Raw genomic sequence first — 72,089 nt, 5'->3', positions numbered from 1 at the left:
CAGGCAGTGATAGACAGAGACATGCACACACACAGGCAATATTAGACAGAGACATGCACAAACAAAGGCAGTAATAAACAGAGGCATGCACACACACCCATGCAGTAATAGACAGAGACATACATACGCAGGCAGTAATAGACAGAGGCATGCACACACAGGCAGGAACAGGCAGAGACATGCAAACACACAGGCAGTAATAGACAGAGACATACACACACAGGCAGTAATAGACAGAGACATGCACACACAGGCAGGAATAGGCAGATACATGCACACACAGGCAGTAATAGGCATACACACATATTCAGGCAGTAATAGCAGACACAAGCATTAACCGGTGAGTTTGTGAAAACTTTTCATTGTCACACAGGCAGTAATAGACAGAGACATGCACACACAGAGGCAGTAATAGACAGAGTCATACACACACACAGTCAGTAATAGACAGAGACATGCACTCACAATCAGTAATAGACAGAGACATGCACACACAGGCAGTAATAGGCATGCACACACATTCAGGCAGTAATAGCAGACACAAGCATTAACAGGTGAGTTTGTGAAAACTTTTCATTGTCACACAGGCAGTAATAGACAGAGACATGCACACACAGAGGCAGTAATAGACAGAGTCATACACACACACAGTCAGTAATAGACAGAGACATACACTCACAATCAGTAATAGACAGAGACATGCACACACAGGCAGTAATAGGCATGCACACACATTCAGGCAGTAATAGCAGACACAAGCATTAACAGGTGAGTTTGTGAAAACTTTTCATTGTCATTATGGAGTAAATGACACATACACACACTCATCACTATTAAGCATTTGTAAACAATAACGCCTAGATTTAGAGTTCTGCGTTAGCCGTCCAAACCAGCGTTAGGGGGTCCTAACGCTGGTTTTTACTGCCCGCTGGTATTTAGAGTCAGTCAGGAAAGGGTCTAACGCTCACTTTCCAGCCCTGACTTTTCCATACCGCAGATCCCCCTACGCCAATTGCGTATCCTATCTTTTCAATGGGATCTTTCTAACGCATGTATTTAGAGTCTTGGCTGAAGTGAGCGTTAGAAATCTAACGACAAGACTCCAGCCGCAGGAAAAAGCCAGGAGTTAAGAGCTTTTTGGGCTAACGCCGTTTCATAAAGCTCTTAACTACTGTGCTCTAAAGTACACTAACACCCATAAACTACCTATGTACCCCTAAACCGAGGTCCCCCCACATCGCCGCCACTCTAATAATTTTTTTAACCCCTAATCTGCCGACCGCACACCGCTGCTACCTACATTATCCCTATGTACCCCTAATCTGCTACCCCTAACATCGCCGACCCCTACATAATATTTATTACCCCCTAATCTGTCCCCCCCAACGTCGCCACCACCTACCTACAATTATTAACCCCTAATCTGCCGACCGGACCTCACCGCTACTCTAATAAATGTATTAACCCCTAAAGCTAAGTCTAACCCTAACACCCCCCTAAGTTAAATATAATTTTATTCTAATGAAATAAAATAATTCTTATTAAATAAATTATTCCTATTTAAAGCTAAATACCTACCTGTAAAATAAACCCTAATATAGCTACAATATAACGAATAATTATATTGTAGCTATTTTAGGATTTATATTTATTTTACAGGCTACTTTGTATTTATTTTAACTAGGTACAATAGCTATTAAATAGTTATTAACTATTTAATAGCTACCTAGTTAAAATAATTACAAAATTACCTGTAAAATAAATCCTAACCTAAGTTACAATTAAACCTAACACTACACTATCAATAAATAAATTAAATCAATTAACTACAAATACCTACAATTAAATCAACTAAACTAAATTGCAAAAAAAACCCCCACTAAATTACAAAAACAAACAAACACTAAATTACAAAAAATAAAAAAAGATTACAAGAATTTTAAACTAATTACACCTACTCTAAGCCCCCTAAAAAAATAACAAAGCCCCCCAAAATAAAAAAATGCCCTACCCTATTCTAAAATAAAAATTGCAAAGCTCTTTTACCTTACCAGCCCTTAAAAGGGCCTTTTGCGGGGCATGCCCCAAAGAAAACAGCTCTTTTTTATTTAAATAAACATACAATATCCCCCCCAACATTACAACCCACCACCCACATACCCCTAATCTAACCCAAACACCCCTTAAAAAACCTAACACTAAGCCCATGAAGATCTTCCTACCTTATCTTCACCACGCCGGGTATCACCGATCCGTCCAGAAGAGGCTCCGAAGTCTTCTTCCTATCCGGCAAGAAGAGGACATCTGGACCGGCAAACATCTTCATCCAAGCGGCATCTTCTATCTTCTTCCATCCGGCGCGGAGCGGTACCATCTTGAAGCAGCCGACGAGGATCCATCCTCTTCTTCCGGCGACTCCAGACGAATGAAGGTTCCTTTAAGGGACGTCATCCAAGATGGCGTCCCTTCAATTCCGATTGGCTGATAGGATTCTATCAGCCAATCGGAATTAAGGTAGGAAAAATCTGATTGGCTGATTGAATAAGCCAATCAGATTCAAGTTCAATCGGATTGGCTGATCCAATCAGCCAATCAGATTGAGCTTGCATTCTATTGGCTGTTCCGATCAGCCAATAGAATGCAAGCTCAATCTGATTGGCTGATAGGAGGAAGACTTCGGAGCCTCTTCTGGATGGATCGGTGATACCCGGTGTGGTGAAGATAAGGTAGGAAGATCTTCAGGGGCTTAGTGTTAGGTTTTTTTTTTGAGTCATATTTTTTTTATTGAGGTAACATAAGAAATATAAAATAAAAACATAATATAAATTTCGTATTTGTTTTTTGGTGGATTCTGCATACAAGGCATTGTTTGGCTAAGTGACAGTAATAAAACAAGACTTAAGAGAACAGAGAAATCTCAATGTATACATTATACATATAGCATTATTCATATTGAAAGTACAGAGCCATGTATGTTAATGTAGAGCAAAAGAAAAAAAACAAAGAACAAAAAGACAAACATTATCTATCATTACCTCCTTTTTCCTTTTGTTTCCTGTATAAACACATAGTACATTTTATATAATGTAAATATCCTGAACAGCTTATACATCTTATAGAGTGATATACTGAGTAAAATGGAAATGTATATATTATCTGAGAGTTTGCAAAATATAGGGGATCATTAAAAGTTGCTCCTACCAGATGCACAGAATTAGAGATCAGGTAATTGAGTGTTGATCTTTGACCACCAATGAGCTATAATCACTTCACTCTGTCTCCTGTAGCTGAAAACTTTAATAAGCCATCCTCAGTTTCTCTTATAAGTAAAAATATAGGAACAACTTATATCAACACTATATCCATAGCGGATTAACACCGCTTGTTTGTCAGCTGTTACATGAATGAGTAATCTATGTTCTTGCATCTTGTAGCAATGTTATCAAATTCAAAGGCATTATCTGAGTTTAATGAAATATAATGATTAATGGGGCAACTTTAAGGGAGAGAGCTATAGTTTACCTGGATACCCAAGAGCAAAGTTACAACTATTGGAAGAACCCCTGGGTAAAGTGGTAGGCTGGGATGCGTTTAAACCCTACACCATGAGCTGTAACAGCACACATAGTTTGACCTAGGAATAACTACTGTAGATGTGTTCAGGTAAACGTCTCAATGATTACCTAAGCAGCCGCAAGTAACAAGCTTTGTAAAAAAAAAAAAAAAAAAAAAAATGAGGGTGGCAAACCTAAATACATAACAAACTATATTGAGGTATAGTAGGGTAATTCTGTACCAAATTAGGACCCAGCTGCCTACGGGAAATGAGAAGCTAACTCTGAGAAGCTTTGTTGTCTCGGCCGCTAACAACTCAGCTTTAGTAGGGCTGCAGATATACTTTTACCATATTAAGAAAAGACTCTGTGCAATAATTATAACAATAGCGATATATAACCTCTCATGACTCGTCTGTCAACGCATCATATCTATGTAACATTATGTGCAACACATCTCAATATTATTTCACACATTGTCTCATGTATAATAGGAATAGTATTAGTTATTAGGTTACTAAGCTGTATAAATCCTACTGTGTTGTTACCCTCTATTATATCTTAGCAGTATAAACCAAGTTTGAGAAAGTGTAACGCCATATTAGATAAATAGTCCTCCCCAAGTTCAGACTTATTAGCCATCATCTATGGGTTTTAAGTAAAGAGTGGTCAAACCATAGATATCGAACAATTAAGTCTGGGTAGGTGTCACAATCAGTAACGTGCTAGATTACCCAGTACCCATGTTTTGTCCCCAAAAGCTTTCAGCCGACTCCAATTTTGATAATTTGGTGAGGTGGTGAAAGTTCCCAATTCGGGGGCCCCTGGCAGGTCAGGGTGATGATCAGATGAGCCCAGATAGACCAGGGCAAATACAGGTAATGCTCAGTCTTTTTAGCTCCAGCCTCTCGTGTCGAGTGGGGTACCATAGTCGTTGATCGTGATCGCTTGGCAAGTTGTGCCTGAACCTCCCGCACCTCACCATGTAAACCAAATGCCGCTCCCACAGGCCTGTAAAGCAAACTTTATCCGGTGAGTAAGGATTCCTTTCGCTTGATTGTGGAACTATCTCCGGGTTAGTGACAGCAGTAATGTTGGGATTATCTTGCCGATGAATGCGTACACCTAAAACCACAATAGATACAGATGCTTGCTCAGGCGGGGCCTCGCCATGTATGGAGGCCTGGAGTATTTTGAATTGGATATCCAGCCTGTTTTCAATGTCGCGTAGCAGAGCCAGCTCCATAGTAGCTCTTGTGATAGGCTCTCCCCCAGCTGCCCTTGATAGAGATGAGATTAAATTAAAGCATTAATAGCTCTTACATACCCCCAGTGACTGGGGGGGGGTGTTGAGGCCTTCGTTAACACGACCACCGCAGATCTCAACGGTCCAGTTCTCCTACTAGAAATAAAGTTCAAGACTCATAATAGTTGAGGGCAGAGTATGTTAATTGGTCTTAATTGATAAATTTCAGCTCTGGATGGCAAGGTAGAAAGCTGATAGTCGATGGCTTATCAGAGTTCCTCTTAGCCAGCTTAGGAAATGCTGCCAGCCATGACAGCTGCCTGGACACGCCCCCCAGTGTTAGGTTTTTTAAGGGGTGTTTGGGTTAGATTAGGGGTATGTGGGTGGTGGGTTGTAATGTTGGGGGGGGGTATTGTATGTTTATTTAAATGCAAAAGAGCTGTTTACTTTGGGGCATGCCCCGCAAAAGGCCCTTTTAAGGGCTGGTAAGGTAAAAGAGCTTAACAATTTTTATTTTAGAATAGGGTAGGGCATTTTTTATTTTGGGGGGCTTTGTTATTTTTTTAGGGGGCTTAGAGTAGGTATAATTAGTTTAAAATTCTTGTAATCTTTTTTTATTTTTTGTAATTTAGTGTTTGTTTTTTTTGTAATTTAGTTTAGTTGATATAATTGTAGATACTTGTAGATAGTTTATTTAATTTATTTATTGATAGTGTATTGTTAGGTTTAATTGTAACTTAGGTTAGGATTTATTTTACAGGTAATTTTGTAATTATTTTAATTAGGTAACTATTAAATAGTTATTAACTATTTAATAGCTATTGTACCTGGTTAAAATAAATACAAAGTTGCCTGTAAAATAAATATACTGTAAATCCTAAAATAGCTACAATATAATTATTATTTATATTGTAGCTATATTAGGGTTTATTTTACAGGTAAGTATTTAGCTTTAAATAGGAATAATTTATTTAATAAGATTTATTTTATTTATTTAGAATAAAATTAAATTTAACTTAGGGGGGAGTTAGGGTTAGGGTTAGACTTAGCTTTAGGGGTTAATACATTTATTAGAGTAGCGGTGAGGTCCGGTCGGCAGATTAGGGGTTAATAATTGTAGGTAGGTGGCAGCGGCGTTAGGGGCGGCAGATTAGGGGTTAATAAATATAATATAGGGGTCGGCGGTGTTCGGGGCAGCAGATTAGGGGTACATAGGGATAACGTAGGTTGCGGCGGTGTACGGAGCGGCAGATTAGGGGTTAAAAATAATATGCAGGGGTCAGCGATAGCGAGGGCGGCAGATTAGGGGTTAATAAGTGTAAGGTTAGGGGTGTTTAGACTCGGGGTACATGTTAGGGTGTTAGGTGCAGACTTAGGAAGTGTGTCCCCATAGGAAACAATGGGGCTGCGTTAGGAGCTGAACGCTGCTTTTTTGCAGGTGTTAGGTTTTTTTTCAGCTCAAACTGCCCCATTGTTTCCTATGGGGGAATCGTGCACAAGCACGTTTTTGAAGCTGGCCGCGTCCGTAAGCACCGCTGGTATTGAGAGTTGCAGTGGCGGTAAATTATGCTCTACGCTCCCTTTTTGGAGCCTAACGCAGCCCTTCAGAGAACTCTCAATACCAGGGTTGTTTAAAAGGTGCGGGGGAAAAAAAGCATGCGTAGCTCACGCACCCCTTTGACCGCAGAACTCGAAATCTAGCCGTACGTAAATAAATAATAAAAAAAAAAAGGCATAATGTCAAAAATATTTTTTTTTTAATTCAACAGTCCTTAACAGAAAACCTGTTCCTTAGTATGTGGAAACCCAATTTTTATAAAGCATCTTTTTTAATTAGCTCAGTAAAACAAAAAAATATGTACATATCATTATGTAAAAACCATGAATAATTTGTCATATGCATAAAACATCACCTCTTTAGTGACACAGATCAGTGAGGTAGGAGACTGCTTTCCTCTTTGGGATTCCTCACCTTTTTACTTTCAGTTTAAGCTCTAAGTAGTTATCCAGTCTTAACACGGTCCCTTTGTGATCTTGTTGCTCCCTTAGTATGATTGACATCCAATGCAGCCAATTAACATAACAGGCATAACAGCTTCCTTTCAAATATATATATATGTATATTTAAATTTAATGTATATGTTTGTGATCTGTGTATTTTAACCTTTGCTATACCAGAAGTTTATCAAGCAAGCACTGCCACTTTAACACAATAAAAAAAAAATAAATTAAAAAAAAAATATATATATATATATATATATATATATATATATATATATATATATATATATATATATAAATTCATTAAAATTATGGGGGAGATCCAAAACTGAGATTAAAATCCTCCATGTCTCAAAATTAAATCAATGTAAATATTTGCATAGGGAGTTAGCACATCTAGGCAAGATTCCCCGCTTGCTTTTCCCCAGAAATACTCCATATACATTGTTACCAATGCACAATAGAATTCTGGGTAAGAAATGCAAATTAGATATGCAAATCCTCAGTTTTTTTGCTTCAAAGCAAAAAGCTTGAAGCAAAAAAACTGAGAATTTGCATATCTTACCCAGAATTCTCTTGTGCATTGGTAACATTGTATATGGAGTATTTCTGGGAAAAAGCAAGCAGGGAATCTTGCCTAGATGTGCTAATTCCCTATGCAAATATTTACATTGATATATATATATATATATATATTTTTTTTTTTTTTTTAAAGTGCTCCCCACTGTTCCCTATTGCGCCCCGGGCCACTGCCCATTCTGCCCACCCCTAGAAATGGCCCTGGGCTCAGGCCTCCTCTGTCATGTCCTTCTTGGAGATAGTGATGGAGCAGTACTGTCAGGGGTAGGGGATGGAGGAGCCAGAGCTTCTGATGCAGGGGTTGCAGATGTGCCCCGATGAACCAGTGGCACTTTCCCGCTCTGCTGCAGTAATAATGTTGATAGCTCCTTCATGGTCTTTATGTTCTTCCTTACATCTGCCCGGAAGAGTCGTAGCTCTTCAATTACAATATTGTGAAAGTGGTTGGCAGCAATGTTTTGCTGCTCTTGTGCCAACCTTGAAGCTCTTAATTCTAATGTATACCCAGTTTCTACTGCTGGTGACTCTGGCACAGGTAGATCTGCATCAGTATCTGAGGTCCCTCATTTAGTAGAGAATGCAGGGGGGTTCTTTTGGGGACAAGCTCTGATGTGCTTTCCATTAGGCGCCACGTGCAAAGCCTGGAGGAGTAGGATGCTCATATTTGGATTCCTCGTGTTGTAAGGTGCTTGTTGATATGTCCCTCCTGGGTGAAGTGGCACATCTTTCCTCCTCCCTTGACTCTGCAGAAGTAACTGTATAGGTGAAATAAAAAAATAATAATAATAATTATCAATAAAGATTTCAATATGCATCATATAGTTGATATTGTAGAATTGCACCTTGAATATGTCTTAGTATTTAGAAATTGCAAATCATAATAACATTTCAGTTATCAGTATTCGCAAATCGTGTTTTATGTCCAATACATATGCACATTACTTTTACGCAATTGAATGTAAATCCCCAAAATCGTTTACAAACACAGCATCATCATCCCTTTGTGGCAACATGATTAATGCGCTCTCAGACTAATGTTTTCCAAACAGTACATTTTAAACTTGCGAAGACTCATTTGCATTCACCCTGAAATGTAGCATATCAGAAATTACTTGGGGGTTGTGCGAACGTGTTTCATAAGTTTGTTTTGTAAATATTTTTAAACCCTACACGTTTTAATTGATGGTAAACATATGTAATAACACTATGTAGACTTATACAATTACCCAGTAAGTAAACTTGATGAGCAAAACTGTCAAAAAAACAAAAACTTACAAACACCAATTTCTTTCTATGTAAATGGCATGTTATGGTTAAGTACAATAAGAGCAATCGTGAGATGTCATTTTAACTGTAAAGATGTAATAACATTCATAGAACAGTATTAGATTATTTTCCTTACCAGTAGATATGTGGCACCTCGCCCCAGTATCAATCCGTCCTGGGATACCAACTACTGACACCTTGGAAATATTTGTCCAGCAGCATTTCCTCCCACTGTCTGTAGGTGAATATCTGTGCTGGCCCGCCACCAGTCCTGGAAGTTGTTGCCCACTCCTTGGCCAGCTTCTTCTGAAACTCCCTCTTACAGTTTTGGTAGAGATGCTTGACAGACAGAATGCTACTCCTGTGATTCCCAATGCATTCACAGCATACGCAATCTCCTGACATATCCTCTGTCTACCTTTCCAATTGGTCACATTTGACTCCATCTTTCTTACCCTCTGCATATATGCCCTTATGAGTCTCTCCTTCTCCTCCATAGAATACCCCTCCTCTCTCAGTCAGGCTTTTGCCTGTGATAGCTGTAAAGACTCTAGTTCCCTGGGCTGTATTTCACTCTGTCTTCACTCTTGCACTGTCCCTTGTATACTGGGAGCACCCACCTTGTCATTTTCAATTAAGCAACTTGGACCCCTCTTCCTTGGCTCCCCACTTTCCCTGTGCTCTATTCTGTCACTGTTGTCTGTCTCTGCTTTTCCTGTGCTCTCTCCTGTCGTGTCTCCTGTTGTCTGTCCTCTCCTGCCCCCCGTTCTCTCTCCTCCTCTCCTCAAACTCTCACTCCTCCTCTTCTCTCCCCTGTCCTCTTCTTTCCAGGCTGGTCTGCTCCCTCCATGTTGTATAAAAAACAAAAGTGACAGTGAACAAATGAAAGGGGTCAAAATAAATAACTGAAAATAAAAGTGTTGAAAGGGTAAAGGGTAAGTTACAAATTTAGACTAACTTGACAAATGTGACAAACAAACAGAAAGAAATGCAGAGGATGACACAATAGGAATGTTACAAAATCAACAGAATAAAATGATGAAAAAAAGGGACTGATCAAAAATAAATAAAGACTTGTGTATGGATAAGTGGGTCAGGGAAGGGTATATGAAAAGTATAAAGGGTTAAAGGGACGGGGTATGGAGTGTGTGTATATGTGTGTGTCTGTAGTGCCAATGCTATGTGTATGTACTTAGTGAATGTGTTTGCATGTAAATAAATCTAATATGTATACAACTCTTCTAAGTATAAATAATAAGTAATAAAAAAAGTCAAGAAAAACACAGCAGTACAATTCACTGAACCAAAAACAAATACCCACCGACTACTCACTACCACGCTATACCAACAAAACACTAGTGACCAACTAACTCACTGACTCTCAAAATTAGCTATCTTTCTCTTTCCTAATCCTCCAATGCCTAGACTTGTACTTAACTTGCGAAAGCAATAAAGTCAAGGTGTACATCGCAAAAGTGTCCTTATAAACCAGCCTTGTGCAAACATGATTGTGGTTGAAATCAGATTGTGATAATTTCTGCTCTCGCGTTAATAGCACTTAAAGCAAACTTTTTACTTTCAACTTGTAATATGATCACAAACTGTGCCAACTAGATCCCAATTTACTTTTAAGCGGAAGCGCAAAATATCACTCCACTCGTAATCTAGCTCTATTACAACACCGTGTTAGACTTAAATTGTGAAACACAAATTGAGTTGCACATATTTTACATTCCTATGTTCACATAGAACATTTTTTTATTTGTATTATACAGTATATATATATATATATATATATATATATATATATATATATATATATATATATATATATATATATATATATTTACAGTACTGTGCAAAAGTCTTAGGCCACCATTAGATTTGTTGTTTTAGCAATGGGAAAATGAACATATGTAATTATTCCTCAGTTTCTTTACAACCAGAAAATACAGGATATATCTAGTAGTATTAACAGAAAAAAAATCCCCAAAAATTGCTTCTATAGGCTAAATTGGCGAGTATTTAGTGTGACCTCCCTTTACACTTGAGCAATAGCAGGAACCTAGTTCTCATAAACCTAAATGGAATGGAACCCTAATTAAAGTCATTGCTAACACCTGCATGTGTCCTACTATTTAATGTCAAAAGGACTGTTGTGAAAAATATCTATTACAACAGGTTTGTGCAAGACATAATTACATACACATGTGGTATGAGTTTAATTTATTGTAAGCTTGCTAATAGGACCAACTTTAAATCACATTATTCCATTCAAAATGCCAAAGATCACAGATCAAGGCCACTCTAAAAGGGAAATCAGCAAACAAACTGGATACTAAAGATGTGATATTTAAGCTGTTATAAAGAATTTTGAAGAATCAGGAGAGGTCAAGGACAAAAAAAGACTGGAAGGCCCATAAAACTTTCAAAATCTGATGAGAAGTTTCTCAGAGTTTCTTCTTTGAGAGACCGGAAGAAGACCAGTAAGCATCTGGTTCAGCATCTGACAGCTTCATTGGGATGCCAAGATGACCCTTCTACAGTCTGAAGAAGCTTGATCTGGAATGGTCTTTGTGGAAGGGTAGCAGCCAAGAAGCCACTTTTTCAGAAGGGGAACAGGGTGAAAAGGCTAAGATACGCTAATGCTCACAAAGATTGGAATGAAGATCAGTGGAAAAGAATATTATGGAGTGACGAATCCAAGTCTGAAATGTATGGGTCCAATCAACAACAATATGTGAAAAGAAGAGTTGGAGAGAGATGGATAAATAAGTGCTGGCAGCCTTCAGTGAAAAATGGGGGAAGGTCTGTGTTACCGAGCTGGTTTCAGAATTGTAGGGCTTTTATAAAGTAGAGACTAGAATTTATATTTTCCTTAGTAGATGCAAAAATCACTATGGGATTGTTTGTGCTTTTAAAGGGACAGTCAAGTCCAAAAAAAAACTTTCATGATTCAAATAGGGCATGTAATAATAAACAACTTTGCCATTTACTTTTATCACCAATTTTGCTTTGTTCTCTTGTTATTCTTAGTTGAAAGCTTAAACTAGGTAGGCTTATATGCTAATTTCTTAGACCTTGAAGGCCGCCTCTAAGCTGAATAAATTTTGACCACTAGAGGGCGTTAGTTTATGTGTTTCATATAGATAACATTGAGCTCATGCACGTGAATTTACCGAGGAGTGAGCACTGATTGGGTAAAATGCAAGTCTGTCAAAAGAACTGAAATAAGTTTTCAGAGGCTTAGATAAAAGGTAATCACAGAGGTAAAAAGTGTATTCATATAACAGTGTTGGTTTTGCAAAACTGGGGAATGGGTAATTAAGGGATTATCTATTTTTTAAAACAGCAAAAATTCTGGTGTTGACTGTCCCTTTAAGTGGTACATCTAGCATGTTTGTTTTAGTTGATTTAGTAAATGTAAAAATTCTTAAGGTTATAGCTACGATATAACAACTGTTACAGCATTTAGAAGATGAAGCAGTTGAAACTGAGTAGCTTTAATAAGTCATGGAGATACTAACATGTTTCACCTATGTTCATATTGTGCATGAAGTAACTGAAGTGCATAAAGAAACTGCTGCTAACTGGTTCAAAATATGTCATACACAGATTAAACCTTTGTACATAGTATGTAACAACTGACACACACAAGGTTATGTGCAGGGGTAACAGTTAATATTTACTTTACCTCATAAGAGAGTATGCAAATGTTGTGCATCAGTTAAAGGGACAGTAAACCTTAAAAATAATGTTATATAATTCTGCACATAGTGCAGAATTATATAACATTATATTAGCCAAACTTTGTAAATCATAATATTCCCTTTTTATTTTGTAAAAATACCGCTGTTTTACAGCGGGTCTGTTGTTTTTACTGAGCGCATCAGGCTAGCTGTATAGTCACAGCCCGGCCCGACCGCGCCATTAGACAGAGTGCAGCTCGCTCCCGCTCTGTCTGACAGCAGGAGCGAGCTGCACTGTGTCTAATGGCGCGGTCGGGCCGGGCTGTGACTATACAGCTGGCCCGATGCGCTCAGTAAAAACAACAGACCCTCTCAGCAGAGTACAGAGAGCGGGTCTGTAAAACAGCGGTATTTTTACAAAATAAAAAGGGAATATTATGATTTACAAAGTTTGGCTAATATAATGTTATATAATTCTGCACTATGTGCAGAATTATATAACATTATTTTTAAGGTTTACTGACCCTTTAATAAGTATAAGAGGGATATGAATGTAAACATCAGAATAAAGGTTAAAAATGTGCTACAGGCATTAAGGGGAAACTGAAGCATCATGTGCCGGCAATGAACACTGAGATACAGCTTTAACTATAGTAAGCGCTTAGCTAAGTACTGTGAAATACCTGTGTGAAAGTACAATCTTGTGTTTCTGGAGTAGAGGTCTCAAGGGAACTGTGGTTGGAGAAATCCGGGTTGTTTGTTAGGCTATTAGTGTAGACCGGGAGATGGCAAGCTGCAGTCACTGAGAAGTGAGCTTATTTAGATGCGGCAATGTTTGACCTTGGAGGGAGGATTAGCTGATTAACGTATGGCTCCAGGAGATGATGAAACAGATAGGGGAGGATAATCAGGATTACCAATGTCTGCAAAGGATCCAGCCGGGAGTAGCCAGGAGTGTAAGAGCCTTACAGCAATAAGCGGAGAACAAGCTTTAGAACTTTTAAACAGCACCAAGATGCAGTTTACATAGGAGTCGTCTCAAAGGTAACTGCGGACAAATTACTAAGCAATGTGGTGAGCGTAAGGGTAAGTTTTATAGGCTGAGCATATAATAGAACCCTGCCAACAATTAAAGGAACAGGAAAGAATAGAGTAGGTATTAGTGTACTGTTAGAGTCTGTCCTGGTTTGGGGCTGCATTTCTGCCAGTGGTGTTGGCGAGATTGTCGAATTGATGGGATCAAGAATGCTGAAAAGTACAGACAGGTTTTAACTCATCATGCTATTCTTTCTGGAAAGTGCCTGATTGGGATTTGTTTTATTTTTAAGCATGATAATGATTCCAAGCACAATGTTAATGCAGTGAAATCTTATATGGAGAGAAAAACAGCTGTTAAAACACTAACAGTCATGGACTGGCCTCCACAGAGTCCAGACCTGAATATAATAGAGACAGTATGGCATCACTTGGGCAGAGAAATAAATAAAACAGAACCTAAATCTAAAGAAGGACTCAGGAAAGTGCAGGACTCAGGAAAGTGCTAAAAGAAGCCTGGTGTAATATTCCAGAAGATATTGAGGCCTATCTATCAAGCTGTCAACTTTCTTGCATTCAACAGCACCAATACGCTCGCCGAACATCGCTTAACATCACGTCCATGGACCTGAATATGAGCTCCATATTTACTAAAAAAGCCGCCAAGTATGGGGCGATGAGCAGCGGACTGTTGTTATCTAGCAGTCATCGATCTCGCTGCTATTCCACGTTTTACCAACTTTATTTATACCCTGTCACTAAACACCACCACTATACTAAAATGTTTAACCCCTATCCCGCTGCTCCCGGACCCCACCGCAACTTTAATAAAGTTATTAACCCCTATCCCGCCGCTCCCGAACCCCACCGCAACTAAATAAATGTATTAATCCCTAAACCCCTGGCCTCTCACATCACTACCACTTACTAAAGCTATTAACCCCTAAACCGCCAGCCCCCCACATCGCCATAAACTAAATTAGGCTATTAACCCCTTAACCTAACAACCCGCTAACTTTACATTAAAATTACAACATCCCTATCTTATAATAAATTTAAACTTACCTTTAGAATTAAAATAAACTATATTAAACTGTTAATTAACCTACCCTAACTATTATACTAAATTTAAATTAAACTATATTAAACTATTAATTAACCTACCCTAACTAGTATACTAAAATTTAATTAAACTATATTAAACTATTAATTAACCTTAAGAAAACACAACAACAGAAGATACTGCAAAAAAGTGTATTAATTGTTAGCAAAACAAATATTAAGATGCTGCCAGAACAGCTGTGCTAAAATTAGCCTGTTTAGCTGATCTGACATCCAGGAGGTAGTGAGAAATAAATGTATTTACAGAAAACCATAATGCCGCCTTGCATATCTGGTTCGTAGGGACGTGTGCAGCAGCTGCCAGGAACAGATAGGGCTCGAGTAGAATGTTGTTTAATACCCTGAGGAACCAGAACCTGACAACATTTATAGGCATTTGAGATGGCGGACACTATCCATCGGGAAATAGTAGCCACTGAGGCCATCTCCCCTCTCTTAGGACCTGTGGGAAGGACAAAGAGCCGTGAGGATTTCTTCCAATCAATAGATCTCTGAAGGTAAATAGACAAACACCGAACAACATGCAGAGTATGCCAGGCCTCTTCTTCTGCAGAAATAGGATTTGCGAAAAATGTTGGCAGAACAATTTCCCGGTCAATGTGAAAAAAGGAAACCACCTTAGGGCGGAATTCAGGAACAGTTTGCAACACCACTTTATCTGAAAAAAAGGATATAAATGATTCCTGTGCTAACAAAGCACCCAGTTCTAAAAACCCTCTGACCCGAGGTCAGGGCCACCAATAGCACAAACTTTAGAGTGAGGAGCGTCATAGGGATGTACCCCAAAGGTTCAAAAGGAATCTTCTGAAGAGCAGATAAATCAAAAGGCAAATCCTATGGAGGTGAAAAAGACTTCCTAGGAGGTCTGATCTGCTTAACAGCCCTCAGAAATCAAACCACATCTGGATCCAATGCCCATTTAACACCTGAAAGGGCCGATAATGCTGTAACTTAACTTTCAAGGTATTCAAGATGAGTACCTTATCCAGACCATCCTGGAGAAAACTCAAAAGTTTCTCAGAAGAGAAGGAATATGAAGAGATCCCTTTTGTGGAAGGCCCATTCTGAAAAAAATATTCCATAATCGGTAATATGCAGTAGAAGTTGACCTCTTCCTTGTCTGCATGAGAGTGGAGATGACCTGATCCGAAAACCCCTTTTTTTTCTCAGTTGCTGTTTCTCAATATCCAGACCCTCAGTTGGAGATACTGTGGATCTGGATGTAGAAGAGGATCCTGGTGCAGCAGATCTGGCATTGCAGGTAGAATCAATAAGGGGTTACTGCCAACACCTCCACTTTCTCTCTGCGGATTCTCCTGAGAAGGCTGAGAATCAAAGGCACCGGAGGGAAGGCATAACCCCTCTTGAACTTCCATGAGCAGGACAGGACATCCAAGCCTTCCGCTTGAGGATGAGGGGATCTCGAGAAGAACTTCTTTACCTGCCGGTTCTGATAGGAAGCCAACATATCCACCTCTAGAAGACCCCAGCAATCCACAATCATCTTAAATGTCAAGCCAAGCAACAGTCTCCTGGTTTAGATATCATGTCTACTGAGGTAATCTGCTTCCATGTTCTCTGTACCCGGAAGATAGACAGCCGATAGACCCCTCAAGCTGGATTGCGCCCATTGTATTAGAGGAACCACAATCCTCATCATGTCTCGACTGTGTGTGCCTCCCTGATATGCCACCATAGTCCTGTTGTCCATCTGAATCTAGACCCAATGATGACAGATTACACTTTCCAACTGAATCAGAGCCTCGAACAATGCCCTCAACTTTAAGAGGTTGATGGAATCTTCTTTGTGGCCGGTAATTGCCCATATGAGCTCCCCATCACGACTGACTTGCATCCATTGTTACTATTTTCCAGTCAATATCTCCCAGGGGAAACCCCTGCAGAATATGTTGATCCTGTAGCCACCACATCCGCTCTTTCTTGACCACTCCAGAGACTTGAATCGGTTGATGCAGACTCCTGCCCTTCATCTGTGAAAGGCAGGACCATTGAGGGATCCTGAAATGTCATTGAGCCCACCTGGTCAGACCAATGGTGGAGGATAGCATCCCCAGCAGACCAGTTGTATGTCTGCAACTGTATTTAAGATATGAGATCCACGGACCCCCTTCTTAATATCCTCTTTTAGGTCATCTGACCATTGCTTGAGGGCCCTTGAGACTGAGGTAAGAGCAGCAGCAGGGCATAGACTTGCCCCAGATGCCACATAGGCTTTGGAGTAATTAATAATACAATAATAACAACAATAATAATAAAATAATAATTGTCCACAGGTAAAGTAATTTTCTTAGCCAATCGCACCACAGCTGCATCCACCATAGGGGCAACAAACCAGGAGGCCCAATCTGACTCCTTAAAAGGATACAATCTGCCAAAACTTCCTTGAATAGAAACTTTTCTTTCTTCTTTCAGCCATTCATCTTTAATAAGGTCTGTGATGGTTTCATGAAGAGGAAAAGAAAAGTGTTTCTTTTTCAGGCTGGAAAATGCTTGCTATCAGCCCATTCCTGAACCCCTCCTAATAGCCTCAATAAGGGCCTCTGTTCTGCTGTCAACTGCTGTCATCAAAGCTGCTAGTGGCCCCCAAACCTTCATCCCCTGAGGGATCATCCTCTTCTCTGGAAGGGTCAGCCCTCAATTGACCTTCCTCCTCTGAGTTTGCCACCTCAGGCTCCTCTGAGACTGCTGATCTTGTCGGCGTGCGGCTGTGGAGAGCTTCTCTTACCCTTTCTGTCACAGCAAAACGTAAAAAGGATATACAGTCTGTTGAAGGAGCCTGAAAGGTTGAGGGTCCTGCGCCATGTTAATATACCCATGACAGAGCTTTTTTCCTTCGACCGCTGGTTCATCACATGCCATACAGTGGGAGAGTCTTGGACTCCAGTCTACAGGATTATCCAGGGATCTACCAGGAGATCTGAGGGAACTGAAAAGGATAAAATCAAAAGATGCTCTTTTTTTTTTATTTTTTATACCCATAACTGAGGATTGCTTACCTTGAACATTTTAAATGCAACCTATTTTTTCTATGTGTGGGGGAAGGCATGAAAACCTGGGCAAGTAACAGTAAAAAATACAAACTAATTAAAAATAAAAGCATGAATGCTTAAAAAAAAAAAAAAAAAACAGAAAAGAAAAGAAAACAAGGGAGAAAAAAACCCCACCTACCTGCTGCACTAAAAACAGAGCAGGAGAACAAACAGGAAGTAACATAAAGGATAAATATAGTATATTTGCATAGTAAACAAATGCACAGGTGAGATATTCTAAAATGATCTTCCAGCACTGCGAGATCCTTAGATAAATATTCAAAAGGCAGATTTTGCTTTACTTCTCCAAAGAGTGTTCCATGTATTTCTGTATGTGCAGGAGAGACAAGCCCATTACAATATACAACTGTATAACCGTTCTGCTGTATTTACACTTTATGCTTTCTATTTTATATCACTTTACACTTCAGATCAAATTTACATTTAAACTTTGCACTTTCTATTTTGTATTTTATTTTGTGTGCATCAATGTATGTAGTTATTTTACATATTCTGATTATAGAACAGACTTCAGAAAGGCAGAAGTTACTGAATTTCCTAATAAAAGGGGACAAACCTGGAAATTCCAAAGATGAGAGATGCCTTCCATACAAAGTAATTAAGCTTTCTAGGATTCCAAATTTCACATGTGAGAGAGAAGGTAACTGGAGAACCCCTGAGGCTGATAGAAAGGCTCTGTTTGCATCAATTAGAAATTAAACTGAAATGTTTTCACTACAATTTAATTTGCTTTTGTCTATAATTTTAACATATATTACTTTTATGTTAGTTAAAATAAGTCTATTGTGAATTTTGAGCAATCTTCACCTGCATACACCTTGCGTGACAAATCAGTGAGAGAGCTACAGACATACCCTGGGAACTCCCCTGTTAAGCCCAGGGAACTGCCCTCCCTCCCTATCCCACACCCCACACCCCACACCCCAGACTTTCTAAAAGTCTCAGTTTTAGTTTGTAATGCAGCAAATTGAATGTGCAATGTAATTTGTGTATATAAACAGAAATAAACAAAGTATGATACCAATTTGTTAAAGTAAAACAGAAGTGTAACTAAACTCTCATTTCATGCAGTGCTGTATTACACTGGGCTTGTCTCTGCTTCATATATAAAAATGAAAGAGATCTCACAGTGCTGGAGTTTAGCCCCTGTGAAGTCTAAACTGAAATTTCTCTCTTAGTAGGAGAACCTTTGAATATCTGGGCCTTAGAGGCCTATTTATCAAGCTGTCAACTATGCTGCATTCGCCGGCACCAATACGCTCGCCTAACATCGCGGCCGTGGACCTGAATACGCTCTCCTTATTTATAAAAAAAGCTGTCAAAAAGCCGCACACCAAGTACGGGGCGATGAGCAGCGGACTGTTGTTAACTAGCAGTCATCAATCTTGCTGCTAATCGGCTTTTTCCCAACTTTATTTATACCCTGTCACTAAACACTGCCACTATACTAAAATGTTTAATCCCTATCCTGCTGCTCCCGGACCCCTCCGCAACTCTAATAAAGTTATTAACCCCTATCCCTCCGCTCCCGGAGCCCACCGCAACTCTAATAAAGTTATTAACCCCTATCCCGCTGCTCCTGGAGCCCACCGCAACAAAATAAATGTATTAACCCCTAAACGCCTGGCCTCCCACATCACTACCACTAACTAAACCTATTAACCGCTAAACCGCCAGCCCCCCACATTGCCATAAACTAAATTAAGCTATTAACCCTTAACCTAACAACCCGCTAACTTTACATTAAATTACAACATCTCAATCTTATAATAAATTGAAACTTACCTTTAGAATTAAATTAAACTATATTAAACTACTAATTAACCTACCCTAACTATTATACTAAAATTAAATTAAACTATTATACTAAAACACTAACCCCCGAAGATCCACTTACAGTTTTTGTAGACCCGACATCCATCTTCAACGAAGTGACAGAAGTCCTCAGCGAAACCGGCAGAAGTCTTCCTCCAAGCGGGCCAAAGTCTTCATCCATGCCGGCAGAAGTCTTCATCCAGACGGCATCTTCTATCTTCATCCATCCGGTGCAGAGCGGCTCCATCTTCAAGACATCCGGCGCAGAGCATCCTCTTCTTACGATCGCCGCTGAAGAATGAAGTTTCCTTTAAATGACATCATCCAAGATGGCGTCTCTTAGATTCCGATTGGCTGATAGAATTCTATCACCCAATAGGAATTAAGGTTGAAAAAATCCTATTGGCTGTTGCAATCAGCCAATAGGATTGAGCTTTCATCCTATTGGCTGATCCAATCAGCCAATAGGATTGAGCTCGCATTCTATTGGCTGATTGGAATAGCCAATAGAATGCAAGCTCAATCCTATTGGCTGATTGCAAGAGCCAATAGGATTTTTTCAACCTTAATTCCAATTGGCTGATAGAATTCTATCAGTGAATAGAATGTAAGGGACGCCATCTTGGATGACATCATTTAAAGAGAAACTTCATTATGCAGAAGACATCGGATGGATGAAGATAGAAGATGCCGTCTGGATGAAGACTTCTGCCGGCTTGGGTTTTACTGTTGGAGGGGTGTTTGTATTTTATTTATAGGAAAAAAGAGCTGATTTCTTTGGGGCAATGCCCCGCAAAAGGCCCTTTTAAGGGCCATTGGTAGTTTATTGTAGGCTAGGTTTTTTTTAATTTTGGGGGGCTTTTTTATTTTCATAGGGTTATTAGATTAGGTGTAATAAGTTTAAATATTTGATCATTTATTTTTTATTTTGTGTAACTTAGTGTTTATTTTTTTTGTAACTTAGTGTTTTTTACTTTGTGTAACTTAGTGTTTTTTATTTTGTGTAATTTACATTTAAACTTTGCACTTTCTATTTTGTATTTTATTTTGTGTGCATCAATGTATGTAGTTATTTTACATATTCTGATTATAGAACAGACTTCAGAAAGGCAGAAGTTACTGAATTTCCTAATAAAAGGGGACAAACCTGGAAATTCCAAAGATGAGAGATGCCTTCCATACAAAGTAATTAAGCTTTCTAGGATTCCAAATTTCACATGTGAGAGAGAAGGTAACTGGAGAACCCCTGAGGCTGATAGAAAGGCTCTGTTTGCATCAATTAGAAATTAAACTGAAATGTTTTCACTACAATTTAATTTGCTTTTGTATTTTATTTATAGGAAAAAAGAGCTGATTTCTTTGGGGCAATGCCCCGCAAAAGGCCCTTTTAAGGGCCATTGGTAGTTTATTGTAGGCTAGGTTTTTTAAAATTTTGGGGGGCTTTTTTATTTTCATAGGGTTATTAGATTAGGTGTAATAAGTTTAAATATTTGATCATTTATTTTTTATTTTGTGTAACTTAGTGTTTATTTTTTTTGTAACTTAGTGTTTTTTACTTTGTGTAACTTAGTTGTTATTTTGTTGTAACTTTGTAATTTTTAATAGTAGATTTAAATAATTTTAGTAGGGTTAGGTTATTAAATATGTAATATAGTTAATTTAATTTGTAGTTTAATATAATTTTAGTATAATAGGGTAGGTTAATGAATAGTTTAATATAATGTAATGTAATTTTAGTATAATAGTTAGGGTAGGTTAATTAATAGTTTAATGTAATTTAATGTAATTGTAGTATAATAGTTAGGGTAGGTTAATTAGTAGTTTAATATATTTATTTTTCATTCTAAAGGTAAGTTTAAATTTATTATAAGATAGGGATGAGACAATATTTAATGTAAAGTTAGCGGGTTGTTAGGTTTAGGGGTTAATAGTTTAATTTAGTTTATGATGATGTGGGGGGCTGGCAGTTTAGGGGTTAATAGGTTTAGTAAGTGGTAGTGATGTGGGAGGCCAGGGGTTTAGGGGTTAATAACTTGATTTAGTTGCGGTGGGCTCCGGGAGCAGCGGGATAGGGGTTAATACATTTATTTATTTGCGGTGGGCTCCGGGAGCTGCGCGATAGGGGTCAATAACTTTATTTAGTTGCGTCGATGTTGGGGAGCGGCGGGATAGGGGTTAATATATTTTATGTAGGTGGTGGCGATGTCGGGCGGTAGATTAGGGTTGTTTAGACTCTAGGTACATGTTAGGGAGTTAGGTGTAAACGTTACTTTTATTCTACTATAGAAATCAATGGGATATCTGGCAGCATCGAACATGAGTTTTCGCTGCTTTCAGACTTCCATTGATTCCTATGGCATACGCGGTCTCCAGTGTGGCGGATTGAAAACCAGGTACGCTGGGCCGGAATAGTGGCGAGCGTACTGGTTAGGATTTTGATAACTAGCAAAAGTTGTCAGATAGTGATAATGACGTAAGCATCGATCTGTGTTGGACTGAGAGCGGCAGATCGTCTGTTACTTCACAAATTTCAACTTTTGCTGGTCTGTAGGCTTTTATAAATTAGGCGAATCAGGCTCACCACAATTATGCTGCGGAATTCTAGCGTATTTGCGGTTGACGGCTTGATAAATAGGCCCCTTAGTCTGAACTTCAAATGAGTAGTGAAGAAAATTTCTGACAAATATTAGAATTATGTCTAATTCCACTCGCCCTGTACCATGTGACAGCTATCAGTTAATCATAAAAGTAAATAGATATATTCTTTGAATTCTTGCACATGCTCAGTAGGAGCTGATAACTAAAAACGTGTAAATATAAAAAGACTGTGCACATTTTTTTAATGGAAGTAAATTGGAAAGTTGTTTAAAATTGTATTCTCTATCTGAATCATGAAAGTTTAACTTGAGTGTCCCTTTAAGTGGTATGATTTCTTATGTTTTATCGGTCAGCTTTGTTTTAATTAAAAGGGACATAAAACCCCCAAAATGTATTTTGTGATTCAGATAGAGCGTACAATATTAAACAGCTTTCTAATTTAATTCAATTATCAAATTCTCTACAACTCGCAGCACTATATGGCAGCAGTTCTGCAACAATGTTATGCATTAGCAAGAGCACTAGATGGCAGCACTATTTCCTGTCATGTGGTGCTTTAAACATATGAAAGCTACCTATCTAGATAGCTCTTCAACAAATAATAGCATGGGAATGAAGCAAATTTGATAACAGAATAGATTTTAAACTTTTTTTTAAATTGTATTATCTATCTGAATCACGAAAGAAAAAAAATATATCAGGTTTAATGTCCCTTTAAATTTAAAAGGAGCTTCTTTATTGTAAATGAAGTAGAATCTGAATAGGTTGAACTCGATGGACTAGTGTCTTCTTTTAGTCTCCTCTACTCTGTTACTATGTTTGATAAAAAAATTAAACTCTGGCTTTAACATAAGTTTTGTTGCCAAATACATTTCTTGTTTTCCCATAAGAAATTAAAACAAATATAATATGACTACAGTGGTTCCACCCCTTGCTCTCTCCCCCCTCTCTTTTGCTCTCTCTTCCTCCTCTCTTTTGCTCTCTCTTCCCCCTCTCTTTTGCTCTCTCTTCCCCCTCTCTTTTGCTTTCTCTTCCCCCTCTCTTTTGCTTTCTCTCCCCCCTCTCTTTTGCTTTCTCTCCCCCCTCTCCTTTGCACTCTCTCTCCTCTCTTTTGCTCTATCTCTCCCATCTTTTGCTCTCTCTCTCCCCTCTTTTGCTCTCTCTCCCCCCTCTTTTGCACTCTCTCTCCCCTCTTTGGCTCTCTCTCCCCTCTTTGGCTCTCTCCCCCCTTCTTTTGCTCTCTCTCCCCCCTCTTTTGTTCTCTCCCCCCTCTTTGGCTCTCTCCCCCCCTCTTTGGCTCTCTCCCCCCCCTCTTTGGCTCTCTCTCCCCCCTCTTTGGCTCTCTCCCCTCTTTTGCTCTCTCTCCTCTTTGGCTCTCTCTCCTCTTTGGCTCTCTTTCCTCTTTGGCTCTCTCTCACCCCCCTCTTTGGCTCTCCTCCCTCTTTGCCCCCCCTTTGGCTCTCCCCCACCCTTTGGCTCTCTCCCCCCCCCCTCTTTGGCTCTCTCCCCCCCCTCTTTGGCTCTCTCCTCCCCCTCTTTGGCTCTCTCCCCCCCTCTTTGGCTCTCTCTCCCCCCTCTTTGGCTCTCTTTGGCTCTCTTTGGCTCTCTCCCCCCCTCTTTGGCTCTCTCTCCCCCCTCTTTGGCTCTCTCTCCCCCCTCTTTGGCTCTCTCCCCTCTTTTGCTCTCTCTCCTCTTTGGCTGTCTCTCCTCTTTGGCTCTCTTTCCTCTTTGGCTCTCCCCCCCTTTGGCTCTCTCCCCCCCTTTGGCTCTCTCCGCCCCCCCTTTGGCTCTCTCCCCCCCCTTTGGCTCCCCCCCCCTCTTTGGCTCTCTCTTCCCCCTCTTTGGCTCTCTCTTCCCCCTCTTTGGCTCTCTCTCACCCCCCTCTTTGGCTCTCTTCCCTCTTTGCCCCCCCCCTTTGGCTCTCCCCCACCCTTTGGCTCTCACCCCCCTCTTTGGCTCTCTCCCCCCCTCTTTGGGTCTCTCTCCCCCCTCTTTGGCTCTCTTTGTCTCTCTCCCCCCCTCTTTGGCTCTCTCTCCCCCCTCTTTGGCTCTCTCTCCCCCCTCTTTGGCTCTCTCCCCTCTTTTGCTCTCTCTCCTCTTTGGCTGTCTCTCCTCTTTGGCTCTCTTTACTCTTTGGCTCTCCCCCCCTTTGGCTCTCTCACCCCCCTTTGGCTCTCTCCGCCCCCCCTTTGGCTCTCTCCCCCCCCCCCTTTGGCTCTCCCCCCCCCTCTTTGGCTCTCTCTTCCCCCTCTTTGGCTCTCTCTTCCCCCACTTTGGCTCTCTCTCCCTCCTCTTTGGCTCAATCCCCTCTTTTGCTCTCCCTCCTCTTTGGCTCTCTTTCCTCGTTGGCTCTCTCTCACCCCCCTCTTTGGCTCTCCCACCCCCTTTGGCTCTCAACCCCCCTTTGGCTCTATCCCCCCCTTTGGCTCTCTCCCCCCTTTTGGCTCCCCCCCTTTAGCTCTCTCCCCCCTCTTTGGCTCTCTCCCCCCCCTCTTTGGCTCTCCCCCCCCCTCTTTGGCTCTCTCTCCCCCCCTCTTTGGCTCTCCCCCCTCTTTTGCTCTCTCTCCTCTTTGGCTCTCTCTCCTCTTTGGCTCTCTTTCCTCTTTGGCTCTCTCTCTCCCCCCTTTTTGGCTCTCCCCCCCTTTGGCTTTCTCCCCCCCACTTTGGCTCTCCCCCCTTCTTTGGCTCTCTCTCCCCCCTCTTTGGCTCTCTCCCCTCTTTTTCTCTCTCTCCTCTTTGCCTCTCTCTCCTCTTTGGCTCTCTTTCCTCTTTGGCTCTCTCCCCCCCCTTTGGCTCTCTCCCCCCCTCTTTGGCCCTTCTCCCCCCTCTCCTGCTCCCTCTCTGGCTCTGTCTTAATTGAAAGCCTTTGTCTCTCTGGCCACGCCCCCATCGCGGCACCCCACCCGGCCACGCCCCTCGCCGCACCCGGTCACGCCCCTCACGATGCCGGCCACGCCCCCATCACGATGCTCCTGTCGGCCACGCTCCCTGACACTCCGCTTCAGCCTTGCTCTGTGCTGAGTGTCAGGATCCAAGCGGCCAGGTATGTTTGTCACGTGCAGTCTCTACTGCGCATGACTGCATCTGACAAACATACTTGGCAATTTATTATATAGGATGTGCATAACCCCCCCCCATATATTAATATGTATATTATTTTTTTAAATTAAATATAATGCAATAATGCAACTGCCAAAGTTGATTCACTACAGTGCCAGGAACTAACAAATATGGGAGGGACTGGAGTGTCTGAAGCTTTCAACCCATTGGGGCCTATCTATCAAGCTCCGAATGGAACTTGATGCCCCATGTTTTTGGCGAGCCTGCAGGATTGCCAGAAACAGCAGTTATGAAGCAGCGGTCACAAAGACCGCTGCTCCATAACCCTGTCCGCCTGCTCTGAGCAGGCGGACAGAAATCGCTGATTGGCCGCGATTGGCCTCGAGTCTGCAGGGGGCGGCGTTACACCAGCAGCTCTTGTGAGCTGCTGGTGCAATGTTAAATGCGGAGAGTGTATTGCTCTCCGCATTTAGCGAGGTCTTGCGGACCTGATCCGCACTGCTGTCGGATCAGGTCCGCAAGACCTTTGATAAATAGCGGCCATTGTATTCTTTGAGCATTTTACTCCTGCAAGTTTCACTGATTAAAGGGAACAGTAAACACATTTAATGTGTACTCACAAATGAAAAGCCATATATTCTACTTTGCATGTTTTTTACATGGTATAGTAGTCTTGAAAACGGAGTTAAATATCTCGGTTTTGCCTTTCTCTCATGTTACTCCAAGCTCAACTTTGTAACATGAAATCCACTCACCACTAATTATATGCCGTACACCTCTGTACAATATTGGCTTGTACTCTTCAGCACATGCTCAAAGGAGGTTCTGCCTTGCAGCATGTTACACCTGCTCCTCAAACAACCCCTTTCATGATTTCACCAGGGCAGTCAAGGCTAGAAAGTTAAATTACTGGAAATAAAAAAGACCGGAATTCCTCCATCATGGGTTAAAACATTTTTACTTGCACAATCAATGGATAAAAAGTCTAGTATGCATTCTAAACAAAGTGCATCTAACATGTTGCAGCCCTCAGACCGTAGTCATATACACACACAAACTCTACCCATGATTTATCACCAAAATTACCAATGTAACTATATACTAGGTTCCCTAATAAAGTCCCACGGTTTACAATATCATTTGTATGCCGAGGACACCCAAATCTACTTCCCTGCACCAAACCTATTTCCTTCCTTGCTAACCTGTGTCATTAACTGTCTTTTTCACATCTCTAACTGGATGTCCTCTCACTACCTCAAGCTAAATCTCTCCAAAACTGAGCTCCTTATTTTCCCCCTTCTTCTAAACTCTCCACCCCCAATCTCTCTATAACTGTCGACAACTCCATCATTACCCCTATCCCGCACGCCCGATGTCTCTGGGTCACATTTGATTCAGATCTTTCTTTCACTCCTCACACTCAGTCATTGGCTAAAGCCTGCCGCTTCCACCTTAAAAACATATCTAAAATTAGTCACTTCCTTACACAAGACACAACTAAGATTTTAATCCACTCTCTCATTCTTTCCCGCCTCGATTACTGCAACTCTGTCCTCTCTGGTCTCCCCACCTGCCGCCTAGCTCCTTTACAATCTATAATGAATGCCTCTGCCAGACTCATCTTCCTTACACGTCGCTCTTCATCTGCTGCACCTCTCTGCCAATCCCTTCACTGGCTTCCTCTTGCCTCTAGGATCAAACACAAAATTCTCATTCTGACATACAAAGCCCTCAACTGCACTGCTCCCCCCTATATCGCAGACCTTGTCTCCAGATACTCCTACTCTCCTCCTCTCTTGTCACCTCATCACACTCCCGTTTACAGGACTTCTTCAGACTGACTCCCATCTTGTGAAACTCTCTGCCTCGCTCCACAAGACTCTCTTCTAGTTTTAAAAGCTTCAAGTTCTCCCTAAAGACTCTACTGTTCAGGGATGCATACCACCTATGCTAACCTTTCTTTATACCAGTTCCTCTCCTCCATTGCTATCCCATGAACCCCCTTAGCATGTAAGCCTATGAGTCCAGCTGTTTGTAGATCACCTTCTTAAGAGCTGACTAAAACAGTGCAACTCTTGGCAGGGCCCTCTACCCATTTGATCCCTATAATTGTTTTGTTGTACTCCGCCTTTGTTTATAGCGCTGCAGAATCTGTTGGCGCTTTACAAATAACCGATAATAATAATAATAATACTTTCATTTAACCCTAAGAATCAGTAAAGCACAGCATATCCTGTGGAATATTATTTGTGAATATAAACTCCCCTCCAGGCGGGTACTCACATATTATTGACCACCAAACAAATGGTTCCTATGCAAATGCTGGACTCCTCCGAGTTGTTAAGCTATCTCACCAGGGCCAACAGTCAATCTTCCATATTAATTTTTTATTTAAAATATATATATCCAAAGTGTACAATAAAAAAACAATGTCAAATAATGATCTATGCTCAAAAACATTACGCATTTCTTGGCCCCTATGAGTATACAACAGTTTCATCAGGTGCCTGTGTCATGTCACTCCAATAATCCCTTACACTCACACATTAATTGTGCAGTGTGATCAATGGACTTAATGTCTAAAACATACATACATAAATATATAATAAAAATAGAATATAATCACCTTACTAGAATACTACTTCTTAGTTTATTTTAGGCAGGCATTCCATACTTAATCTAAAATGATGCTGTTTTTTCATGTGAATGCGACACAAAATAAAACTATATTAAGATTATAGGTGTAAATATTATTAACCTAACAAAAGCTAAATAATTTATTGAAACACAATTTCTTATCTTTTGATGCCATCTTGTAACACAAGACTAACAATACACATAATAGGAAAAACAAAATCCAAATACTTTTTAATCATCAGATATGAATAAATAGTGCCAATTTGGAAAGCAGTATCTGTCTACCAAAACCTGCTTAGTATAAATGAATTGCTTGAATTGTGTATTATAAATATTATCTATGTTTATATTGCCTAAGAAAATCTATTTTCATCACTAAAGTGCTCAAATCAAATATTGTTTTGAATAGCTGGAAGCATGTGTTTTTTATTCCTATGATGAAATTTGTATGTCAAACAAAAATATAATATATTTCATGTTTTTAATCATATAAAAATAAATTGATGAAACTATTGAAATTTAATAAACAATTGAATGGTTAAATAAACTTTTTATTGTTTGTTACAAAAACTGTAATTTATACAGTGTTTCTAAAATATTACATTAACATTTTGAGAATTTAATATGTGAATAAGAATGACTAAGTATTGAACCATCTATTAATCTGTAATACAGGGGTTAAAGGTTCTTAGGGAGTAATACGAGGTTACGGCCTCTTCAAATAATAATAATAACCTACACTATCTTCCTCACACTGTAAAGTCTCTCTACTGAAAATATATATTTATGTTTAAAATAATATAATGAACAAGACAACATTACTACATTTTAAATTATATGTAATAATGCAATGCATACCATTTTAACATTGTATATACAGTAAATGTAGTGAAACAACTCCTAGGGGTAAATGTACTATTGTGCGGACGGACAAGATACTGTGTAGCGTATCATGTCCACCACACATCAATAAATGCCGACAGTATACACTCTCAGCATTTATCATTGCACCAGCAGTTCTGGTGAGCTGTCGGTGCAATACTGCCCCCTGCAGATTCGCTAGCAGGGGGTGTCAATCAGCCCTATCGTATTTGATCGGGCTGATTGCTGTCCACCACCTCAGAGGCATTTTGTCTTCCCTGCTGACTAGTGAACCTAGCTGCCTAGCTAATATCTCTTTCTGGGTGGCTTCTCACTACCTAAACTGAACCTCTCTAAAACTAAACTCCGATTTCCTTCCTCTAAAAATGTCCCCATTTCTCAAGTCTCTCTTACTGTTGAAAACTCTATCATCACCTCTACTCCTCAGACCTGCTGCCTTCAGCTCACACTTGACTCAGAACATTCTTAAAGGGACATTCCAGCCCAAATTGGAATTTCATAGATGCATTTTATTTTTTAATACAAGCATTTTTGCAATATATATGTATTAGCAAAATGCTTCTAATAAAAGCTATAGCTGCTTCAAAAGTGTATTTAAGTATGCACCGTGTATCAGCATTTTAAACACAGCTCTTGCGCAGAGAGACTAAGGTGCTTGTACCTTCAAAGAGGCAGTTCCCAGATGTTATGCCACATTCAATATGTGATAAAGCACTCTGAGTCATATGATACAGTGGTGGGTAATAAGGAAGAAATTGGAGCTTGGCTATAAATAGTTCAAAAAGTAAAAAAAAACACACCCCACAATACCAACAGCTTTGGCCCCAATCCTTCTAAGGCATCCACTAAGCGGAATAGGGGATATCCAAGACTCACCCTTCTTCCATGAGATAGCACTGATCTACCCGGTATGCAGCCATCGGAACTCCTCAGAGGTTAGCTCCCAGCGTGGGGACAAACTCCGGCTGGACCGCCGGTTCCCTTGTACATGCTTGCTCCTCTCCGTTCCTCTATGCTGAAAGACTTCCGGGTTCCCGTAGATTAGCGTGTGACATCATCAGGGGCATGTGGAGTAGGGTGTGTGCTGCGATTAGCCAATCCTGTCAATGGAAACACGGTGCTCACTCCAAATACCCTTGGCCACTGTGTAATAGTCAGAGTGTGAGGATCCACGAGAATAACTTGCCAAACAAAGGACTCCTTGTAATCCCGGATTAGCAATAAGTTCAAAAGATGAAGCAGCAGTCAATTCTTGTGTGCATAAAAAATTCAATCTTTATTCTCCAAAATTAAAACATCTCAGCACAGGATAAAAAATGCAGGCTGGTCTGACTAGTTTCGGCAATGCCGTAATCATAAACCTGCTGACACTTAAAAGTGGACATTCTTAAATAGGCTATCTAACACAGTAAAGGTGCTTGTAATTATTCAATTTGTTAATTGCTGACATGATACAAGCACCACTGGCATTCTAAGCAGCTGCAGTATTAAAAATTCTGGTGCACCGAAGATATGTAGTTATGCTTCACATGCACATGCAGGGAAAAATGCTGACACTAAACCAGTGATAACTTTTACTAGAAGCACTTTTACCAATGTATGTATATTGAAAATATGTTTCTATTCAAATATGTAATTGATCTACATGCTACTTCCACCTTAAATATATAGATATATACAGTGGGGCAAAAAAGTATTTAGTCAGCCACCAATTGTGCAAGTTCTCCCACTTAAGAAGATGAGAGAGGCCTGTAATTTTCATCATTGGTATACCTCAACTATGAGAGACAAAATGTGGAAACAAATCCAGACAATCACACTGTCTGATTTGGAAAGAATTTATTTGCATATTATGGTGGAAAATAAGTATTTGGTCACCTACAAACAAGTAAGATTTCTGGCTCTCACAGACCTGTATCTTCTTCTTTAAGAGGCTCCTCTGTCCTCCACTCATCACCTGTATTAATGGCACTTGTTTGAACTTGTTATCAGTATAAAAGACACCTGTCCCCAACCTCAAACAGTCACACTCCAAACTCCTCTATGGTGAAGACCAAAGAGCTGTCAAAGGACACCAGAAACAAAATTGTAGACCTGCACCATGCTGGGAAGACTGAATCTGCAATAGGCAAGCAGCTTGGTGTGAAGAAATCAACTGTGGGAGCAATAATTAAAAAATGGAAGACATACAAGACCACTGATAATCTCCCTCGATCTGGGGCTCCATGCAAGATCTCACCCTGTGGGGTCAAAATAATTACAAGAACGGTGAGCAAACATCCCAGAACCACACGGGGGGACCTAGTGAATGACCTGCAGAGAGCTGGGACCAACATAACAAAGGCTACCATCAGTAACACACTATGCCGCCAGGGACTCTGGGATCCTGCAGTGCCAGACGTGTCCCCCTGCTTAAGCCAGTACATGTCCGGGCCTGTCTGAAGTATGCTAGAGAGCATTTGGATGATCCAGAAGTGGATTGGGAGAATGTCATATGGTCAGATGAAACCAAAGTAGAACTGTTTGGTAGAAACACAACTTGTCATGTTTGGTGGAGAGCGAATGCTGAGTTGCAACCAAAGAACACCATACCTACTATGAAACATGGGGGTGGCAACATCATGGGGCTGTTTCTCTGCAAAGGGAACAGGACGACTGATCCTTGTACATGAAAGAATGAATGGGGCGATGTATTGTGAGATTTTGAGTGCAAACCTCCTTCCATCAGCAAGGGCATTGAAGATGAAACGTGGCTGGGTCTTTCGGCATGACAATGATCCCAAACACACCGCCCGGGCAACAAAGGAGTGGCTTCGTAAGAAGCATTTCAAGGTCCTGGAGTGGCCTAGCCAGTCTCCAGATCTCAACCCCAAAGAAAACCTTTGGAGGGAGTTGAAAGTCTGTGCTGCCCAGCGACAGCCCCAAAACATCACTGCTCTAGAGGAGATCTGCATGCAGGAATGGGCCAACATACCAGCAACAGTGTGTGACAACCTTGTGAAAACGTTTGACCTCTGTCATTGCCAACAAAGGATATATAACAAAGTATTGAGATGAACTTTTGATATTGACCAAATACTTATTTTCCACCATAATATGCAAATAAATTCTTTAAAAATCAGACAATGTGATTGTCTGGATTTGTTTCCACATTTTGTTTCTCATAGTTGAGGTATACCTATGATGAAAATTACAGGCCTCTCTCATCTTCTTAAGTGGGAGAACTTGCACAATTGGTGGCTAACTAAATAATTTTCTCTTGTAAGATGTATCGAGTCCACGGATTCATCCATACTTGCGGATATTCTCCTTCCCTACAGGAAGTGGCAGAGAGAGCACCCACAGCAGAGCTGTCTATATAGCTCCTCACTTAGCTCCACCCCCAGTCATTCTATCTGCCTGCTTAACTGCTAGGAAGGGCAAAGGGAGTGTGGTGACAAAAATGTTAGTTTTTATTTTCTCAAGCAAAAGTTTGTTATTTTAAATTGTACTGGTGTGTACTATTCACTCTCTGGCAGAAAAGGCATGAAGATTTCTGCAAGGAGGATGATGATCTTAGCATTTTGTAACTAAGATCCACTGCTGTTCTCACAAGGGCTGAAGAGTACAGGAAAACTTCAGTTGGGGGAACAGTTTGCAGGCTAAACTGCATTAAGGTATGTTCAGTCCATTTTTTTCTAGACAGACTGTGTTATTTCTAGAAAAAGGCTGGCTATAGCCCCATGAGGGAAGGGTAAGCTGTATTCAGACACTTAGTATGGAATCCCAGCTTGCATAAAGGGCTCATAGTTACTGGTGACACTAATAGGAAAAAACGTTTTGGTTTAGTTACAAATAAAATGTTTTTGAGGGACTTTAAGGGGTCTTTGTGGCTTGTTTAAGGGTTATTAACCCACATGTTTTTTAGGCCCCATAACATCGAGTGAGGTGGGAGGGGCCTAATTTCAGTTGCACAGTTTATTTACCTCAGAAGCATCCAGCTACTTCTCCAGAGATTCCTGCTGTATTTGAGGGCTGTAAAGAGTTTTTTTCCCCCACAAATCGTTCCTAAAGGGCAGGTAGGCGCCACGTTAAAACGTTATTTTACTGGTTTGGAAGTTTTTTCAATCTGGTTTTTACATTAAGGGGTTAATTGTTTATTTGCATAGTTGTGCAAAGTTACTAAGGCTTTATGATGCTACTGTAAAAAGTTTGTTGTGTTTACTGCTTTTTTACACTGTTTTGCAGAGTTTGTGCAGCTTTTTTTCTCTTAAAGGCACAGTGCCGTTTTTGTTTAAAGTCTTATTTACTTTGATTAATGTGTTTTCCAAGCTTGCTTGTTACATTACTAGCCTGTTTAACATGTCTGACACCAAGGAGAATCCTTGTTCTATGTGTTTAGAAGCCATTGTGGAACCCCCTCTTAGAATGTGTCCCACTTGCACTGATATGTCTATAAATTATAAAGAGCATATTTTAGCACTTAAAAATATTGCAATAGATGATTCTCAGTTAGAAGGAAATGAGGATTTAGCATCTAGCTCTCCCCAAGTATCACAACCAGTAACGCCTGCACAAGTGACGCCAAGTACCTCTAGTGCGTCTAATTCATTTACTTTACAAGACATGGCCACAGTTATGAATAAAACCCTCACAGAGGTTTTCTCTAAACTGCCTGGTTTACAAGGAAAGCGTGGCAGCTCTGGGTTAAGAACAAATGCTGAGCTATCTGACGCTTTAGTAGCCGTATCCGATATACCCTCACAATGTTCTGAAGTAGGGGTAAGGGATTTGTTATCTGAGGGAGAGATTTCTGATTCAGGAAAGACGCTCCCTCAGACAGATTCTGATATGACGGCCTTTAAATTTAAGTTTCCCATATCTGACACCATTCAGGACTCATGGCAGACTGTTTCTAAGGTGGAGGGAGCTATTTCTACTATTGCTAAGTGTACAACTATACCTATCAAAGACAGTTGTGCTTTCAAAGATCCTATGGATAAAAAATTAGAGGGTCTCCTAAAGAAAATTTTTGTTCATCAAGGTTTTCTTCTTCAACCTATTGCATGCATTGTTCCTGAAACTACTGCAGCTGCTTTCTGGTTTGAGGCTCTAGAAGAGGCTCTCCAGGTGGAGACTCCATTAGAGGATATTATGGATAGAATTAAGGCCCTTAAGTTGGCTAATTCTTTCATTACAGATGCCACTTTCCAAATGGCTAAATTAGCGGCAAAGAATTCAGGTTTTGCCATTTTATCACGCAGGGCGTTATGGCTTAAGTCCTGGTCTGCTGATGTGTCATCAAAATCTAAATTGTTGAACATCCCTTTCAAAGGAAAGACCCTATTCGGGCCTGCACTGAAATAAATTATTTCAGATCACTGGAGGGAAAGGCCATGCCCTCCCTCAGGATAAAACAAACAAGATGAGGACCAAACAAAATAATTTTCGTTCCTTTCGGAACTTCAAGGTTGGTCCCGCTTCAGCTTCCCCTACAGCAAAGCAAGAGGGGGATTCTGTCCAATCCAAGTCAGTCTGGAGACCTAACCAGGCTTGGAACAAAGGTAAACAGGCCAAGAAGCCTGCTGCTGCCTCTAAGACAGCATGAAGGGCTAGCCCCCGATCTGGGACCGGATCTAGTAGGGGGCAGACTCTCTCTCTTTGCTCAGGCTTGGGCAAGAGATGTTCACGATTCCTGGGCTTTAGAAATTGTGTCCCAAGGATATCTTCTGGACTTCAAAGACTCCCCCCAAGGGGGAGATTTCACATTTCTCAATTGTCTGCAAACCAGACAAAGAGAGAGGCGTTCTTACGCTGTGTAGAAGACCTACATACCATGGGAGTGATTCGCCCAGTTCCAAGGGCGGAACAAGGGCTAGGTTTTTACTCCAACCTGTTTGTGGTTCCCAAAAAAGAGGGAACTTTCAGACCAATCTTGGATCTCAAAATTCTAAACAAATCTTTCAAGATGGAGACTATTCCGACTATTCTTCCTCTGATCCAGGAGGGTCAATATATGACTACCGTGGACTTAAAGGATGCGTATCTACACATCCCTATTCACAGAGATCTCATCATCAATTCCTCAGATTTGCCTTTCTGGACAGGCCACGGATCCCAGAATTTTCACAAAGGTGCTAGGGTCCCGCGGGGTATAGCAGTGGCGCCTTATCTAGACGACATCTTAATTCAAGCATCAACTTTCCAGCTAGCCAAGTCTCACATGGACATCGTGTTGGCTTTTCTGAGATCTCACGGGTGGAAGGTGAACATAAAAAAGAGTTCTCATATTTCTGACGGAGGTCAGAAAATCAAAACTTTTAATCACTTACCAAGCTCTTCATTCCATTCCTCGGCCATCAGTGGCTCAGTGTATGGAGGTAATCGGACTTATGGTAGCGGCAATGGACATAGTTCCTTATGCCCGCCTACACCTCAGACCACTGCAACTATGCATGCTCAAACAGTGGAATTGGGACTATGCAGATTTATCTCCTCAACTGCATCTGGACCAAGAGACCAGAGATTCTCTTCTCTGGTGGTTGTCTCAGGACCACCTGTCTCAGGGAATATGTTTCCGCAGGCCAGAGTGGCTCATAGTAACGACAGATGCCAGCCTGCTAGGCTGGGGTGCAGTCTGGAAATCCCTGAAAGCACAGGGCTTATGGTCTCGGGAGGAATCTCTCCTCCCGATAAACATTCTAGTACTGAGAGCGATATTCAATGCGCTTCATGCGTGGCCTCAGCTAGCTGTGGCCAAATTCATCAGATTTCAGTCGGACAACATCACGACTGTAGCCTATATCAATCATCAAGGAGGAACACGGAGTTCTCTAGTGATGATGGAGGTAACCAAAATTATCTGATGGGCGGAGGATCACTCTTGCCATCTCTCAGGAATCCATATCCCAGGGGTAGAGAACTGGGAGGCGGATTTCCTAAGTCGTCAGACTTTTCATCCAGGGGAGTGGGAGCTCCATCCGGAGGTATTTGCCCAGCTGACTCAGCTATGGGGCACCCCAGAATTGGATCTGATGGCGTCCTGACAGAATTCCAAACTTCTGCGTTACGGGTCCAGGTCCCGGGATCCCCAGGCGGTACTGATAGATGCTCTAGCAGTGCCCTTGTCCTTCAATCTGGCTTATGTATTTCCACCGTTTCCTCTCCTCCCACGTCTGGTTGCCAGAATCAAGCAGGAGAGAGCTTCAGTGATTCTGATAGCGCCTGCGTGGCCACGCAGGACTTGGTATGCAGACCTGGTGGACATGTCATCTGTTCCACCGTGGACTCTGCCAATGAGGCAGGACTTTCTAATCCAAGGTTCGTTCAAGCATCCAAATCTAATTTCTCTGCATCTGACTGCTTGGAGATTGAATGCCTGATTCTATCAAAGCGTGTTTTCTCTGAGTCGGTCATTGATACCTTGATTCAGGCTAGAAAGCTTGTCACCAGGAAAATCTATCATAGGATTTGGCGCAAATATCTTTGTTGGTGTGAATCCAAGGGTTACTCATGGAGTAAGATTAGGATTCCTAGAATTTTGTCTTTTCTCCAAGAAGGATTGGAGAAGGAATTATCAGCTAGTTCCTTAAAGGGACAAATATCTGCTTTGTCTATTCTTTTACACAAACATCTGGCAGATGTCCCAGACGTTCAAGCGTTTAGTCAGGCCTTGGTCAGGATCAAGCCTGTATTTAAACCTGTTGCTCCGCCATGGAGCCTAATCTTGGTTCTTAAAGTTCTTCAAGAGGTTCCGTTTGAACCTATGCATTCCATAGATATTAAGCTTCTATCTTGGAAAGTTTTGTTTTTAGTAGCTATCTCTTCGGCTCGAAGAGTTTCTGAGTTATCTTCTTTACAGTGTGACTCACCTTATCTTATTTTCCATGCAGATAAGGTGGTTTTACGTACCAAACCTGGATTCCTTCCTAAGGTTGTTTCTAATAGGAATATCAATCAGGAAATTATTGTTCCTTCGCTGTGTCCTAATCCTTCTTCAAAGAAGGAATGTCTGCTGCCAATCTTGATGTGGTTCGTGCTTTAAAGTTCTACTTACAAGCAACCAAAGATTTCCGTCAAACATCTTCATTGTTTGTTGTCTATTCTGGTAAGCGGAGAGGTCAAAAGGCTACGGCTACCTCTCTTTCTTTTTGGCTGCAAAGCATCATCCGTATGGCTTATGAGACTGCTGGCCAGCAGCCTCCTGAAAGAATTACTGCTAGAGCAGTGGCTTCCACATGGGCTTTTAAAAATGAGGCTTCTGTTGAACAGATTTGTAAGGCGGCGCCTTGGTCTTCGCTTCATACTTTTTCCAAATTTTACAAATTCGATTCTTTTGCTTCTTCGGGGGCTATTTTTGGGAGAAAAGTTCTACAAGCAGTGGTGCCTTCCGTTTAAGGAACCTGTCTTGTCCCTCCCTTCATCCGTGTCCTAAAGCTTTGGTATTGGTATCCCACAAGTATGGATGAATCCGTGGACTTGATACATCTTACAAGAGAAACAGAATTTATGCTTACCTGATAAATTTCTTTCTCTTGTGATGTATCGAGTCCACGGCCCGCCCTGTCTATTTAAGACAGGTAGTATATTTTTAATTAAAAAACTTCAGTCACCACTGCACCCTATAGTTTCTCCTTTTTCTTCCTAGCCTTCGGTCGAATGACTGGGGGGTGGAGCTAAGGGAGGAGCTATACAGACAGCTCTGCTGTGGGTGTGTTCAGTGAAAACTTTACAAAGCACCTATCACTGCTTAGATCCCTAAAAATTTACCTGTCTGGTAATTATCCCTTGTATTGACTTGGGTACCGTGTACAGCTTGGGTGTAGCAGTGTACTAGGTGTCTTTGGATTGTATTTTTGCCAATACTATGATTATGATGTGCACATCTTCAGGGTTTTAATTGGCCACATGTACTATATTGTTTGTTCAACATACTTTACTTTGTGTTGCTAACATATACCCGAGGCCAGCGCACAACTGGCCTATTGCTATGTTTGGACAGTTAGGATTTACTTCTTTCTGTACTATTAATAAATTATTTTTTGTTCTCAGTGATTGTACTGGTCAGAGGTTCATTCCATTTGTTTAAGTTAGCTACACTTTTGAGCTATTTTTTATAAAAGAAGAGTGCTTGATTCCCTATCTATACAGGGCCTTAAGAAATTTTTGATGATCCTTGTTCTCCTCTTGTAGTTTGTTGAAGAATATATATATATATATATATATATATATATATATATATAGTCACTTCCTCAATCAAGAGACAACTAAGATTCTCATCTACTCTCTTGTCATTTCCCGCCTTGACCACTGCAATTATGTCTTCTTTGGTCTGCCAAACTACTACCTGTCCCGACTGCAATCCATCATGAATGTCTCTACCAGGCTCATCTTCCTTAAGCATCGCTCCACATATGCTGGACCTATTTGCTAACACCTCAACTGGCTTCAATAGCCTCAAGAACACAATTTAAAATGTTGACATTAATATACAAAGCCCTCACCAACACTGCACCCTCCTTTATTTCTGCTCTTATCAGCAAATATTCCCCAACCTTTCCCCTCCGCTCTGCTCATAACCTACTTCTCTCCTCACCTCTCACTTCATCACATTCTCATATAGAACTCCTTGTCTCAATCAGTGAGATTTGCCTCTAGTCTCAAAAACCTCAAGTGTTCCTTAGAAACATATCTGTTCAAGGAGGCAGACAACTTTAAGATGTCTCTACTACTTATGTTTCCCTCTCCCTCAACTTTTCCAGTTCTTTTAGAATGTAAGCTCACAAGTCCACCTGTCCTACCAATGGTTTTATGTAAAGAGGGTTTATAGCTTACAGTGACTCCAGGTCAGGGCCCTCTTCTCTTACGATTTATGTAATTGTCTTCTGATTATTGTACTCCATTACTGTATATATATCTGATCTATGTATATGTCTTCTCTTTATTGTATCCCACAACTGTATACTTAATGTTACAGCACTGCATAATATGTTGGTGATTTATAAATAAACAATACAATTGTTATTATTGTTATAAACCAGATGGGAGTCATCTGGTTTATGGATTATTAGCAGTAACGTGTATGACAGTATAGCGGTTTATTGCAGATGGTGGTCCTTTGTTTATGAAGGGTTAATGGTGAATAGGGGTTATAGAATTAATTTCCTTGTTTTATACTGGCACCAGTGATGGCTGGTCCATTGGGGAATTGGCTGTCCAAGCGCCCACAAATGCCCTATAGTTGTTGTTATTATTATTATTTTCTTTTTCTTAATTTTATTTTTCAGTTTCAAAGACATGAAACCCACAAATTGTTTTGGAGCTAGCTGAACACATAAGGTGAGATAATAATATGATGCATATATGTGTAGCCACCAATCAACATCTCTGTCCTGAGCCTACCTAGGTATCCTTTTCAGCAAAGGATACCAAGAGATAAAAGCAAATTTGATAATAGTACTAAATTGAAACATTTTTTGTTTATTTTTAAATCACATGCTCTGTCTGAATCATGAAAGACAACATTTGGGTTTTATGTCACTTTAATTATTATGAGTATTTTTTTTTTTAGTAGTGCAATTTTATTTTAATGTGTTTGCTTTTCTAAATAGTCATTCATTCTTAAAATACCACCTTAAAAACACCCTTTATTACCCTTTTTTTTTCTGTCACATTTATAGGCAAATCTTAAACTTCCCCATGCTGCAATGTTATTGGTAGACCCTCCATTTCTTCTCTCTTGAGTGTAAATATATCATTATGACATAGGCAAACCGCCTTTTTAGTGCTAATGTAATAAATAACAAGCATGTGTTTTACTCTGTCATGCAAAACAAACAGATTCATTATGTAATTCAAGGCAAGTTATATGCATTTAAAACATATTGTACAAAAAAAAAAAATTGCTTGTCTTTTGGATTGACAATATGATCTGGCACTTAAAGTAATGGTAAATCCGAGCGTTTAACAAAAGCTAGGATTTACCATCACTAAAAATCAAGTGGAGTTTAAGTGATCATATATGTAAAAAAGGGTGCTAAACTCACATGCACAGCTATTGGTTTAGAGGTGCAAGCGTCACCTCAGTGGTAGTAGAGCGATGTGCCGTGGACAGCCGGAGACACTAAGTTTAGCAATGTTCCACAGCACATTCAGGGTGGGTTTAGCAACCCTTTTTTTACATATATGATCACTTAAAATCCACTTGATTTTTAGTGATGATAAATCTGAGCATTTGTTATATGCTTGGATTTACCATCACTTTTAAAAAAAAAAATCATATGGGGAAGGAGAAAGAAAATATGAAGAATACAGAGGAAAGATAAATATACAGTATACATTTAAAGAGTTTAATGTTAGAAATATGTTTACAAATATAAATGCATGCTCATGTGCCCTGGGGTCTCTAACCTTTTACATAAAAGCTTTTAAACCAAATGGGAAAAAAACACTAAAACACTAAAAACAGCTCTTAGCATTACAGAAATAAGAGACTTAAAGGCACATTTAAGTTGAAAAAAATGTATATCATGGATATGCAAATGAAGCCATTAAATACCAAGAGAACAAAGAAAAATTGATAATATTAGTAAATTAGAAAGTTGCTGAAAATTGCTTGCTCTATCTGAATCATGAAAGTTTAATTTTGACTAGACTATCCCTTTAATTGTGATACAGAATTTGAATACCTCCTCAGTTTGTTTTTTAAACATCAGGACATAAATAATAGCGAGAGGTTAACAATTCATGTTAAAAAGGGAGTCAGATGATTTAGCTTCCCCTCTCACATAATTTCCCCTTTGCAATTCTGGTGTACAGCTTTCACTTTTTCTTTTGTGAAATTCTTGTATGTATCATTATAACAACCCCCAATAAAAAAGAGATTATAGTTGGAACTGTTTTGGAATTATCACTTCCACAACAATTCCCTCATATTACAGGGGAACATTTGCTTGTCTTATAACACTTGCAATATTCTGTTACATCGCATGTAGTTTTAGTTTTATAATTTTGAAAATATTGCCACCTGGTGCTGTAAGATATGTATTACATCTTAATATTTGACGGAAAAACATGTCTACATTAAAAAAATGTAAAATATCGCCTATATGCAATGCAGTAGGGCTGCAACAACTAATCCTTAAGATTGATCATAAAAATAGTTGTCATCAAATCTCATTACTTTTTAGGTGGTCTACAATTAGTTGGTCAGTTGCACAGCACCAGCTGCTTTACTCTGATGAACTCCTGCACATGGAATTGTGCAAAAACATGTTTGTTTTTATTGTCTGATTAATCGGCTGATTATTAACCGATTAATCGGTTGAAAATTGTTTTGTTTTTTAAAATGAATACCTTTTTTTGCACAATATCATGTGCAGGAATTCATTGGAGTGAAGCAGCTGGTGCCGTGCAATCAACCAACTAATTGCAGACCACCTAATCAATAATGAGATTCATTGAGAACCATTTTTATGATCTATCTTACCGATTAGTTGTTGCAGCCCTAAAAGCAAGTTGTTACAATGAGGAATCTATTTAAAAAAAAAGTTGTGACACATTTTTTTACTGCAGATCCGTTTTATTTACATGATAATATTTAAACCATTAAAATGTATTGACAACTCTCAATTAGGTCACTAAATAATAGTAATATGTGATGGCTCATTGCTACGGCCAGTCACCAGGGAATGTCACTTATATGTGGGGTCATGTCAGTGGTGGTTCATTTTAGTTAGTGGCAGCCAAATAGGCAAATGTCTAAGGCCTCACTTATGATGGGGGCTCATGCAGGAGCATAGGAAAAATGTCAGTTTTGTTTTTTTGAGGCAGAGTTCTTTGTGGTTAAGTGGCCAAGCACTGAGGATATTAAAATATTCATAGTGAAGCACAGGGTTGACACATAAATGTATGGACCTTACTGCAATTGTTATCTATGCAATTACAATGTATTATTTGTCTCATTATTGCAGGGAATGCAGCAGCAGAGCCAACTTATGGCTGGCTCCAAATACCTGGTCCCTCTTAGTGCCCCTCTAAACTTGTTACACTTATAAGGCACCAAAGGCCTAAGGTAAAGCCAACAACAAGCCCTCTGTTCAGTGCATGCTCACACTGCTCAGTGCTCTGTATAAGTTGAGCTTTTCAGTGTGAGATGAAGGAACTGTAGACAGCATTGGATCAATATAGTTTTATGTCTCCAACTTCCTCTCCAGCTGCATGCATAGTCACTCAAATGTCTCTTTATCTGGCTGATATGTCCTGGAAGGAAGCTTATAGTTTTTTCAAACTTCTTTCCCCTGCAGCTAGAAGGACTGAACTAGAGGGCAGTGGGATTCCCTGTCCCCCCATTTTCCTTTTTACACATGCAAATGCTAATGCCTAGATTAGGAGTTATGCGTTAGAGGCTATGCGGTGCTAACAAGCAGTTTTCTCTCACCGCTCACTTACATACAACGCTGGTATTACGAGTTTTCAGAAGCCCATCGTTAAAAGACCAAAAGTGAGCGTTGAGCAAAATTTTGCTCCAAATCTCCCTTCAATACCAGCGCTGCTTAAGTCAGCGGTGAGCTGGTGTAACGTGCTCGTGCACGATTTCCCCATAGGAATCAACAGAGAGAGCCGGCTAAAAAAAAGTGTAACACCTGCAAAAAAGCAGCGTATAACTCACTAACGCAGCCCTATTGATTCTTATGGGGAAACAAAAATTATGTTTACACCGAACACCCTAACATGAACCCCGAGTCTAAACACCCCTAATCTTACACTTATTAACCCCTAATCTGCTGCCCCCGACATCACCGCCACCTACCTACATTTATTAACCCCTAATCTGCCGCCCCAACGTCGCCGCCACTATATTAAAGTTATTAACCCCTAAACCTAAGTCTAACCCTAAACCTAACACCCACTAACTTAAATATAATTGAAATAAATCTAAATAAATATTCCTATCATTAACTACATTATTCCTATTTAGAACTAAATACTTACCTATAAAATAAACCCTAAACTAGCTACAATATAACTAATACTTACATTGTAGCTAGCTTAGGGTTTATTTTTATTTTACAGGCAAGTTTATATTTATTTTAACTAGGTAGAATAGTTATTAAATAGTTATTAACTATTTAATAACAACCTAGCTAAAATAAATACAAATTTATCTGTAAAATAAAACCTAACCTAAGTTACAATAACACCTAACACTACACTATAATTAAATAAATTAACTAAATTAAATACAATTACCTAAATTAAATTAAATGAGCTAAAGTACAAAAAAACCCCACTAAATTACAGAAAATAATAAACAAATTACAGAAATTTAAACTAATTGCACCTAATCTAATAGTCCTATTAAAATAAAAAAGCCCCCCCAAAATAAAAAAAACCCTAACCTAAAGTAATCAGCTCTTTTACCTGTAAAAAAAATACAAACAACCCCCCAACAGTAAAACACACCACCCACACAACAGACCCCCAAATAAAATACCAGCTAAAAAAACCTAAGCTCCCCATTGCCCTGAAAAGGGCATTTGGATAGGCATTGCCCTTAAAAGAGCAGTAAGCTCTTTTGCGGCCCAAAGTCCCTAACCTAAAAAATAAAACCCACCCAATACACCCTTAACAAAACCCTAACCCCCTGAAGATCGACTTACCGGGAGACGTCTTCATCCAAGCCGGGCGAAGTGGTCCTCCAGACGGGCAGAAGTCATCATCCAGACGGCATCTTCTATCTTCATCCATCCTGCGCGGAGCAGGTCCATCTTCAAGACATCCGACGCAGAGCATCCTCTTCATCCGACGACTAAAACAGAATGAAGGTACCTTTAAGTGACGTCATCCAAGATGGCGTCCCTTAGATTCCGATTGGCTGATAGAATTAAGGTAGAAAAAATCCTATTGGCTGATGCAATCAGCCAATAGAATGTGAGCTCAATCCTATTGGCTGATTGCATCAGCCAATAGGATTTTCTACCTTAATTCCGATTGGCTGATAGAATTCTATCAGTCAATCGGAATCTAAGGGACGCCATCTTGGATGACATTAGTTAAAGGTACCTTCATTCTGTTTTAGTCGTCGGATGAAGAGGATGCTCCGCGTCAGATGTCTTGAAGATGGACCCGCTCCGCGCCGGATGGATGAAGATAGAAGATGCCGTCTGGTTGAAGACTTCTGCCCGTCTGGAGGACCACTTCTGCCCGGATTGGATGAAGACTTCTGCCCATCTGGAGGAGCACTTCGCCCGGCTTTGATGAAGACGTCTCTTGGTAAGTCGATCTTCAGGGGGTTAGTGTTAGTTTTTCTTTAAGGGTGTATTGGGTGGGTTTTAGTTTTTAGGTTAGGGACTTTGGGTTGCAAAAAGCTAACTGCACTTTTAAGGGCAATGCCCATCCAAATGCCCTTTTCAGGGCAATGGGGAGCTTAGTTTTTTTTAGCTAGTATTTTATTTGGGGTGTTCGTTGTGTGGGTGGTGGGTTTTACTGTTGGGGGGGTTGTTTGTATTTTTTTTTACAGGTAAAAGAGCTGATTACTTTGGGCAATGCCCTGCAAAAGGCCCTTTTAAGGGCTATTGGTAGTTTAGTTTAGGCTAGGGTTTTTTTATTTTTTGGGGGGGGGGGCTTTTTTATTTTAATAGGGCTATTAGATTAGTTGTAATTAGTTTAAATTTCTGTAATTTGTTTATTATTTTCTGTAATTTAGTAAGGGGTTTTTGTACTTTAGCTAATTTAATTTAATTGAGGTAATTGTATTTAATTTAGTTAATTTATTTATAGTGTAGTGTTAGGTATTATTGTAACTTAGGTTAGGTTTTATTTTACAGGTGAATTTGTATTTATTTTAGCTAGGTAGTTATTAAATAGTTTATAACTATTTACTAACTATTCTACCTAGTTAAAATAAATACAAACTTGCCTGTAAAATAAAAATAAACCCTAAGCTAGCTACAATGTAACTATTAGCTATATTGTAGCTAGTTTAGGGTTTATTTTATAGGTAAGTATTTAGTTCTAAATAGGAATAATTTAGTTAATGATAGGAATATTTATTTAGATTTATTTAAATTATATTTAAGATAGTGGGTGTTAGATGTTAGAGTGTTAGATGTTAGGGTGTTAGCGGCAGATTAGGGGTTAATAAATGTAGGTAGATGGCGGCGACATTTGGGGGGGCAGATTAGGGGTCAATAAATATAATGTAGGTGTCAGCGATGTTGGGGGCAGCAGATTAGGGGTTCATAAATATAATGTAGGTTTCGGCGGTGTTCAGAGCAGCAGATTAGGGGTTAAAAAATTTATTTTAGTGTTTGCGATGCGGGGGGGCCTCGGTTTAGGGGTTTAGGTAATGTTTGCGAGGCGGGAATGCGGGGGTTTAGGGGTTAATATGTTTATTATAGTGGCGGCGGCATTGGGGGCGGCAGATTAGGGGTTAATAAGTGTAGGTAGGTGGCGGCGACATTTGGGGCGGCAGATTAGGGGTTAATAAATATAATGTAGGTGTCAGCGATGTTGGGGGCAGCAGATTAGGGGTTCATAAATATAATGTAGGTTTCGGCGGTGTTCAGAGCGGCAGATTAGGGGTTAAAAAATGTATTTTAGTGTTTGCGATGCGGGAGGGCCTCGGTTTAGGGGTTAATAGGTAGTTTATGGGTGTTAGTGTACTTTTTAGCACTTTAGTTATGAGTTTTATTTTACGGCGTTGTACCATAAAACTCTTAACTACTGACTTTTAAATGCGGTAGGACTCTTGACAGGAGAGGGTCTACCGCTCACTTTTTGGCCTCCCAGGACAGACTCGTAATACCGGCACTATGGAAGTCCCATAGAAAAAAGACTTTACGACGTTTACTTAAGTCGTTTTTTGGTAAGGCCTAAGAAGTGTGCGGTGACCCTAAAACTTCAAGACTCGTAATACCAGCGGTAGTAAAAAAGCAGCGTTAGGACCTCTTAACGCTGCTTTTTTACCCTAACGCAAAACTCGTAATCTAGCCGTAAGTAAATAAAGGTTTTAAGTTTTATTTAGATTTAATACTTATGAAATAAAGTTTAAATAAAAAAAAGCAAATTTTTTATGGCTGTTTTAAACAATATGGTAAATGACAAGTTATGGGACTGTGAAGTGGTCAAAGATGGTCTGGCCTGCTACCTGCCTGAACCCATAGATATCCTGGTTTTAAGGTAATATATTATCCGGCATACTATCCACCCAGACACACCTTCAGATCACCCCAACACACCCACTGACCACCAAGACACACCCACAACCCTACCCACTGCCCTCCCACAAAGTGACAATAGACCTTTTTTAGCCTCCTGAATCTCGGAGAGCCTTGGGAAATGTTGTTCTTTAGATATTCATAAGGTCCCATTTATATTTTTTGTGCATCTTTAGCTGCACATTCCATTTTCAATTACAGGGCCTAAAGAGGAGTGATAGCCTGGTGAATATTTTGTTCAATGTTTATGTTTTCAAGAAGCTGTTCATATTTTTAAGAATTTTTAACTGCATAACCCATGTCTAATCAAACAACGATTCCTATATTTTTAGATGTGTGGTGGATGTCCCATTACAGGGCCTACAGGGATGTTATATTTAGGTCTTCAAACAACTGTTACTCTATTTTGGAGATCTTTAGCTGTGCGGTGTTGTGGATGTTTTAAAGGTCCTAGTGAGAAAGAGGCATGTTCAGCTCTACAAACTTAATGATATATTTAGAGGATTTTCAACTATTAAAATAGTGTTTATTGCTGTTAGTAACTTCATTGTTTTGGAGCATTTCAAAGCATCTACAGCTTTTCAAAGAGTGGTTCTGTTTTCTAGGGCATATTGAGCTTTTCAAACAATCACCAAGATTATAAATTGTGCGCTAAACCAGGTGCGTAAAAAACACACAAAAAAATTAGCGGTATCACACTCTCCATAGCGCTGCCATTACAAGTTACTGAAAAACCTTCTTTTGTTGTGCGATATGATGCGATAAGCTCCATACCACACAAAACCCTGATTTGAACAGCCAATAGAATTTAAGCAGCTCTCTTCCTATTGGCTGATTTGGATATTTCAGCCAATAGGAATGCAACGCTACCCCAATATAAAAGGGGTACCTTGCATTCAAGCTTCAGTGTGTGGCGGACGATCGCATGAAGAGGGGGCTCCACACTGGATGTCGCCACCGGTCCTGGTCAGCTCCGCTCCGCGCTGCCACAGCTTTGCGCCACCAGGATGAAGATAGAAGATGTCGCCGCCTGGATGAAAATGGATGTCCGGACTTCCGGAACTGTGAGTACATTTTCTGGGGTTAGACTTAGGTTTTGTTTTGTTTTTTAGATTAGGGATTTTTTTTTATTTTAATGGGTGCAAAAGAACTGATTGCAAAAGAGTTGATTGCCATACAAATGCCTTTTTAAGGGCAATGGGTAGCTTAGGTTTTTTATTAAACTGTAAGGGGGGACTTTGTAAATATATTATGTAAAATAGATGTTTAATTTAGGGCAATGACCTACAAAAGGTCCTTTTAAAGCCTTTTGGTAGTTTATTTTTTAGATTAGGGGTTGTTTTTATTGGGGGGGGGCTTTTTTGTTTTTATAAGGCTATTACATTAGGTTTAATTAGGTGGCCAAGCAACGTAGTTGCTGGACAAACTATTGTTATTGTCAGGATTATTATTAGGTGGCCAAGCAACGTAGTTGCTGGACAACCTATTGTTATTGTCAGAATTATTATTAATAGGTGGCCAAGTAATGTAATTGCTGGACAACCTATTGTTATTGTCAGGATTATTATTATTATTATTTTTTTATGATTATTATTCCTCCAAACTTATTCTATTTCCTATAACTCTTGAACTGCTTATGCAAAGCTCTTGAAATCAAGTATGCTGGTACAGCCTATAGCTCTTCTAAAACAATTTAACCACTAACTAAGCAGAAGCTCTGCTAGCTAGTAATTAACACAGCTGCGCTATTCAAATAGCTAAATGTGTGCAGTACCAATAGGGAGATGTTACTACTACATTAAATAGAACTATGACTGTGGTGAATAAATCTCTCCAAACAAATCTATCTGAGTATATCGACCTGTTTCTACAACAATATGTTAAAGGCCTACCATCCTACTTAAAAGACTCTAAAGATGTCTTAAACTTATTAAAGGATATTGAATGGCAGGAAGGAGACTTCCTTGTATCCTGTGACGTCTCTTCCCTCTACACCTGCATAGCACATAGTGATGGTGTGGAGGCAATAAAATATTTCTTGAATCAGGATGATGTCATCCCACTAGAACAGAAGGAGATTATTGTAGACCGTATACTATTCATCCTGAAACATAATTATTTTTCATTTATGAATGATTTTTACAACCAAGAACAAGGTACCGCTATGGGGACCAGGTTTGCCCCCAGTTATGCCAATTTATTTATGGGCATGTGGGAAAAGACCTTCCTAGAAAACAGTCTACTGGGGTCAAACCTGGTCTCCTACAGGCGGTACATAGACAATATTTTTATGATTTGGCGTGGCAGTGAAGAAAATCTAGATACATTCATTTCATCCATGAACCAAAATGAAATAAATCTAAAATTCACATGGGAAAAAATTAAAACAGCTATACACTTTCTAGATTTGGATATTTTTGTAAGAGATAATAAATTAAATTCCAAGACCCATTTCAAAGAGGTGGATGCGAATAATTTCATACACCAATTAAGTTGCCATCACACTCAATGGAAGACAAATATCCCGAAAGGGCAGTTTTTAAGAATAAGAAAAAATTGCAGCTCCATATCAGATTATGACATTCAGTCAAAGGTACTAAAAGAAAAATTTATAGATAGGGGATACCCTGTGGAAACTTTAGAAAAAAACAATAAAGAATGTACGTAGCCAAGATAGAGTTACAATTCTAAGCAATAATAAGAGAAAAAAGGATGAGAGAACTTCTCTTTTTCTCCCATTCATTACAACCTACAGCGGTAACAAAAATCTGATAGAAAAAATCTTAAGAAAACATTGGAGTATCCTAAAACTGGATGATAAATTGGGTCCACTTCTGCCTAATAACCCGCAAATTGTCTATAGAAAGGCAAAGAATCTGAAAATGAAACTTGCCCCCTCAGATTTAAAAAAAGTGCAAGACAAAAAAAGGAAAGATCTATGGGGAAAAGACTTGAAAGGTTACTTTCCCTGTCATAAGTGCAAATCATGCCAATATGGCATGAAGAAAAAAGAAATAAAATCAAATTCTAATAAGGATATATTCAAAATTCCACAGATGATTAGGTGCACTGACAGGAATGTGATTTATGTAATAGAGTGCAAATGTGGAGCCCAATATGTGGGGGAATCAGAAAGGCCCCTACGAGACAGAATAAGGGAGCATATTCTATCCATTGAGAACCACAACAAGGAGCGCAATAAAGATCTCCCTGTACCCAGGCACTTTTCAACCTGTAATAATGCAAATTTAAAACATTTTAGTTTCATGGGGGTTGATAAGGTCTCCAATCATTGGAGAGGAGGTGATCTCCATAATGAAATTTTAAAAAGAGAAGGAAAATGGATATTCCAACTAGGCATTTTAACTCCTGGTGGTCTAAATTTGGAATTAGACCTAAACTGTCACCTAAAATGAATTGACACCAATATCATATATTATTTAAATTCAGGTTAGGTTATGTAAACATAATTTCCTGTAAACTCCAATAGCATTTCTGAACATGAATTTGGTTCATTTAAAAAAAGTTTTCTTTAACATCAAAAAGTTTTTTCTAAATTAATTATTATTTTTTAGATTAATTTATCCATCAGTATTTTAGTTCCTGTTTTGCCTATCACTAGCCAAATACACACTCAATTTTAAGGATTAAATATAATAAGCATTCTGCAATTTTTTTGAATTTTTTATTCATAGTATTTATTTCATTTCACATTTAGTACTGATCAAAAAAAAAATTCTGTAGTTTTGAAGAGCATCAGGGTAGTGATTTTAAGATATCCATTTTGAATTTTAGACAATTTTAGAGTATTTATTAGGTGATTAAAATTAAATTAAACTCCTATAGATTAACACAGATCCGCTTTTCTTAAAATTCCAACTTGGTATATATTTTAATATATTGACCTCTTCACACATATAGGGTAGCAAGAAGAAGTTACTATATTTATTTACTTATTTTCTAATATAAAATCTCATTTTTATTATTTGTGATATTTTAAAGGTAGTAATTATTAATTGGTTTTAAGATTTGATTATTATTATTACTTTTGTTTATTAGACAACAAATAGCTTGTCTATTGCAATCAATGAAATGTTTCCTTCCTTATTTCTATCCCCCTATTGATGTTCCAGTTTGTATATACACATGCATAATTGCTAATTAAAACGGCACTACGCCTTTAAGAAGACGGTACAAAAAGGATGATTACAGACATGTCAGTATTGAGCTTGAGAAAGGCTGTTGGACAGCCGAAACGCGTTGCTCTGTACTGTGTCCACCTTAGGCTTCCGTAGCTGCAACGCTTTGTCAGCGTGAAAGACTCCAGGAGTGTGAAGATACTGACAGAGTACCTTCCGGGATTGTCGGAAGACGCTGAACAAACTGGCGGCATTTAGGAAGCAGCTTCAATAACGGATCACTGGCTTCTGGTGTAAGTAAAAAAGTGCACCTTTGCCATATTCACTTTCTTGCTTGTAAAAGGATTTCCCATCCTTCTTTTCATCCAATACAGCTTTGCATGGCTTCTTTGAAATAACAACTACGCTAACTGAATCATCAGCTAACTCACTTTGGAAATATAACTAACACTGTCATTCTATCAAATAGACTTTTCTATGACCTAAAAGACTTATATTTTACTGTGAAAGACATTATTTTGAGGAAAACCATTGTCTTTCAACAAACGATTAATCCTATGTCTCTTTTTTACAAATGTTATGTTTTTATGTTTTTAACTGCTATAGCACTGATTTATTGCGACACTGTGATTTATTGTGATTTATTGTGTTTTTATGATTTGAACTTTTGATGATAAAATTGTCATTTTTTTGCTTACCATATTTTAGCTAATTGTTTTTTCGTTTGGAGAGATTTATTCACCACAATCATAGTTCTATTTAATGTAGTAGTAACATCTCCCTATTGGTACTGCACACATTTAGCTATTTGAATAGCGCATCTGTGTTAATTACTAGCTAGCAGAGCTTCTGCTTACTTAGTGGTTAAATTGTTTTAGAAGTGTTTGTTTTTTAAGGATAGAGGGGCTCCTTAAAATACACAGCAGCTTTGTGATTTCAGCGCTGAGGTCTTAACCCTTTTTTTGTGTCCACAGCCTATAGCTCTGCCACACCTCATTGAAGATTGCACTCATAGGTCACATGCTCTAGCAGCCATATTGTTTTTTGCGACTAATTTTGACAAACACTTAAAAATCTTCAGCTCTTCAACTGCTTAAGTTACAACTTTGAAACATAATCAACATTTTTATCGAATTTAATTGCATAAATTTGCAATTTATGCATTAGTTTTACAATATTTAACTATATTACAGGGTAGTAGACACATGAATACACATAGCCATGACTCCCAAAGACAATATTGCAGTCAAAATTTGCACTGCGCATTCGCCTTCGTGAAATAAAACATTTGCAAATTTTCATGAAATTTCTGCAAATTGTAGAGGTCTATAGTGAGCATTAGTATGTGCAATTTGAAAGCCATACATTGCATAGCTTGGCAGGTATTTTGTTTCGTATGCGCTGTTTTTAAAAACTAAAAAAAATCTTCTCCGAAACCGCTTATGGGACAGACTTGAAATTTTGTTTATAGAGTTATATTATGACTAACATTCAGATTTGTTGAAGAGAAGTTAATATGTCATGTGGTTTAGAAGCCATTTTGAATTGTTCAAAAATGCTTAACATTATTTTTTTTATTAATAATAAAACAAAAACCACTTTACAAAAAATGCATTATTTTTGCTATGTAAATTGACATCTATGGTGAGAACTATTGTGCATAATATGGAGACTATATATCATATGATCTGGCAGCCATTTTGTTTTACACAAACATTTAAAAAAATCTATTTTTTCTGCAACCACTTATGTTAGAACTGTGAAACTTGTTGTATAACCTTATAGTGTGCCCTAGAGTTACAGTTGTTCATGTTGAAGGAATAGGTCACAAGCTGTGGCAGCCCTATTGGTTTACGAAACAATACGACAATGGGGCCTATCTATCTGCCCCGTGTTTCTGGCGAGCCTGCAGGCTTGCCAGAAACAGCAGTTATGGAGCAGAGGTCACAAAGACTGCTGCTCCATAACCTGTCCACCTGCTCCGAGCAGGCGGACAGACATAGCCGGAATTGAACCCAATCGAGTACGATCGGGTTGATTGACACCTCCCTGCCGCGAGTCTGCAGGGGGCGGCATTGCACCAGCAGCTCTTGTGAGATGCTAGTGCAATGCTGAATACGGAGAGCGAATTGCTCTCCGTATTCAGCGAGGTCTGGCGGACCTGATCCGCACTGTAGGATCAGGTCCGCCAGACTTTGGTAAATAGAGGCCAATGTGTTTTCATGGCAACCGCTTATGTTAAAGCTGTGAAATTTGCTGTATAACCATATATTGTGATCTAGAATTACATCTGTTCATGTTGAAAGTATTGGTCATATGGTATGGCAGCCATCTTGAAAAATTTCAAAAATTTTGAAAATGTGTTTTCTTTCCAACTTATGTTAGAACCTTGCTATATAACTTTATATTGTGACTTAGCTGCTTGTATGGCATTGCAAAGGTGATGCGCTAGACCACCTCTATTGCTGTTTGCAGCTATATTTATTATTATTCCGCAGCTTTTTCAAATGCTTATATTAACCACAGCATAACTCAAAAACTCATGAAACTTGGCACAATGCTAGAGATCTATGCTGTGCATAATCCTGTGCAACATAAATCTTATAGGTCATGTGATCTAGCAGCCATATTGCTTTTTGCAACAAATTTTGACAAGCGCTTGAGAATCTTCTTCTCCGGAGCCGCTTTTGTTACAGTTGTGAAACTTGCTGTGTGTACTGCTGCACTGACCAAGAATAAAGTTTGTTCAAGAGAAGTTATTTAGTCACATGATCTAGCTGCAATTTGGAAAAGTGCAAAAATCTTTAAACATCTACTTCTCTGAAACCGCTAAGTGCAATGAAGCATAATTTTGCACATATGCTCTTTGCAAGGTCATCTACCAAGATTGTTCAAACTGCGAATTTCTACATAATCAACATTGCTGTTGTGAGCCATTCGCCTATTTATCATTGTTTAATTGCATAAATTTGCACTTTATGCATTATGTTTACACTACTTAACTATATTACAGTGTAGTAGACACATGATTACACATAGTCATGATCCCTAAAGGCAATATTGCAGTAAAAATTTGCACTGCGCAGTCACCTTTCTGAAATAAAATATGTGTAAATTTTCATGAAACTTCTGCAAATTGTAGAGGTCTATAGTGAGCATTAGTATGTGCAATTTCAAAGCAATACATTGCATAGCTTGGCGGCTATTTTGTATCATATGCGCTGTTTTTAGAAACTACAAAAATCTTCTTCTCCGAAACCTCTTATGGAACAGACTTGTTTATAGAGTTATCTTATGAATAACATTTAGATTTGTTCAAGAGAAATTGATAGGTCATGTGGTTTGGCAGCCATTTTGAATTGTTAAAAAATGCTTAACAATATTTTTTAATAATAATAATAAAACAAAAACCGCTTTACAAAAATGCTTTATATTTGTCATGTTTATTGACATATATGGTGAGGACTATTGTGCATAATATGGAGACTAAATATCATATGATCTAGCAGCCATTTTGTTTTTACGCTAAACTTTCGAAAATCTATTTTCTCTGCAACCACTTAGGTTAGAACTGTGAAACTTGCTGTATAACCTTTTATTGTGACATAAAGTTACAGTTGTTCATGTTGAAGGCATTGGTCACAAGCTGTGGCAGCCATATCGGTTTACGCAAACATTTTGAAAATGTGTTTTCTTTGCAACCGCTTACGTTAAAGCTGTGAAATTTGCTGTATAACCATATATTGTGACATAGATTTACATCTGTTTGTGTTGAAAGTATTGGTCATATAATGTTGGCAGGCAGCTTGAAAAACACAATAATTTTGAAAATGTGTTTTTTTGCAACCGCTTATGTTACAGCTGTAAAACATGCTGTATAGCTGTACATTGTGATTTAGCTGCTTGTATGCCATTGCAAATGCCACCTCTATTGCTGCTTGCAGCTATATTTTTTGCTATTTTGGATAATTTTCTTTATTTTTTGTAATCTTAGTGTTTTTTTTATTTATTGTAATTTTAGTGTATTTTTGTAATGTTAGATAATTTTATATTTTCGTAATTTAGTGTTTTTTTTGTAATTTAGTTTTTTTATTTTTAGTTAATTTTTTATTTTTTAAAATAGAAATATTAGGTTAATTTATAGTTGCACCCAGGTGGTAAATCGCCATAGAACAGGCTAACAATGGTATTGAGCTGGTTGTTCGTTCCTGTGAGTGCATATCTCTCTGTGTGTATTTAGTCTCCCTATGGGAAAAAGGGGAAACCAGACGTGGACTCCTTGCTCAGTGTGCTTAGAGGAATACTGCTACACCTCACTGACGAGGCCCAATGAAGGATGGAACGATTGTCTGGGGTTGCTTTGTTCCTTGTTCAGAGAGGAATTGCCTGGTATTTCGGCGCTGGACTGACCGTAATAGGCGGGATCAGACTGATATACTACAGGAAAGTTCTACTCTGTGAAAAGCATTGCTGGGCTAAAAGAAGTTGCACCCAGGTGGTAAATGGTATTGAGCTGGTTGTTCGTTCCTGTGAGTGCATTTCTCTCTGTGTGTATTTAGTCTCCCTAATTTATAGTTTAATCTTATTTTTTTTTATTTCCCAGGTAAGTTTTTATTTATTTTAAGGTAGTTATATTATAATTTTAATTTAAAGTTAGGGGGGGGTTTAGGTTTAGGGGTTAATAGTTTAGTGTTTTGCGATATGGGGGGCCATGGTTTAAGTTAATAGTTTTAGTTTAGTATTATCGATGTGGGGGCCACCGGTTTAGGGGTCAATAGGTTTAATATAGTAGTAGTGATGTGGGGGGTTGCCGGTTTATGGGGTAATAGGTTTATTTAGTATTGGCCATGTGGGTGGGTGGCAGTTTAGGGGTTTACACATGTATTATACTGTTTGTGATGTGGGGTGGAGGTTTAGGGGTTAATAGTATAGTTTATGGGTGTTAGTGTACTTTGTAACATTTTTGTTATGAGATTTGTGAAACACTTTTGTTTAGCAAAATCCATAAATACTGGTTTCAGATAGCGGAATGGATCGTGGCAGTATAGACTATAATGCTAGCGTTATAGCCTGACCGCACAACCAGTAATACAGTCGCAATGAAAATCCCTCACTCAAAAGCCATTTTTTGAGTGTGGAAAGGAGAGATGCGTAAAGGCTAAAACGCTAGTGGTATAGCTGTACCGCCGCAACTTGTAATACGGGAGACCTTCATATTCCGCGCGCAATGGCCAATTTTTCAGCGGTATAGCTGTACCACAAAACTTGTAATCTTGCTAAATGGTTCATAGAGGAAAATATGTTGAGGCAGGATCTACCAAGTAGCGGTTGCAATAATATACCACCATATTCCATGGTTATACTAGTGCCCTGGATACCCTTACTGCTGAGATAGCTTTCTAACAATTTGTGCTGCCTAGGCTACAAACTATGTATCTACTATGTTATCTACTATTTCATATACCACCGGCTACCATAGCTACTGCTCTACTCCAGGTGCCAAGGCTGCCTATCTGATCCCGAGACCACTTCTGCTTGCCACTACAAACTATGTATATGTTACGTTATGCACTATGTTATGCACTACTTCATATACCACCAACTGCCGCCCATAGTTCCTGTGCTATCCCAGGTGCCAGGATTTCCTGCCTGCTCTCTCTGCAAAGGTTTACTTCTTGCCACTACAAACTATATATATATATATATATATATATATATATATATATATATATATATATATATATATATATATATATATACTATACTACATACTATTCCATATGCCTCTTTAACTTTTGCGCTCCTGGACTGCATGGCTGCCTTTCAAGCCCACGTTTGCTGGTTTCTACTCTAAACTCTATTATAAATTAAAAAAAATATATAAATCCTATTATGTTCTATACCATATACCTCCAAGTGCCATAACTGCTCTGCTGCTCCTGGTGCCTGGACCATCTGTCTGTCCTTCAGGCGCATATTTACAATTTTAAACAACATTTCCATTCATTTCAATTATCAAACTTACTTCAATCCCTTAGTATTCTTTGTTGAAGGAGAAGGGGTCTAATTGAACACATTGGATGAGACAGTAACAAGAGAAATTTATGTGCATCCACCAATAGTTCCCAGTAGTACATTGCTGCTCCTTAGACAACATAGGTGTGCTTTTCAATACAGTATACTAATTGAACAAAGCAAATTACATAATAGAGGGAGGGTTATTAGATTTAGTTGTCCATATCCATGTGGAAGCAGAAACCAGGAAAATGTAAAGAAAATGCAGATAAGGTGACAAGGCCCACACTAGGTCGAAACGTATGTCTGGGGTTTTGCCATTTCCCTTATTCAGTGAGGGATTGCCTGGTTTTTCTGGGCTGGACTGTACTGTTAAGTCAGGATCAGACTGATATGCTACATGAAAGTTATTCTCTGTGAAAGGCACATATTGAGCAAAAAGAGGCTGCTTCTTGGGTGGTAGCTAGCCATAGAACAAGCTATTATGCTATTGTTCATTCCCAGGTTGAGCGCTTCTCTCTTTTAATTTATGCAAATTATGACTCTTAGGGAAGTCTCCCTAAGTGTGATGCAGGAATTCAGACGGGGAACCATTGCTCAGTGTGCCTAGAGGTATACAATATGGTTGCACCTCACTGATGAGCCCCACACTAGGCCAAAATGTATATCTGGGGTTTTGCCATTTCTCTTGTTCAAAGAGGGATTGCCTGGTATTTCGGGGCTGGACTGTACTGTTAAGTCAGGATCAGACTGATATGCTACAGGAGTTCTTCTCTGTGAAAGACACATGTTGAGCAAAAATTGGCTGTTTCATGGGTGGTAACTAGCCATAGAACAAGCTATTATGCTTTTGTTTGTGCCCAGGTTGAGAACTTCTCTCTTTTAATTTATGCAAATTATAACTCTTAGGGAAGTCTCCCTAAGTGTGATACGGGCATCCAGACGTGGACCCGTTGCTCAGTGTGCCTAGAAGGATATGGCTGCACCTCACTGACAAGGCCCACACTAGGCTGAAACGTATGTCTGGGTTTTTGACATTTCCCTTGTTCAGAGAGGGATTGCCTGGTATTTCAGGGCTGGATTGTACTGTTAAGTCAGGATCAGACTGATATGCTACAGGAAAGTTCTTCTCTGTGAAAGGCACATGTTGAGCAAAAAGAGGCTGCTTCTTGGGTGGTAACTAGCCATAGAACAAGCTATTATGCTATTGTTCATTCCCAGGTTGAGCGCTTCTCTCTTTTAATTTAAGCCTGTGACTTAGTTCAGTGGGTGCAAAGGTTAACAACACTCTCTAATCTGTTCTAGACTTAGAAAAATGCCCAAAACTCCCCTTTAATGCCACCCACACTAAACTATCTCTAAACTGCCACAACTTAAGATTTATTATATGGGAAATCTTAAGGAAAACCCAGACTAACAAATTAAACCACAGAATACAATTTAGCAAAACAATAATCTAAAAAAAAAATATGCTTACCTGATAAATGTATTTATTTCTGGATATGATGAGTCCACAGCTTGAGTAATTACTGTTGGGAATATCTCTCCTGGCCAGCAGGACGATGCAAAGAGCACCACAGTTAAACTGGTAAGTATCACCCCCTTACCCACAACCCCCATTCACCCAGTCATTCAACCAAAGGGAAATGGAGAAAAAGGAGTAACACAAGGTGTAGAGGTGCCTGAGGTTATCAGGTAAGCATAAATTTAGTTTTTCTTTCCTAAGATTTGGTGAGTCCACGGCTTGAGTAATTACTGTTGGGAACCAATACCCAAGCTAGAGGACACTGATAAGTAGGGAGGGAAAAGACAGGCAGTCCTAAACAGAAGGCATCATGCTTGAAGACGCTTTCTCCCAAAAGAAGCCTCAGCCGAGGCAAAAGTATCAAATTTGGGAAAATTTGGAAAAAGTATGTAAAGAAGACCAAATTGCAGCCTTGCAAATTTGTTTCACAGAAGCTTCATTTTTGAAAGCCCAAGAAGAGGAAACAGCTCTTGTGGAATGAGTCGTAATTCTGTCAGGAGGCTGCTGTCCAGCATTCTGATAAGTCAAACAATTTATACTTTGTAACCAAAAAGAAATAGTAGCAGCAGTAACTTTCTGACCTTTACATTTCCCAGAGAAACAGACAAAGAGGGCAGAGGACTGGCGAAAATCCTTAGTCACCTGTAAGAAGAATTTAAGAGCACGTACAAAATCCAAATTGTGTAACAAACGTTCTTTGGAAGAAGAAGGATTAGGACACAGAGAGGGAACAACAATTTCCTGATTGATATTTCTATTAGAAACAACCTTAGGAAGGAAACCTAACTTAGTACAAAAACTGCCCTATCGGCATGAAAAATAAGATAAGGGGAATCAAACTGCAGAGCTGAGAGTTCCGAGACTCTTTGAGCAGAAGAGATAGCAACAAGAAACAAAACCTTCCAAGATAACAACTTAATGTCTATGGAATGCAATGGCTCAAACAGAGTGAGCTGTAAAACTTTTAAAAAAAAGGTTAAGGCTCCAAGGAGGTGCAACAGACTTAAAGACAGGCCTGATCTTGACCAAAACCTAACAAAAAGATTGCACATCTGGCACATCCGCCAAATGTTTATATAGTAAAACAGATAAAGCAGAAATCTGACCCTTCAGGGTACTGAATGACAATCCTTTCTCCAGGCCTTCCTGAAGAAAAGATAACATTCTAGGAATTCTAATTTTACTCCAAGAGTAGCCCATGGATTCACAGCAATAAAGATATTTATGCCATATCTTATGGTAAATCTTTCTAGTAACAGGCTTGCGAGCATGAATCATGGTCTCAATGACTGACTTAGAAAAACCATGCTTAGACAGAATTAAAGTGAAAGTAAATTTTAGATAACAATATTAATGCAATGAATAACTATTATATCAATATATTGAGTCGCTACGTTTTTTTAAATTCATTTTTATTTTTAATATTTTTTATATTTTAATACCTTATACTGTCTCATATCTTCCTCCGCCTCCCCGTTTACTTCCAGCTTCTGTTTGCTTACACTTAAGAGCGGTCCCACCCGCTCTTACGTGTTCATGCGTGTGCATTCTTGTGAACTAAAATATGTTGTGCACACGTGCTTAGTGCCAAAGTGGCTTAGTGATTCGCTGTTTCCCTTTTGATTTCAATGCGAATGCGTGTTGTCTCATGGATGCGCTTCTTGACACGGAGTAAATTCAATGAGACACGCATGCACAATTGAAGTTGGGGGCATATAGTGTAGTTTTCAGACGCCACTGGGGGACAAATAGAAATAGTGAAAGGGTTTTTTTTTTTTTTTTTTTTTTTTTTTTTTAAAATGTAATTTTTATTGAGGTTTTCAGCAGATACAAAAATAAGCTCATGCACAACAGATATTAGAAGTGACATTATGCTGATTGCTACATTGAAAAGTTAAATGAACAGTGAAAATTTTAGAACCGCAAATATGTTATTGTACAAGATAAAGTTAAAACCTCTTTTTACAACACTAATTTTCCTATACATGAGTAATAAGGTAATATACTGCATGTAGTTATGTAAACTTCCTGCGAAGGGAAATATCAATATCATGTTGTACTGGAGGATGTACTCATGAAGGAAAACATTAGGGTGCGGCATAGTCGAGAGAAGCCGCATAGTTAACCCTCCTAAGTTAGGAGGTATATTGTGGTATGTTGGGGGGGGGGTTGTTAGAGCATGAGAGCTACCTTACAGGCTAAATATATAGCAGAATGGTATTATATTTAGTACAGGGAATCCCCAAGTTGTATATTAATATAGCCGGCAAAGCTTATGAAGCTTGCTCAGGATGTGATGTAAAAAGAGACCAAATATAATTATAGCAATGCAGGTCCAGCCTGCACTAGAAACGTTATTAGGGTCTTTGGAATGGAGCTATAGGTCCCAGTATATCTATGTCTTTACCGGCATATTAAGAACCTGCTAATTTCTCTCCACACTATGGTAACCTAACATTCAGTAGGATATTTATAAACTAAGCAGCCAATCCTATTAGCAAATGAGTTGTAACTTCTCCAAATAGTAGGTATATCAGCGTAGAGCAAATTTAAAAATATATATCCCCAGCAAATATTAAAGTAACCCTCTCATATATCAATATATGTTGATGCCATTTGCTAATTTATAAATATTCAAAACATTAAATATTCAACCAACTTAGTAGCATTCTAAATGAGTTTACCTCTTTCACAAAGTGTTGTGGGTCCAAGAAATGTAATATGTTGTTAAGTATGAGTTAAGAAGAAAATAATTATATATGCGGTATATTACATGAAAAGCCGCAAAAAAACACTCTGAGCATAAACACAAATGCCAGAGTGAATTAGTGGATGTGGGGGAGAATACAGATAAGCAGTATAGGTGAGGAACCTGGAGCTCTAAACAATTGACCAGTAAGGATTATTGTGTTGGATATAGGTGCAATTACTATTAAATAAGTATACTGCTAAAACAGGTAGAGTACAGAGTATTGCCTCGGCCGCAGGCAACCTCCTTGCATTAATCTTAAAGGAAGCAGCATTAAAAATAGTATATATAAGTGACTATATCACTCACAGATCCCCCTCTATAATAATAATGATGATAAGTTTTAAGAAAAAAATACCTCTATAAAGGTTATATCGGACATTACTATAAATATGTGAGCAGTCACTTGGCAGCATAAGAAGCAGAGTTATATACTGTAGACATAAAAACGTACATAAAATATTAAAAATTCAGATACTCCCTAGCCCTGGGATCAATACTGATCGGAGCACCCAAAACTATAGCAGTGTAACCTGGCTCAGGGTACCTAAACAATTTTTAACTCCCAAATAGGTTACAACCAGCACTATTATAGAAACACAGATGGCAAGTTCTTATATGTGAGTATCAGAGTCTAAAACTGATGAGGATAGGGATATAGTACAACCTATGCTCAGCAAAGTAGCTCTACATGGAAATGAAGAAGAAAAAGGATAGTATCTAACTTGGTGCAACCCTTAAGTGGTGTGCAGTATACCATATATATGATAAATAGTACGATCACAGGAGGAGCTATCAGTAGGCATATATTGTATGGATCAGAGCAGATGAACTACTCGCAGCTTGTCTGTGAAGTAGCCAGTTATAAGTGAGGCCCAGAACATATTCCATTCTGACACACTATCACACTGACATTCTATAAATTATCCAATATGTGGTAACAGACTACTGATTATATCTCTGATTATATGTGCAACTAGCAGTCTATGGTTTGTACTAGGCTATGTGTGTAAGACTCAATGAAGGATAACCAACTTAATACCTAGGCAAGGCATAATAAACAATACTCAAGAAACTTAAGAAAACTATAAGCTTGCAATGTTAAATATTAAAGAGCACAATAATAAAAATGTTCTTCCCAGCAGGCGGATAGGGAGATGTGAAGTCTATGTGCAATTCAGCCTGCACCTCGCTTGGAGAGATCTTTCCCGAAAGGGGCCAAACGAATAGAGTCTATGAAAAGTAAGCCTCCAGGGTCCCACTGTAGAGTCAATATGTGTATATAACGGTAATGACTGGTATGCTTAATGGGTTGCGGAGTGATGTAGCTAAAGCTCTGTACTGAGAGCTCCATGTCAGACTTCACTATGGGCCGGTAGTCCTCAGATAGATCCATTTTAAACTATATAAAACTCTCAGCATCAAACTTACTGATCAGAGGTAACAAGGTAAACATAGTCATATGCAGTCTGTATTTTAAGGCATGAGAAAGGTAAACACGATGCGCTAAAAACTAATTAGGAGTTAAAACATTGGAAGTCACTACCCTTCTTTATAGCAGAGTGTGCTTGTGATAATATACTGACAGTGACAAAATATATGATATACACAACATTTGGGAATGCATGTGAGAAAATAATACAGAAACTATCAGGAAAATAATGTATTGAGTTCTTTCCTTTTGGTAAGGAGAGAAAAGCAAAATAAAGTCCACTTACTATTGGTATATTAACCAGCCAGGAATGAAATTGCCATTTACCCTACTCCGGCCCTCATCCATATTTGTGGTAGTCGAAGGGATGCCACACACTTGATACTCAGTTTAGGTGTAAGAAACTGTGGCTCAGGAGATGTAAAACCTCCGGTGGCTAAAAAAACTTGTGAGACCAGATCTGCCTCCACACATGCAATGATTGAAGCATCCAACACTGGGAGAAGTGTCACATATTTGTTACCCAGTTCAAGCCTAAGCAAGTGCAGCTTAACAGCTGTGAAACCCACGCTGGCAATAAAGACCCGGGAGAACAGATCCGCAGCCGAACAAGCATCAATGGAGATGTTCGCTCCACCCGGCTTCGTCTGTTTCATATGGGAGTAAGTGGCCACTGTAGTAGAGTAGAGAGGCTGATCCTGGGTCATCATATGTGGCACAGTGGAGACGCTACTCCCCGCATCTATTAACACCTCCACATGTAGACCAGCTGGTACTGAGCTAGGGGTAGGTGCGCAGCATGTTTGTTCAATGTCCCCATGTATAGGTGTCTTGAATATCAAGTCTTCTAAAGTGGAGTGATGTTTCCAAAGCATACAGCGTAGTTCCTCTATAAACCTTTTAGCGTCTGGTATATTAGAGGGATGGTTGTCCTCAGCTTTCATTAAAGGCCCAGGTGGTTTATAAAGCTCCATAGTCACAAGGGTATGAAGATGGCCGCTGTATACGTAATGTGAGACCAGGCCTCCGATCTTAGTGTGACATTATCACTGCGATGGTTAGGTTTAGTGCACCCCAAGTGTGGTGTAGGGATCTAGGAAGTCTTCATGGGATTCAGTGAAGCTTATTTAAAGTTTATATATTTTCCATGAGCTATAATAGCGTTGTTAGTACCGGAGCAGTGTGGATATGCGACCGTTCTTGTGTGCTGCTGGCTCCGCCCCCCGTGAAAGGGTTTTTCATCATTTGTAAATAAAGTTTATTTTTGGAGGCAGGCAGAGGAACGGCAGTATAGTGATCAGAATTCAAAAGTAAATTTATGTGACAAAAAAAGAATACTTGAATTAAACTACTTATTTTGTTCTAAATTTTGCTTTGCGGCATAGAGGTGCAGGCAACTTTACTTTCACTCTAAGCATTTAATCTCCAAGTAGACAACTTCAGAGAAATGAGATTTGGATGAAGGAAGGGACCCTGAATCAGGAGGTCTCCAAGGTGGGAGCAAGGCCATGCAGGAGCCTTTCAAATCACTGACACACTCTCCTGTTTGATACAAGCAATGATGTGTGGATGGAGAGCAAGCGGAGGAAACAGGTAAGCCAACCTGAAAACTCAAGGAACTGCCAAAGCATCTTTCAGAATGGCCTGCGGATCTCTTGACCTTGAACCGTACCTTGGAAGCTTGGCGTTCTGACAGGACACCATCAGAACTAACTCCGGCACCCCCCATTTGAGGACTAAGCTGGGAAACACCTCTGGATGGAGTTCCCACTCCCCGGGATTAAAAGTCTGTCTGCTCAGAAAATCTGCTTCCCAGTTGTCTACTCCTGGAATGTGGATGGCAGATAGACAGCAATTGTGGGTCTCAGCCCACTGAAGAATCTGAGTAACCTCCATCATGGATAAGGAACTCTGAGTTCCTCCCTAGTTATTGATGTAAGCCACAGAGGTTATGTTGTCTGGCTGGTACCTGATAAACTGGGCCGAGGACAACTGAAGCCAAGCAAATAGAGCATTGTAAATCGCCCTCAACTCCAAGATGTTGATGGGAAGAGCAAACTACTCCCCACTCCAAAAGCCCTGAGCTTTAAATGAGTTCCAGACTGCTCCCAAGCCCAGCAGGCTGGCGTCCGTGGTCACGATCACCCAGGAAGGTCTCTGAAAGCATGTGCCCTGAGATAGATGTTCCTGAAAAATCCACCACAGGAGAGAATCCCTTGATGACTGATCTAACTCTATTCTCTGAAATAGATCTGCATGGTCGCCATTCCATTGTCTGAGCATGCACAACTGAAGAGCTCTCAAATGGAATTTAGCAAAAAGAATGATGTCAATGGAAGCCACCATCACACCAATTACCTCCATAAATTGAGTCACTGAAGGATGAGCAGAAGCCTGAAGAGAGAGGCAAGAGGAAATTATTTTGTTTTTCCGGACCTCTGTCAGAAAAATCTTCATCAATAGAAAATCTATTATGGTCCCTAAGAACACTACTCTTGTAGCAGAGGAAAGGAAGCTTTTTTCCAGATTCACATTCCAACCATGGAAATGAAGAAAAGACAACAATATCTCTGTGTGAGATTTTACTAGTTTAAAAGATGGCACCTGAATCAATATGTCTTCCAGGTAGGGTGCCATAGCAATTCAATGAGAATGGATCATTGCCAAAAGTGCCCCCAGAACCCTTGAAAAGATTCTGGGAGCCATGGCTAGACCAAATGGAAGGGCCACAAAATGGAAATGTTTGTCCAGAAAGGCAAATCTCAGGAATCTGTGATGGTCCCTGTGAATAGGAACATGAAGATATGCATCATTTAGGTCTATGGTTGTCATGAACTGACCCTCTTGTACTATAGGAAGAATGGAGCGTATAGTCTCCATCTTCAAGGATGGAACTTTGAGAAACTTGTATAGACACTTCAAGTCTAGAATGGGATGGAAAGTTCCCTCTTTTTTGGGAACCACAAATAGGTTGGAGTAGAACCCGAGACCCTGTTTCTGCACTGGAACTGGAACTATCACTTCAGAGGGAGGAAATATGTTATATACATTTCAAGAATGCCTCTCTCTTTATCTGGTCTATAGATAATCTTGAAAGAAGGAATCTGCCTCTGGGAGGAAAAGTCTTGAATTCCAATTTGTAACCCTGGGATACTATGTCCACAGTCCAGGGATCTGGGACATCTCGTATTCAGGCTTGAGAGAACTGAGAAAGTCTGCCCCCACCTGATCCGATCCCGCATCAGGGGCAAACCCTTCATGCTGATTTGGAATCAGCTGTGTTTTTTTTTATTGTTTACCCTTGTGCCAAGACTGATTGGTTTTCCAAGAAGACTTGGATTGTTCCTGCTTGGAAAAAGAAGGGGAAGGCTTTCCTCTAAAGTTACAAAAGGAATGAAAAAAATTACTCTGACGTCCTTTAGGCCTATTCTTGTAATCTTGAGGTTGAAAAGACCCTTTTCCACCCGTAATATCAGAGATAATTTCTGCCAAACCGGGTCCAAAAAAGGTTTTGCCATTGTAAGGAATCGTCAGAAGTTTGACTTTAGACGAAACGTCCGCAGACCAGGATTTCAACCATAACCCCCTACAGGCTAGGAGAGCAAAAGTAGAAGTTTTAGCTCCTAGTCTAAAAACCTGTAAAATGGCATCTGCAATAAAGAAATTGGCCAATTTAAGAGCTTTAATCCTATCTTGAATTTCATCCAAGGAAGTCTCTAAAATGATATAGATAGGGGGCGCCCTTGATATACCAACAATCAATACAATACAAAAGAGCAAACCAAGATTAAGATACAGTTGAAACTATAACTAAAATTTGGTAATATAACTTGGCAGATAACAGTTGCGTGTAGCCCAATATCATACAATTATTATAGTCCCATATAGTGAGAAGTGAAACCCCAAATATGGGTGATATTCAGGTCCAGGCAGCTGTCTGTGATGGATCAATGCCACAATCCAGGATCAATAATCTGTATATGAAGAAAGGAGACAGAAGCACCACATGGCTTAGTACTGTATAGATAATATTAAATTCAGTATGTAAGGTATTACACTCACATTTAGAGCATCACCCTTAGCTGTTCTGGTAAAGCGAGCTGGAATCAGTCACCCAGCACACTGATCTCCGGTGTAGTAACAGAAATCTGTAGATCATGTGAGAAAAGCAAACACAAGCGCCAATATGGCCTAGTACTGTAAAGCTGGGACAGATGTAATGTCAATACAAGTTACACTCACATTTAGTAGAGCACCTCTCTTGGTGCATTAGAGGCAGGTTGGAATCTAACAGTCACCCATCAGACTGACTTCCGGTGTGAGGTGTGATGCTCCAATGGGTCAGGATACAAGAAGCAAATGATGCAAAAAAAGTGGTGTGCATCAACCAAGATGCAAGTAGAAATAAAAAAGTATGGCAGCAAGTAGGTAAGTAAAAACTTACTTTAATAAAAAACATAAAAACAAGCAACGCGTTTGTCAGCCACTTATGGCTGTTTCATCAGGCTTAATACAAAGGATAGGGAAGTTTCTACTTGATGAGAATCAGACAAGGTGTCAAACTAATAGGATGCTGTACTGGTCATGGTGGCAATACACACCGCCGGTTGCTATTGGAGACCTTGATGAACTTAAATCTTTTTCAAATAAGCCTCTAGCTTCTTGTCCATTGGATCCTTAAAAGAGCAGCTATCCTCAAAAGGAATAGTGGTTCTTATAGCCAGAGTGGAAATGACCCCTTCAAATTTTGGTACAGTATACCAAGGGTCTTTAATGGAGTCCTCAACAGGAAACATTTTCTTAAAAATGGGAGATGGGGAAAAAGACACCCCTGGTTTTATCGGAGGCATCTAAAACATCTAAAACCTCCTTTAACAATACACAGAGGTGTTCAAGCTTAAATCTGAAGGATACCACCTCAGTCTCAGAAGAAGGAGTTATACTGTCTGAATCTGAGATTTCACCCGCAGAAAGTCCTGATGTATCTTCCTCATCAGACTTATGAGAAAGGGCAACTTGGGAAGCAGAACTGAGGACAGGCACCTTACTTTCTGAATTTCTAGATTTCCTCTAGTTTTCCCTGTAATCTGGGAATGGCAGCTAATGCCGCAGATACCGCTTATAATACCTGGGCAGCAATTTCTGCTTTAAAATAAACTCCACTAGGAGTTATAGAGGAACCGCCGGGCACTGCATGTGATGCCATTGAGGCTTGGGACGTAGCAGGAGAAAGCAGACGTATTATTTTAACAGCATTATCCTGAGAGACATAAGGCTAAAAAACTTTTATTTTGCAAGGTTTTCTTGACACATGAAAACAAAAATGAATAGGAGCTGCAATGTGTGCATCTAAGCATAATAAGCATAAATTCATGAGAGCAAGCTCTTGCTCCATATCAGACATGTTGTGAAATAGTAAATAAACTTGTATAGATAAGTTTCAAAGATTTTAATATTCAATTAAAATAAGCCAAGGAAAAAATACACTTTAAATTTTATCCCAAATTAGGATCGATCCCCAGATAAAATAATGTGAGAAAAGTTAAGAAAAAACATTTAATAAACATCAAATAAATGTCTAAAATACCCCTCAGGCAAGTCCACAACTTAATTACACCTAGATTACGAGTTTTGCGTTATGAGTCAAATAGTAGTGTTGTGGCCCATAACGCATCATTTTCCCTAACGGTATAGGTGTACCACAAACCTTTTAGATTGTAACGCAATGTCAGTACCGCACTCCTAAAAATTATGTTTTTTCATGTGATTCCCATAGCGCTGGTATTACGAGTTTTGCGTTATGGCTAAAAAGCGAGCGTTACAGCCTAAAACGACAAGATCCGTAAAGCCATCTAAAGACAGTTGTAATGAGTCTTACGCTACAAAGCTGTAACAAAAAACTCATAACTGAAGTGTTAAAAAGTACACTAAACACCCATAAACTACCTATTAACCCCTAAACCGAGGCCCTCCCGCATCGCAAACACTAAATTAAATATATTGACACCTAATGAGCTGCTCCCTACTTTAAAAAAATATTAACCCCTATTCCACGGCTCCCTGACATCCTCATCACTATACTAAAGGTATTAACCCCTAAACCCCCACTCTCCCGCATTGCAAAGGCTATTTAAATATTATTAACCCCTAATCTGCCATCCGCCCACATCGCCCCCACTATATTAAAGTTATTAAGCCCTACACCGTCATCACTATAATAAACCTATTAACCCCTAAACCGCAAGCCCCCTCACAACAAAATATACTAAACTAAAATATTAACCCCTAAACTGAAAGCCCCCCACATCACAATAAACTAAATTAAACTATTTTCACCTAAACCTAACAAACCCTAACTTTATATTAAATTTACAATTTCCCTAGCTTAAATTAAATTAAAATTCACCTGTTAAATTAAAAAAACTAAGTTTAAACTAACAATTAAACTAATATAATTATTAAACTAAAATTAAAATAACTACCAATTAAATTAAACTAAACTACACATTAAAAAAATCCTAATACTACTAAAAAGTACAAAGTATCTAAATGCAAAAAAGAAAAAATACTAAATTACAAAAAATAACAAACACTAAATTACAGAAAATAAGAAACAAAATTATCCAAAATAAAAAAGAATTACACCTAATCTAATAGCCCTATCAAAAGAAAATTAGCCAATATAAATAAAAATAATAATAAAATAAATAAAAAATAAATAAAATAAAAATTTGAATTAGCTAATAGAATGAGAGCTGCTTAAAGCCTATTGGCTAATTTGAACAGCCAATAGGATTTTAGCAGCCCTAATTCCTATTGGCTGCTTAAACATTTTCAGCCAATAGGTATGCAAGGAACGCCATCTTGGATTGGGAACCTTTTATTGAAGATTCAGTGTATGGTGGCGACCGTATGAAGAGGATGCTCCACGCTGGATGCCTTCAGGATGGACCCGCTCCGCGCCTCTGGGATCAAGATAGAAGATGCCGCCTGGATGAAGATTGAAGAGACCGTCTGGATGAAGACTTCTCGCCGCTTGGATCAGGAGTTCACCACCTGGATGAAGATTGAAGAGGCCGTCTGGATGAAAACTTCTTGCCGCCTGGATCAGGACTCCGGGATTAAGATTGTTCAAGCGGGACTTCAAAAACTGTAAGTGGATCGTCAGGGCGTTAGTGTTATGCTTTTTTAAGGGTTTTGGTGGGGTTTTTTTTAGTTTAGTGTCTGGGCAGTAAAAGAGCTAAATGTCCTTTTAAGGGCAATGCCCATACAAATGCCCTTTTCAGGGCAATGGGTAGCTCAGGTTTTTTAGATAGTTTTTTTTTATTTTGTGGGTTTGGGGGGTGGGGGTTTGTAATGTTAGTGGGTCTTTGTAATTTATTTTCACTAAAAGAGCTGATATCTTTAGGGCAATGCCCTACAAAATACCCTTTTATGAGCCATTTATAGTTTATTCTAGATTAGGTTTTTTTATTTTGTGGTGGTTTTTTTATGGGTATTAGAATAGGAATATTTCTTTTATTTTTGATAATTTGTTTGTTATTTTGTGTAATGTATATTTTTAGGGGGTGTTTTTTTTTTTTTAGCAAAATAGCTGTTTCACTTAGGGCAATGCCCTACAAAAGGCCCTTTAAGGCCTCCCCCAAAAGGTCCTTTTAAGGGCCCTTGGTAGTTTGGGGGTGGGGGTTTGTATAGTGTTAGGGGGTGTTTGGATTTTTTTTTAATGTGCTGCTTATCTCAGGGCAATGCCCTACAAAAGGCCCTTTTAAGGGACCTTGGTAATTTAGGGGGTGGGGGTTTGTATGTTAGCAGGTGTTTGTATTTTTTTTAAAGGGTATTAAAATAGGATTAATCTTTATTTTTTTGGATAATTTCTTTTTTTGTTTTTGTAATGGTAGTTTTTTTTTGTAATGGTAGTTTTTTTTTAATGTTTTGTGATTTTAGTGGTTTTTTTTGTAATTTTAGGTTTTAGTGTAAGGTAATTTGAACAGCCAATAGGATTTTAGCAGCCCTAATTCCTATTGGCTGCTTAAAAATTTTCAGCCAATAGGTATGCAAGGAACGCCATCTTGGATTGCGAACCTTGTATTGAAGATTCAGTGTATGGTGGCGACCGTATGAAGAGGATGCTCCACGCTGGATGCCTTCAGGATGGACCCGCTCCACGCCTCTGGGATCCAGATAGAAGATGCCGCCTGGATGAAGATTGAAGAGACCGTCTGGATGAAGACTTCTCGCCGCTTGAATCAGGATTTCACCACCTGGATGAAGATTGAAGAGGCCGTCTGGATGAAGACTTCTTGCCGCCTGGATCAGGACTCCGGGATTAAGATTGTTCAAGCGGGACTTCAAAAACTGTAAGTGGATCGTCAGGGCGTTAGTGTTATGCTTTTTTAAGGGTTTTGGTGGGGTTTTTTTTAGTTTAGGGTCTGGGCAGTAAAAGAGCAAAATGTCCTTTTAAGGGCAATGCCCATACAAATGTCCTTTTCAGGGCAATGGGTAGCTCAGGTTTTTTAGATAGTTTTTTTTTATTTTGTGGGTTTGGGGGGTGGGGGTTTGTAATGTTAGTGGGTCTTTGTAATTTATTTTCACTAAAAGAGCTGATATCTTTAGGGCAATGCCCTATAAAATACCCTTTTATGAGCCATTTATAGTTTATTCTAGATTAGGTTTTTTTATTTTGTGGTGGGTTTTTTATGGGTATTAGAATAGGAATATTTATTTTATTTTTGATAATTTGTTTGTTATTTTGTGTAATGTATATTTTTAGGGGGTGTTTTTATTTTAGCAAAATAGCTGTTTCACTTAGGGCAATGCCCTACAAAAGGCCCTTTAAGGCCTCCCCCAAAAGGTCCTTTTAAGGGCCCTTGGTAGTTTGGGGGTGGGGGTTTGTATAGTGTTAGGGGGTGTTTGGATTTTTTTTTAAAGTGCTGCATATCTCAGGGCAATGCCCTACAAAAGGCCCTTTTAAGGGACCTTAGTAGTTTAGGGGGTGGGGTTTGTATAATGTTAGCAGGTGTTTGTATTTTTTTTAAAGGGTATTAAAATAGGATTAATCTTTATTTTTTTGGATAATTTCTTTTTTTGTTTTTTTGTAATGGTAGTTTTTTTTGTAATGGTAGTTTTTTTTTAATGTTTTGTGATTTTATTGTTTTTTTTTTGTAATTTTAGGTTTTAGTGTAAGGTAGGTTAGGTTTTATTTCACAATTAAGTTTGTATTTTTATTAGCTAGGTAGTTAGTAAATAGTTAATAACTATTTACTAATTAATCTACCTAGTTAAAATAAATACAAACTTACCAGTGAAATAAAAATAAAACCTAAACTAGCTACAATATAACTATTAGTTATATTGTAACTAGCTTGGGTTTTATTTCGCAGGTAAGCATTTAGTTTTAAATCTGAATTATTTATTTAATAATTGTAATTTTAATTTAGCTATATTTTAATTATGTTAAAATAGGGGGTGTTAGGGTTACGTTAGGGTTAGGGTCACGTTAGGGTTAGGTTTAGAGGTTAATATAGTTTCATTTATGTTGTTGCAATGAGCAGGGCTGGTGGTTTAGGGATTAATAGGTTTATTTAGTGGTAGTGATGTGGGAGGCCAGAAGTTTAGGGGTTAATAACTTTATTTATTAGCGGCGATGTTGGGGAGCGGCGGAATAGGGGTTAATAACTTTAAAATAGTTGCAGTGATGTTTGGGTGCCGCAGAATAGGGCTTAATAACTATAGTATAATGGTGGCGACATCAGAAGCAACAGATTAGGGGTTAATAGTTTTATTTTTTGGCAGCGATATCGGGAGCGGCAGATTAGGGGTTAATAACTGTAGGCAGGCGTCGGCAATGTCAGGGGCAGCAGATATAGGGTGTTTAGACTTGTAGGTTTATGTTAGAGTGTTAGGTTTAAACTGTATTTATTTTTCCCCATAGACATCAATGGGGCAGCGTTACGGAGCTTTTGTTTCCGTGATCTTAGGTGTTAGGCTTTTTTTTGCCGGCTCTTCCTATTGATGTCTATGGGGAAAGGGTGCACGAACACGTCAAAACAGCACTTGTTTTTGGTGCGGTATGGAGCTCAACGCAGCCATATCGTTCGCACAAGCCGTGTTTTTCAAAACTTGTAATGGCAGTGCTATAGGGGGTTAAATAACACAACTTTTGTGGCGGTCTTTACTTTCCCTATAGCACTCAAAACTCATAATCTAGGTGTTACTGAGGTGCCTTACCGCTACCATTTAAGACTGGATCACCCAGAAATTGAGAAAACAAAAATTTTCCTCAGAAACGTTATGAAGTAAAGCCGGTCATGTGACCGCAACTGCCAAACTCAAATTACTTAGCCTCTGAAAAAGCCGTGCTAGCGGCGAAATGCGAATCAGGCGTTGTCTGTGCGTGTGAGACCACAATTTGAACTTTAATAGGATAATAATTTGATTATTCACTACCTTACTATTGACATTTGATTATTCAGTCTT

This window comes from Bombina bombina, chromosome 4 (assembly GCF_027579735.1).
Source record: "Bombina bombina isolate aBomBom1 chromosome 4, aBomBom1.pri, whole genome shotgun sequence".
NCBI lineage: Eukaryota > Metazoa > Chordata > Amphibia > Anura > Bombinatoridae > Bombina > Bombina bombina.
This window is presented reverse-complemented; position numbering follows the sequence as displayed.